The 65,936-nt window shown below is 34.7% G+C and overlaps 3 protein-coding genes and 2 non-coding genes across 7 annotated transcripts; 3 read left to right on the top strand and 2 right to left on the bottom strand.

The window, feature by feature from the left end:
• Positions 1-8,025: 8,025 nt before the first annotated feature.
• Positions 8,026-11,613, top strand: LOC114419117 (uncharacterized protein At5g01610-like). Its single transcript, XM_028384719.1, has 3 exons — positions 8,026-8,196; positions 10,144-10,198; positions 10,946-11,613. The coding sequence occupies exons 1-3, from the start codon at positions 8,110-8,112 to the stop codon at positions 11,314-11,316; spliced, it is 513 nt and encodes a 170-aa protein (XP_028240520.1). The 5' UTR covers positions 8,026-8,109; the 3' UTR covers positions 11,317-11,613.
• Positions 11,614-11,931: 318 nt separating this feature from the next.
• TRNAG-GCC lies at positions 11,932-12,002 on the bottom strand. Its single transcript has one exon. It is a non-coding gene; the product is annotated as a tRNA-Gly (tRNA).
• A 3,052-nt stretch (positions 12,003-15,054) lies between these two features.
• LOC114419115 (transcriptional repressor ILP1-like) lies at positions 15,055-21,678 on the top strand. 3 transcript variants are annotated; one of them, XM_028384717.1, is made up of 6 exons: positions 15,055-16,330; positions 17,604-17,771; positions 18,808-19,475; positions 19,798-20,086; positions 20,240-20,540; positions 20,922-21,078. In XM_028384717.1, exons 1-6 carry the CDS (start codon positions 15,239-15,241, stop codon positions 20,942-20,944), a joined length of 2,541 nt encoding a protein of 846 aa, XP_028240518.1. In that variant the 5' UTR covers positions 15,055-15,238; the 3' UTR covers positions 20,945-21,078. The 3 variants fall into 3 exon arrangements, with proteins under 3 accessions (XP_028240518.1, XP_028240519.1, XP_028240517.1); XM_028384718.1 differs by having other exon boundaries at positions 20,240-20,529; positions 20,935-21,076; XM_028384716.1 differs by having other exon boundaries at positions 15,056-16,330; positions 20,240-20,529; positions 20,922-21,678.
• A 2,104-nt stretch (positions 21,679-23,782) lies between these two features.
• On the bottom strand, positions 23,783-23,853 carry TRNAG-GCC. The gene has a single exon. It is a non-coding gene; the product is annotated as a tRNA-Gly (tRNA).
• Positions 23,854-26,742: 2,889 nt separating this feature from the next.
• LOC114419114 (ferritin, chloroplastic-like) lies at positions 26,743-29,686 on the top strand. Its single transcript, XM_028384715.1, has 8 exons — positions 26,743-27,155; positions 27,988-28,071; positions 28,161-28,221; positions 28,316-28,403; positions 28,545-28,606; positions 28,742-28,807; positions 29,220-29,283; positions 29,427-29,686. Exons 1-8 carry the CDS (start codon positions 26,863-26,865, stop codon positions 29,459-29,461), a joined length of 753 nt encoding a protein of 250 aa, XP_028240516.1. The 5' UTR covers positions 26,743-26,862; the 3' UTR covers positions 29,462-29,686.
• The last annotated feature ends 36,250 nt before the right edge of the window (positions 29,687-65,936 follow it).

Below are 65,936 nucleotides of genomic sequence, written 5' to 3'. Positions count from 1 at the left end.
ACTGGCCATTCCCAAGATTTGGTCTTGCCCACCATCTGTTCCTGAATACATTTCTTCACAGCTTAGAAAGTGCAGTATTATGAATTATAAAGGGTTGGTGTCCGAACTGCTATTTGCGAAATATATAAGGCAGAATTCAAGAGCTTTACAAACCATGAGAATCCACTTTGTATCAATCTGTGATCCCTAGGACAAGCTTGAAATGCTACAAAAATCGGTTAAGTGCCCAAAGAGCTCTGCAACATGAAAACTTTTATTTAAATGATAACTGATAGGCTTGTAGATAGGGGCAAATTATTCCTGGATAATTACATTTCTATTGGCTTCTACATATAATGCAACTCATGGTTTTGGAGCACTGTTATGAACTTATGATATACTATATCAGTCACTAAATCTGATTTTGTTTTCTCATTTTTGTGTTTGTATGCGTAAATATAGGTTAACTCATTTATTGTCTATTTTGCTATTTATCACCTTCTTCTTGTATTTGACCTGATTGTTCTTGACTCGAGTAGATAGCACTTGATTTAGAGCTAATAACTTTGAGTATAATTCAGCATGTTCGCAATGTATCATTAAATTAAGCTCTAAATTGTGGAGCTCACAACCATTGAAGCTGGTAGAAACCGCTTAGACTAGGTTATTTTCTTCTAGCTCCTCAAACCCTTTCTACTCCTCCACTTCCATTGAAATTCAGTTAGGTGCGACTTGCAAGCATGCATGTTTTACACAAAAGGTTATGCATTTGCTTTGAACTTAGTGTTTGACTTGGAACTTAGCAAAGTGCCCATTCAAGTTTTTAAAAGATTTAAGGGAAGATAAACTGATAAAGCAGACTAAGAACTCTATGACCAATCTTGTTTTTAGTTCCTCGGTAGTTTCCGCTGCACATTATTTCAACTTTACAGTGGCACAAGAAAATTACACTATGGTTTTTATGTCCTTCTCGTGTAAAAAGATGTTTTTTTTCTTTGGGCAGGGGAAATGGAGAATGGATAATGACTTTTTTAGGTTTGAGATTTATTTTTTGTCCAAGTGTTAGTCATGTTATACTATATCACGATTAAGCAATTACAATTAGTTACTAGAAGTTATTTGAATAGTTAGTTGATTATGGCAGTTAGTTGGTTGTTAGAAGTTATTTGAGTAGTTAGTTAATTATGACAGTTAGTTAGTTATTAAAAGTTATTTGAGTAAGTTAGTTGGTTACTAAAGTTAATTATTTTTCTCTTTGTATAGATAAACCAACTTTGTAATATTTTGATGAATAAATCCTAAAATTGTTTTTCATCTATCTTTCATTTCTTTCATTTTTGATATGGTATCAGAAGTTTTTGCTTCCGTGCCTCTTGCTTCCTATTGAAGCTGTTTTTTTTTTTTTTTTCTCTCATGACCATGGCTGCCATTGATGATTCTAACCCCTTCATTCTTCATTCTTCCGACAATCCTGGCATTGCCTTAGTTTCTCATCCTCTTACCGGTGACAACTACAATTCTTGGAAGAAAGCAATGCGCATGGCTCTTCATGGGAAGAACAAATATGGGTTTGTTGATCGTTCAATTTCTGAACCTACTTTGGGTCACTCAACTCATGCTTTGTGGCATCGCAACGATAGTATCGTTTCTTCCTGGTTCCTTAATTCTTTATCCAAAGAAATGCAAGTAAGTATCTTACATTGTTCTTCTTCCAAAGCAATCTGGAATGATCTTCAAGAATGTTTCGAGCAACAAAATGGTCTTTTAATTTTTCAACTTAAGCATGAATTGATCACTCTGCAACAAGGTTCCATGTATGTTTCCTCTTTCTACTCCAAACTTCATTCTCTATGGGAGTCATTATCAGAATTGAAGCCCTCATATAGTTGCACCTATGGAGGAATTAAACCTTGGTGCGATTTTGAACAAATGGAGAATGCTATGCAGTTCTTGATGGGGCTGAATGAATCATTCTCTAATATCAGAGGTCAAATTTTATCCATGGACCCCTTTCCCTCAGTAACTATGGTTTTTGCCTTAGTTGTTCAAGAAGAAAAGTAAAAGGAAGTTGGTGCTTCCACCTCTGCTAGTGAAGTTTTTCATGCTTTTTCCTTGAAGACTTCTTCTGCTGCACGCAATCATCCTGACAATCGCTTCAAAGGATCTTCCAAGAATCGCCCCTTGTGTGCTCATTGTGGTATGCTGGGTCATACTCAGGATCGTTGCTTCAAGTTGCATGATTATCCTCCAAATTATAAAAGGACTGGTTTTTCCTCAGAAGCAAAGAAACATTCTTCTTCTTCTAAACCACCACACAAGGTTGCTCAACAAGTATCTATTGATATGTCTCCCTCACAACCTGCCTCTGGTGACTCGGGTTCCCAGTTTCAGCTTACTGTCCAGCAATATAGCCTCTGGTGACTCGGGTTCCCAGTTTCAGCTACCAATGTTGTCATCCTTCAAGGTGTTTCTTCTGCCAGTGGTATGATCCTTTCTACATCCACTTCTAATTTTCTTCATGATTGCTGACTTTTAGATTCTGGTGCCAGCATTCATATTTCTTGTTCCCTTCATCATTTTCGATCTTACCAACTTGTTTCTGATAAAACTGTCACCTTGTCTAACAATGATGTTATACCTATCCTTGCCATTGGTTCGGTTTGCTTAACCAATACCTTAATCTTGCATAATGTTGCCTACATTCCTAAATTCAAATTCAATTTAATTTTCGTTAGTGCTCTTCTAACCAATCCTAATTTGTCCATTTCTTTTTCTCAAAATGAATTTGATATTCAGGAGAAGCAAGCTTGCAAGAGGATTGGTAGAGGGGATCTCATCCAAGGCTTTTATGTCTTAGACCTCAGGGACACTCTTGATTGTAAATTTACTTTTTTTGTTATCAATTCACATACAACTTCCATTCCTTGTAAAAATGCTCATATTTGGCATTCTAGATTTGGTCATATCTCAGACAAAGTTTTCAAACATTTGAATAATAAAATTGGTCTACACCTTTCTCCCAATTTCTCTTCTTCTAATTGTTTTGTTTGCCCTCTTGCTAAATTTAGAAGATTATATTTTCCTAACTCTAACCATTTATTAGAATTATCATTTGACTTAATTCGCTGTGATATATAGGGTCCCTATGCTCACCCTACCTATGAGGGAAAGAGATTTTTCCTTACATTGGTTGATGACTACTCAAGATTCACTTGACTATTTCTGCTTAAGCACAAATCTGAAGCTTTAATCTATGTGCAACAATTTTTCACCATGGTTCAGACTCAGTTTGGTGTATCTATCAAATGCCTTCGGTCTGATAATGCTAAGGAACTTGCCCTCACTCAGTTTTTGGCTTTCATGGGCATTCTTCATCAATTTTCCTATGTTGAAAGGCCAGAACAAAATTCAGTAGTGGAAAGGAAGCATCAACATCTGCTCAATGTAGCACGAGCTTTTTTTTTCAGTCTAAAGTTCCTATCTCATTCTGGGGTGATTGTGTTACCACTGCAACTTTTCTCATCAACAGAACCCCTTCACCATTACTGCAACACTGCTCACCCTACAATATTTTGTTCAAAAAGGAACCTGACTATCATGCCTTAAGAAGTTTTGGTTGTTTAGCATTTGCTTCCACTCTTCCGTCATCAAGGAACAAGTTTTCTCCTCGAGCAGTGCCTGCAAAATTTGTTGGCTATCCCCAAGGTTATAAAGGATACAAATTGTATAGCCTAGACACTAAGAAATTTTTTGTGTCCAGAGATGTTGTCTTTCATGAATCCATTTTTCCTTTTCAAACCATTTCACAACCTCAAGTTATTCTTGATCCTTTACTTGATCTGGTTATCCTCATTTCTATCACTAATACCTTACCTAACCCTGACCAGAGTAGTAGCCAATCACCACAGCCAACTAATAGCTTTAACCATGATTCACCCTCAATCCTTGGCTTAGATCATCCTCACACTTTGCCCTCTATCACCTTAAGAAGGAGTACACACCACTCTAAGCATCCCTTATACTTGTATAATTATGTAATATCACAATCTCAGGTTGCATATCCCATCCAGCGTCATTGTTCCTTGTTGCCTCTTAGCCCCCCTTATAGAGCTTTCATTAATCCCATCTCAGCTGTCTATGAACCTCAGTTCTATCATCAAGTTGTTCCTTATCCTAAATGGCGTCGAGCAATGCATGAGGAAATCCAAGCTCTTGAAGCAAATTCCACTTGGACACTTGTTCCATTACCACCTGATAAACACTGTATAGGATGTCGATGGGTGTATAAAGTTAAATACAAAATGTATAACTCTATAGATAGATACAAAGCTCGATTGGTTGCTAAAGGTTATACTCAACAAGCTGGGATCAATTTCTCTGATACATTCTCTCCAGTAGCCAAACTTATCACTGTGAGAGTTTTGTTTTGTGTTGCTGCTGCTAGAAACTGGTGCCTCTTCCAATTGGATGTTAACAATGCTTTTTTGAATGGAGATTTGTTTACAGAAGTTTATATGGAACTTCCCAAGGGATACAAGTCAGCCAATCCTTCATTTGTATGCAAATTGAACAAATCATTATATGGCCTAAAACAAGCCTCTAGACAATGGTTCTGTAAGTTCTCCACTACTCTTCTTAGTCATGGATTCCATCAATCCAAGCATGATTACTCCCTTTTCAGCATTGGCTCAGAAAATTCCTTAGTCATTTTACTAGTATATGTAGATGACATCATCCTGTCAGGACCCAATCTTGCCTCTGTACAAGCTGTTCATACCAAATTACAGTCTTTGTTTCAATTGAAGATCCTTGGCCCTTTGAAATATTTTCTTGGCTTAGAAATAGCCAAATCTAGCAAAGGTATCTCACTATCCCAGCGAAAGTATGCTCTATCTCTTTTAGAAGATACGAGTTTCTTGGCCTACAAACCTTCCAATATACCAATGGATCCCGATCTGAAACTCAATCTTCATGATGGAGACTTACTCCTTGATCCATCAATGTACAAAAGATTAATTGGTAGATTTCTTTATTTGACCATCTCACGACCTGATATCACCTTTGTTGTGAATCGATTAAGTCAGTATATGAAAGTACCTAGAGTTCCTCACTTACATGTTGTTCATCATCTTCTGCAGTATATCAAATCTGCTCTTGGACAAGGTTTGTTTTTCCCTGCTTAGAACTCTCTTAACCTCACTGCCTTTGCTAATGCTAATTGGGTCAGTTGTGTTGATACCAAAAGATCCACTTCTGGCTTTTGTGTCTTTTTGGGAAACAACCTTCTTTCTTGGCGTTCTAAGAAACAACCCACTGTTTCAAAATCATACACTGAAGTTGAATATTATGCCTTGTCTTCTGTTACTAGTGAAATTGTTTGGTTAAACAAGTTACTTCTTCACTTTGAAGTTGATGTGCCCTCTGTGATGCTATTTTGTGATAATAAATCTGCTATAAGTCTTGCTTCAAAACCTGCTCATCATGAACGATCCAAGCACATTGACATTGATCATCATTTCATCCGAGAATATGTCCAGTCCAAAGTAGTCAAGCTTGTCCACGTCAAGAGCCAACACTAAGTTGTCGATGTTTTTACAAAAGCACTTCTAGGCCCAATTTTTGGTAAATTCATTGCCAAGTTGGATGGTAAGAATGTTAAGAATGGTAAGAATGTCCCTTCTTATTTGATTAATTGCCCCGTTTGATGCTCATAGTGCTTAGTTGACAGAGATAATCCTTTATTTGCCTGTATGTTTGATGAAATGCAACTTCGGGGAATGCGTGAACCCCCTAAGCCTGGCAGATTCTCATTCCTATAACTGGTCTTAAAATGTGATTCTTATCTTGCTAGAGGTTAGAGCATCTCTTTTATGTTTTCCTCAAAATATGTTCTTAGTCAAAGGATATTTCGATTTGGCAAGATGCACTAAGATAACAATTGGATGTGTTAATATTGAATAGCACTTTTATTCTCTGAAATACTAGGCTAGTTATTATCTATACACTGTGGCAATTTGTATTGGTAGAAAGATTTTGTTGGGGATAACTATTTTTATAACTGTAGAATCTAATGACAGGCATGCTAAATCACTGTTTTTCAATTCCTTAAAAATCAGTTCCAACTCCAAAGTCCAAACATCACTCACTTCCACTGGATGGATGCCAACAATCTTCATCATCCTGCTTGCTCATCGGAATTCGCATTGCTGCATTTTTCTTGGATCATGCTCTGCTCAGTTCCATTTGATTTTATTGATTTCTTGTTGTTGTTGTTTACAATTTGTGGTTCCATTCCACTTTACAGCAAAACAATGCAAGAAGAATATTGGTTGTTCTGGGAAGAAATATATAAGTTTTTCTTTCTAGAGTTGTTGAGGTCCACTCAAGACTCACTGCTGCTGCAAAAATTAAACTTCATTTATGAATGTCATTAACTCATTATTCATATCTCATAATATATATTATAAAAAATTAAACAAGAAATCAAATCAAATATATTATAACATTTAAACTCAAATCCACACAATAATATTTGTTAACATTTAACAACTACAAATAAAAACTAGAGAAATATAATTGATATAGCTATTGATCATTACCATATTAAAGGGGTCATACCACATTTTGATTCAATTCTGGTTGGTTACTCAGTGGACTAGTAATCCGGCAGCATGGCTTTTAGTGATTTTAAGGCTAATTTGTGAACTGATCGATAACCTTCAAGGGAGGTCTTTTAGAATTCTGGTTTTGAGTTACTGATACCTATGCTTCCTGGTGGAACACTGCAGATGTTAAGGGATGTAAATGATTGAGCAAGTGGAGGTGATGTTGGAGCTTCGCTGCGGGGTTCAAATTATGCAGATTATTATGAAGGTGGGGTGGTTGTAACTTATAAGTGTGTACATAGGTGAACGAAAAAGGGGTGATGTTGTTTTGGAAAGGTCATAGTGTAACTGTTAGGAAGATGTGACATTTATACGTATAGCTTGCACATCCCTATACGTTATTTATATTACTATAGTTATAGAAAAAATAAATAATAATCCTCATTTATATATATAATTTTCATTTAATTTATTTTCTCAAATTTGTAGTAATGGAAAAATAAAAACTAAGAAAATAAAATATACTACTAGGGATTAACAATTATAAATGTAATCATCCAAATGAATAATTATAAATGAGTAAATGAGTAGTGTTATATATATCTAATTTTACTTGGGCTTGAAAACATTTGAACGTTCAAATTCTCGATTGCATCAATATATATAACAATTTTTATGTTTTTAATTTTTTTTACACATTATATTACTTATTTTATTATATATTTATATATTCTTCTCTATCCTTAAGTATAATAAAATTTTATTTAATGATTAAATTGATAAATATTTAATATTTTGTACACAATAACATACACTAAGATTCAAACTTAGGATTTTATACAAGTTGACTAATTCCCATCACTACAACGATTAAAATGAGTGAATATTTAATATTTTAGGAATTATTTATATATATATTTTTTAAATTTAATGAATATCTAGGAAGGAGGGTGATACTTCATGAATTAAATTAATGATTTATTTGTAAATCCCCCCACACCCATATATATATATATATATATATATATATATATATATATATATATATATATATATATATATCATTTAATATTTGTAAACATCTAAATCTATCATTTTTTTCTGAGAACTTCACTCTCCTAATATGTATTTGATTTATCCTTTTATGATTTTAAATTTAAATATTAATCGAAAGGTTTAACAAACAATAATTTAATATTATAAACTATATACTTTAAAAATATTTATCTATTATAAATTTTATTTTGTACGATGCCAGACTAAAATGTTAATCCTAGAGAAAAAAAAGTAAACTAGATGTATTATTTAGCACTTAAATAAAATCTTAAAATAGAAAAAAATCCACGCGGCAAAGAAATTGAAAAAGCAATCTATCTATCTATTTTTGGTACACAGAAAAATAGTTTATTTAATAAAATGAAATAGCAAAGTTAAAAGCAGCCTGAAGTTTGGTCAGCTTTCACACTTCTCAGAATTTATGTTGTGAAGTTTGTTTATTCTGAGAAGGAAGAGAGAATAGAACGCCATGGATGAGATATTGAACAAGGTGGGGTCTTACTGGTTCTCCAAGAAGGCCAGCAAGGAATTTAACTCTGTCGGCGATGATATCAACGTAAACAACACAATCCTTAACACCCTTTTTTTATCTATTTCTTTTTTTTTTGGTCGATTCATTTTTATTTTTATTTTACTTTTATTTGGTAAAGTTCCCTTTTTTTTTTTTGTCTTTTCCGTTTTGCTTTTTCATACGAGTGACTGAATTTTATAGTTCCTGGCTTCCTGCTGTCATGTTTGTCCCTGTTGAAAAAAAATATCTATGGAACTAAGTTCTTGCTTAACCATGGAGTCGTGGTTTTGGTTGAGGGTTAGGGTTGAAATTGAAACGTGATTGTTTATTATTCATGTGAATGAACACACACGAACATGCCCTTTTGGGATTCTATGAAAAGGGAAATTTTTTAATGGTTATTTTCTATTTTTAGGTTTTTTTAGGGAGGAGTGTGAAAAACAATATATGAAGTTAATTTTATGTGTGCTAAAGAAAGTTTGGGTCTGGAATGGGAGGTGGAAGGTGTACTAGAAGGTAAAAGCATGGTGCATGAAGTGGATTTGAGGTTTTGGTTTATATATGAGTAGAGAGGTGCACCCCTTTGGAATTAAACTGGTCACCTTCATCAATCTTGGTGTGAGTTCTGATAAACATATGTAAAAGTCTTAGGTGCTACCTCATTATTGTGATTATAATTCTCTTCTTTTACTCACCCACAATGAATTTACTTGTTTGTGTTGTTTTGGCTCATTTCCTCTTCTTGGTTACTTGGACTAGGACTAGGAGTTCTTTATTGAATAAAAACAGGGGTATTTGATAGTTAATGTTTGTTTTTCAAATTCTCCTATTTTTTATATGTGGATATCTTCAACGTAAATCATGGGGAAGGTGGCAATGTTTGAATATGGTATTTTTCCTTGCTGTGTGCGGATTAACCAATCTGTTACCATTGGGATAAGAGTAGCAAATTAGCCATATTTGCTTTGGTTTTGAAGCAGAAACACTGCGTTGGAATCGCAAAGAAACACTGACTAAACGTGTTAAGAAATGTTCTGTATGTGATAAAACATTTTGCTTCTGTTGTAAGATATCAGAGTTTTAAATTGTAGATACTTAATACTAAAATACTATGATTGTTGTACCACATCACTGGCTCAGATTTTGCACTGATAACATTTTTAATGCATTATTTATTGTTTTGCTGAATAGAAAGTAGGCTATAAGTCAAAGTTTAAAGGTGAGCGAGACATTGGCATTGGGCCAAGGATTAGAGGTCAATCTCAGCATTGGAAGATTAATCAGATTATTCTTTTATTGTGTGGGGGACATGAGAGTAAATAAGAATTGGGCAATGTCAGGAAATATTTTTTAAGGAGGAACAGGTTGTATGAATGCCTACTTGCCTGGTAACTTAGTATGGAAATTTTAAGTTGGGAATGAACAGAGGAATAGAGAAGCTTTGTAACTTGTGTGTATAAGTTGATACCTTATTGTGTGAGATTATGATTCTGGAGTCATTTTGAGAAATTTTTAATATATATCAGTGATTCAGATCAGAGATTCACCAGCCTATAACGATGCTGTAAATTTTGATTAATCGAGTTAGAAGTAGTGTAAGTGTCACAGTAAGCCCTAATGAGTAATAGTATGTGATTATCACAATGCATAAAAAGTTAGTTTTGGTGCTGACATGTGTTTGTGTTTCTTTACTGGAAATTAGCTTTTCACTTAATATAAGCAAAATATGTTGGCTTGTTATTGACTTTATGATTTTAGTTCTCTAATTCTTCCTGCTTTAGGTATTAATATTATAGTACATAGAAGATTTCTTTGATATGGATATATAAGGGAAGATGCAATGCTCATGATTGATTTATGTCCTTGCTGATGATAGAAATGAGAAATCATTTGTGCGTCTTGGGCTGCAATGTTTCCGATAGATTACAACAAATGTTGAGAAGACATTTCATTACATATGTTTATATTAACACCTTTTCCATTGTTGATTAGTCACTGTCAACCAGTATTGAAGGGGGAACCAAATGGTTGGTCAACAAGTTAAAAGGTTTGTATCTATATTTCTTTGTTGCTCAAACATTCGTACGAATATAGGCTGTGAAATTTGTGCTTTAGTGAGATTTTTTTAAATTTAAACCCATAATCCCTAATAAATGAATGTACAGAAATTTCAAAATCCTTTCTTGGATTATAGCCAAGGCTGTTAATACACATTTCAACCATTCTTATCTGTAATTAATTTTCATTTGACCAGAATATAAGGGGATTCTTCATGATGAGTGGATTGGACAGACATTAGGAAATTTAGTATTTTGAAATATGAATCACTTTCAAGTTTCAACTGTTTATATATATGTTGAGGGGGCAGGCAGGGATGAGTTATGGTGGTAGTCTAGTTTAAATAGGGACATATATACTTGCACTGTTTTTCCGGAAACTGCTTTTGCTGAAGAACAATTAGATACACTGAGAAGGAGGGACTTTAAAACATTCTGAACTGAAATTAAAGTAACAAACATGCAATGTAAGGTATACATCATTGTATGACCAACTAATCTTGTACAATAAATCTTTTGAATGTTGATATTTGATCATTCATTTGGTAGTGCATATTGAGGAAGTAGGATATTTATATTTGATCTTTAGTATATAAAAATTACATATTGAATTTATTAGCACCCCACTTGTATGAATCTCCAAATCCTGCCGAGTCCTTTAAAACATGATTTATCCATTCTTCTCCACCCATTGCTTTCTCCACTTATTGTCATCTCACACTAAAATTGCTTCACAGGAAAGATGCAAAAGGCATTAACAGAGTTGCTAAAGGAGTATGATCTACCCATAGGAATCTTTCCTCGCGATGCGACAAACTACGAATTTAACGAAGAGACAGGAAAGCTTGTTGTTTACATTCCTCAAGTGTGTGAGGTTGGCTACAGGGATTCGTCAGTTCTGCGTTTCTCCACCAGCGTGAGTGGCTATTTGGAGAAAGGGAAGCTAGCAGAAATAGAAGGAATCAAGACCAAAGTGCTGATATGGGTAAAAGTGACTGCCATTTCATCCGAGGGACCAAAGCTCCATTTCACGGCCGGCATGAAGAAAACAAGGAAAAGGGAAGCATATGAGGTTACTAGAGATGGTGTAACGGTAGATAAGTTCTAATATATTAACAAGGAGCTCCTTTTGTTAAGTAGTTTTACAATTTAGTAAAATAAATTGTCCCTTCTTGTGGACCATTTTATTCTATTAGATTTGAATGTAGTGAAACCTGAGACTTGGTGGAACTCCTCCTGAGTCCTTGTTGATGATGTAGTTTCAGTTTTTTTCTGCTTGGGTTTATTAAGTTCTATTCCTAATGTCACATGGCTTGTATTAAATACTGAAACTTATGGGCAAGTGATATTGTCATAGTATTATTTTAGCTCATTAATTGACTCTAGGATATTGATTCCTCCCCTATTATTAGAGGCTGCCATTAATTGTGTAGCGAATGGTTACAATGCCAATGGCACAATTGAAACATAGACACTGTCGGTGTGACATTAACATCATACTATTATACGGAATAAATGGTCGCCTTTAGGAATTGTCAAAGTTTGTGTCTTAAATTTTAAGTTAATGCTTTTCTTTTTAATTACATTTACAATTAATATTACAGCAATTGTATTTGTAGAAGTTTGATGCGAAATGTCTTCGTCAACGATTCAGCATGTGGGTTTTTATGATTTTTCTAAGAATTTTTATACTGCAAACATTGAAAGAAAAAAAAAAAGATAATGCACCAGCCGGGAATCGAACCCGGGTCTGTACCGTGGCAGGGTACTATTCTACCACTAGACCACTGGTGCTTGTTGGTTTAAATTCGACAAACGTAAATAATTATTGAAAAAGAATATTATATTCGTTGATACTTGGGGGATTTTCCTAGTTAAACCTTAAATAAACCATTCTGTTTTTTTATTTTTTTTTTATTTTGCAAAACAGGATAAATAAATAAACCATTCCTGGATATGCAAACAAAAGAAGAATGATATAGTTAACTAGTTAGTACTGTTTCTAGAAATTTTGAAATTTTATATGTGAATTTTATTCTAAAATATTCCAACAACTTTATAAGGGGAAATAAACACCTTTTTTGCCCTCTGGGGAAAGAGAGTCTCATTAAAATCTCCAATTATGAGCCATGGACTAGTAATGGTTGCTGTGATGTTGCAAAGCTATTGCCAAAAAGATAAACGAGATGTTGGAGAAGAATTAGCATAGACCATTGTACAGGTCTATTTTTTCACTCCCAATGTAATCATAAAGGTAATAAAATAGTGATTGGTATACAAAATCAATATTCCAAGATTGCTACCATTCTAAAAGGTGCTTGTTTTTTTCAAATTTGACATAGTTTCCATTATGAAGAGAAAGGATGATATTTCCTAATCATATCTCACACGTGTCTCTCAGCATTGTTGTTACTTGATACTCTACGAGACCATTGTGATATCGCAGAGCTCTTTTTCATCGGGATGGTATATAAGGAATTAGAGTGTGGTCATATCCACTGCCAAAGCCTCAAGGCAGAAGCTACAATTCAGCATAGACTTCAATCATAGTTTCATGTTCTTGCATTGAATTAGTTTTTCTATTATCTAGGGGGTTAGGCTCATCGTAACCACAAGTTGCACATATAATGTGAAGCCCTCCATATGCCATTTTTACTAATGCTGGTTAACCAGACCTTTCCAACCACTGCTTTTGTTAGGTTCATCTCCAAACAAATACGAGCAAACTTTTTTTTTTTTTAACTAATAAAGTATTCTTATCAATCTTGATAGGTTAACCTACTATTGGGACCATGACCAGAAGAAAACTTTCATCATAATACACCAAGTTATGGCCATCAAATTGAATCCAAATTGCGTTTTATCCACCTTTCATTCTCTAATATGTAATTTGCAGATAGTGATTAAATATCATTTAGGGGCCTTTAGAGGTTACCTTATCCTTGTCCTTTAGCAAGTCAAATTTAACTATGTAGAAATCATAATCAACATTTAATATCAAACCCTCATTCAAGAGCCACAACTTTTTGAGTTTTTCCTTCATAACATTGTATCTAGTTTGATCACAAGAGCATCCTTTTATAGGCTACGCAAATCCTGAAACACCTTATCATTAAAGGTATACCTTGCAAAGCAAGGAATTTCAATCTTTATACTCTATTTTGACTAGCTTTTGTGATATTAGATCAATTTTGCTCCCTCGCAAGTAGGGTTTGTTGGTTTCCTAACACCTTATCACGAAACGAATCATGAGAACTCATAATTTTGTTGCTCTAATGTTTAATGACTAGGTGACAACAATAATGATCATGTTTTTGTTACAGTCGTAGAGAATACAATACCTTCCATAACATCTCTTTATCATCCCCAATTAGCAACATTGCTTCAGTACAATTTGAACCACTTGAGGATTTATTGTATGCACAATTCCTAAAACATGTTAAATTGTTGAATAACATATAATATGCTCTCATATAGTGTTATTTTGATCTTAATAATAATATGTTTTAAAATTTATGTATTTTATACATCATCATACTTTAATGGTTATTCGACAACTTATGTATTTGTTCGTGAAAAAATAAGAGAAGTTTCTTTATGGTGATAAATTATTATCAATTTATAGTTTGATCATGACATGGTTCTGTCGCAAAAAAAAATAAAATTCTACTATCGATTTAGTTTAATGATACGAGATGTATTATTTTGCAATAGAGTAATCGGTCGCTAATAATGTCCCTAAATTTTTGAATTGAGTTAATTATATAGACCTCATCCCCCCCTCCCCCCTTTCAGGTTTACACCTATTTCATCCAATATTCTTCCTTTTTCAACATTACTTTCGCCCCCCTCCTACCAACAATGTTATTTTTTTTGTTTAATTATCATTTTTTATTACAAAAAAACATGTTAAAGTTACCTTCTTGCCCTTTTCCTAATTCCGACAAGTTGCACCACCATAACCCTATTCTCCTGACCTTCTTCTTCTACACTTCTTAACTCTTACACACTCTTCTCTAGGATGTATTTTCCTGACCTTCCTTCCATGGCAACAACAACCACTGGGACGCTTAGTCCTGCTAATGTTGACAAGCTCTCCAACCTCAAATATGTCATTGTTTCCTTGAGCCAAATCCGAACCTCACTTTTTTTAATCCTCCTTTTTTAGCATTCTTGTAATATTGAATCTGAACCTCACTTTTTTTAATCCCTTTGTTTTCTGTTGAAGATTTTCCCTTTTTCCTATTCAGTGTGAGAATGAAAGATAGAGACGTGAATTTCAAATATGAAAGGGATTTTTCCTCCACCGTCGACATAGACAACAATGAGGACAGTGGTTGCTTGGACGATTAGTCCCCCACCACCAAGGATGCCTTTAATGCAGTCATCCGAATCAAATCAAATTGAAAAAAGAACTACTAAGATTTTGTCCCATCCAGAATAGATCCACCAAGGTATACAATATGGATTAATCATATTGTGTTAGTTATATATATATTTTTATATATGTATATTTTATTATTTTTTATCTTTAAAATATATATTAAATCAATCAATTCAAGAAATGATATATTTGTTCCACCATTGATTTACCAATTCTCTGTCTCAAGTCTCAACCGGTTTGTTCTCTAAAAAAACTAAAATAATCGGAAAATAGTTTGTCTATTCATTTTTTTACTAGAGGTTAGTGAAAAGAAAAATTTTCTTTTTTCTATTCAATTTTAGAATTTTTTTTTTGTAAAATATTTAAAATTATATATATAAGAAATTATATTATATTATATTCCAATGAGTACAGTCTAGAACGTCTCAAAAGGAAAATAAAAATAACAATTAATCCAACCATCTTTTCTAAAAACTAAAACGACCCAACCTGATGAAATAGGAGAATTTTTGGACCGAACCGAATCGGGATCACGTGCAGAATCAAACACCGAACTTTTTACAGTTACACTCCGCCCCTCTCTTCTCCGCACAACTACTATTCACTTCAACCGTTACCTCCGGTGAACCGTCGCTCTCCACCCGCCATGTCCGCCGCCAAATCACGCAACTTCCGCCGCCGTGGTGGCGACACCGAAGCCAACGAAGACGACGGCGACACCTCCACCACATTCCGTTCCAAGCCCCCTTCCTCCGCCAAGCCGAAGAAGCCCCAAGCCCCCAAGCTTCTCAGCTTCGCCGACGACGAAGAGATCTCAAACCCGCGCCCACGCTCCTCCGCAAAACCCCAACGTCCCTCGAAGCCCTCTTCCTCTCACAAAATCACTACTCTCAAAGACCGAATCGCGCATTCCTCTTCGGTCTCTTCCAACGTCCAACCCCAAGCCGGAACCTACACCAAAGAAGCCCTCCGCGAGCTCCAGAAGAACACCCGAACCTTGGTCAGCAGCAGCACCACCACCACCACTTCCTCCTCTCGTTCCGAACCTGTCATTGTTCTGAAGGGCCTCGTCAAGCCCGTGGTTTCGGAGCCCCAGGGTCGGGATTCCGACTCCGAAGGGGAACACAAAGAAGTTGAAGGAAAATTGAGTAGTTTAGGCATTCAGAACGGGAAGGACTCGTTTTTCCCCGATGAAGAAACCATCAAGGCTATTCGGGCGAAGCGGGAGCGCCTCCGGAAGGCGCGCCCCGCCGCGCCGGATTACATCTCGTTGGACGGTGGCAGCAATCATGGCGCTGCCGAGGGGTTGAGTGACGAGGAGCCGGAGTTTCGGGGCCGGATTGCGATGTTCGAGGAGAAGGGGGAAGGTGGTGGGAAGAAGGGGGTTTTTGAGGAGGTGGAGGAGAGGTTGAGGGATGAGGAGGAGAATGATGATGATTATGAGGAGGAGAAGATGTGGGAAGAGGAGCAGTTTAGGAAAGGATTGGGGAAGAGAATGGACGAAGGAGCTGCTAGGGTAGATGTTCCTGTTGTGCAAGGTGCGCAACAGAACAAGTTTGTTGTTTCCTCTGCAGCAGCTGTGTATGGTGGTGTTCCAAGCGCAGATGCACGGGTGCCATCGGTGAGCCCCAGCATTGGAGGAGCAACCGAATCGATGCCAGCTTTGGATGTCGTGCCTATGTCGCAGCAAGCCGAGAGAGCGAGAAAAGCTTTGGTGGAGAATGTGAGGAGACTTAAGGTATGAACTATGTCTATTGTGTCATAAAATTGCCTGTATGTCATGCTTAGTTGTTACTTGTCAAATTTGTGATCTTTCTTATAGTTAGGCCCTAAGTCCAAATTCTAAGATGGTAGCAGCAGAACCTATCCTAAATTTGTTATTGGGCCACTTGTATTTGTTTATGCTTTAGATGTGTATTCCTAGGCATGAGGGGGTGGTGTCATTGGCCAATGTCCACGTTTCAGATGTTCCAATTCTAGGCTGAGGGTGTGTCTTGTGATCCCAAATCGACTAGAGATATGAGTCACATAAATAATGTAGTCCTTATAAAGCTTTAGACAGTCCTTACCTTATAAGCCGGTTAAGTGTATCAGATGATGTTTACACTGTTATTGATTAAATTAAAATAAAATATAGCCATTAAGTGTATCAGATGTGTAACTTTGGAGTTTATAAATTGAATTTATTCTTTTCTGTGATATTTGCACCATCAAGGCATGTGTGTTCAGTTTTGTTGTTAGAACTTAGAAGTCATTATAATGTAGTCCAATGGAGATCAGAATTAGCCAAGTTGAGGGACTCATGGCAATTGATCAGATGAATTCTGTTAATTACATTCAAAAGAAGAATTTGGGCAAATATTCAACTTCATTGGAATACTGATGTAAATTGTATTAATTGACGCATGAACATTGTATGGACTATAGTATCTACATTTTAAACATTTATGTTTACAGCTCGAAAATTTTACTCTATAGACTATTTGGACTTTGAATGAGTTCTCACTCCTATGATCTCGTGTGTTTGTTTTGATACTTGATAAGAATATGTACAAGTAAGTTTTGACCCCACATTAGGAGATTTTGGTTTATCAAATCACCAATAGGCTGCAAGCAGAACTGAGCGCATGGGAGATGGACTCAGCCAACAAGTAGATAGGCTTCAGTATAGGCACTTTTCTTCATGATTCTTTTGTAGATATGCGTATGGGAAACTCATTTATTTCTTTCATAATATAGTTTCCCTTGGTTTAATATGCATGAAGGACAGTGTATCCAATTAGTATTTTGTTTATATTCAAGTTTTTAAATTGTTAAAAAACCAACAAAACATTTTAATCTTTGAAACCAGTTTTCATTTGATAAATGTCTAGAATGATACCAGTATGGGTGTCGCAGTTGCCTTGAATATTGCTCTGGTATGAAATGTATACCAATTTATCTCTTTTTGGATTGATATGTTTTCTTAATTTCTCATTGTTCTTTATTTTTTATATTTTTTTTCATGACAGGAATCTCATGAAAGAACTATGTCATCATTGAGTAAAACTGATGAAAATTTGTCTGCCTCCCTTTTGAAAATTACTGCACTTGAAAACTCTTTAGTGGTAGCTGATGAGAAGTACAGGTTTATGCAAAAGCTCCGAAATTATGTCTCAAATATGTGTGACTTTTTACAGGTAATTGTATTTCTTGTATTCTCCTGTCTTCCTAGTTCCTTATCCTTTCATAATTAAATATGAAGTAATATTTATTTATGTCCCCCCCCCCCCCCGCGTCATATCACTAGTTTTGCTTCTCTTTCTTCTTTTGTACATCTTTCTGTGTTTACTAATGTGATAATGAGGTGCCAATACTGATTTATGGTGGTGGTAATGTTTTATGGACATATGCTACCTATAAAGTTTTATGGTGTATTTGGCTAGTTTGAAGAAATTTTCTTTATTCCTTTGAAGTTTGATCTGTTGTGGGATAGAATTGGTCCTCTCTTTGGTGCATAGTTCATAGCTGCTTTAAGGGAGTCTACCTAATATATATGCAGGAGACAAGAGAGCTTTTAATGCAACAATGAGCTTATTTTTCTTTCTTTTGTTTGAGGAGGATATCTTAATATATCCTTGTCTTTGTATGTACTACTTTCTTCTCTCTGATAAATTAAGTACTTAAAGAAAAATTATATAAAGATAGTGTGAGTCAGACATCTATGAAATTAAGACAATAACCACAAACATCAAAGAATCAAATAAGTTTAAGCCTCTAAGACTTAAAGCAACTAAATGTCCAACTCAAAATAAAAGAATTTTCTTAATAGTTTTTAGCATGGGATTTCGATTAGATTAAATGAGGAAGGATGTGAAATCAAGAGTGATTTTCGCTCATGTACAGAATAGTGGCTGAGATTGCTGCAATTTCATGCAAAAGTGGCCATAATTTGTGCTGCTACAACCGCGACACAAAACTGCTCCACAGCAGGAGGCCACAGTGCAATTAAAACTATAGTGGCACTATCATTTGGGTTGACTACTATGCTATAAACCACTTGAAAAACATGACAGTACTTCTAATAATGTTGAAGTGTTGAAGAATATGTATTTTCTTTTTGCTGGATATTTAAAAGTTGATACTTAATTATTTGCTTATCATTTGTGAAGGCTTTTGTGCATGGTATTATTTTTTGAGGCTGTAACTAAAGTTATCCTATGACTTATACTTCAGCATAAAGCTTTTTACATCGAGGAACTTGAAGAGCAGATGAAGAAACTTCATGAAGACCGTGCATCAGCCATTTTTGAAAGAAGAACCACTAACAATGATGATGAAATGATCGAGGTGGAAGCAGCTGTAAAAGCTGTAATGTCAGTTTTAAACAAGAAAGGTAACAATATGGAGGCTGCCAAATCTGCTGCTCAGGAAGCATTTGCTGCTGTAAGAAAACAAAAAGATCTGCCAGTGAAGTTAGATGAATTTGGTAGAGATTTAAATCTTGAGAAACGAATGCAAATGAAAGTTAGGGCTGAGGCTCATCAATGCAAGAGGTCACAAGCATTTAATTCTAATAAGCTGGCATCCATGGAATTGGATGATCCTAAAATAGAGGGTGAATCAAGCACTGATGAGAGTGATAGTGAGAGCCAAGCATATCAGTCACAGCGTGATTTGGTACTGCAGGCTGCTGATGGGATCTTCAGTGATGCTTCTGAGGAATATGGTCAATTATCCTTTGTCAAAAGAAGAATGGAAGAATGGAAAAGAGAGTATTCATCAAGCTATAAAGATGCTTATATGTCATTGAGCCTTCCACTGGTTTTCTCTCCGTATGTAAGATTAGAACTTCTGAGGTGGGACCCACTTCACAAGGGTCTAGATTTTCAAGAGATGAAATGGTATTGAATTATTCCCCTCTGTGTGTGTTACTATTGTTTCTTGAAACTTTTCAGATGTATTATTGGGGGTTGCAGACTCGCGGCCTTGTTTTTATTACAGTAACTGTAATCAGTTATTAGTAACTTCCTAACTAACCTAACCAACCTGAGTAACTAACTAACTCTATCATAAGTCACTGTGAGACTGCTGTTGAACAACTGCAGCTCCTTTAACACTCCAATACTCCCTATCTTGATTAGTATAGATGCATATTATGTGAGTATCTCTTTCCTTTCATCAATTTATAATATGTATTGTTTTTCTTTCTCTCTTTATATTCAGGTATAAATTATTGTTCACTTATGGTTTACCTGAAGATGGAAAAGATTTTGTTCATGATGATGGAGATGCAGACCTTGAACTTGTCCCGAACTTGGTGGAAAAGGTTGCACTTCCTATTCTGCACTATGAAATTTCCCATTGCTGGGACATGCTTAGTCAACAGGAAACAGTGAATGCTATTGCTGCTACAAAATTGATTGTGCAACATGTGTCTCATGAAAGTGAAGCTCTTGCTGATCTGCTAGTTTCCATTCGAACACGATTGGCTGATGCTGTTGCTAACCTTACAGTATGCTTCAAAAATTGACATTTACATTTACTTGTTAGAAGTGCATTTTCATTGATCTGCATGGTGATTCTTTTACTATATTCAGATTGTATTATAGGTACTTAGAATTATTAAGCATTTGTAGATAAATTTCTCATCCTGTTTACTTTGTAGGTCCCAACATGGAGCCCGCCAGTAGTAGCTGCTGTTGCAGATGCTGCACGAGTTGCAGCATATCGGTTTGGTGTGTCTGTTCGGTTGTTGAGAAACATTTGCTCATGGAAGGATGTATTTTCAATGCCAGTGTTAGAGAACCTTGCTCTAGATGAGCTTTTGTTCGGAAAAGTTCTACCTCACTTAAGAATCATATCAGAAAATGTTCAAGATGCGATAACGAGAACAGAACGAATTATTGCTTCCCTGTCTGGGGTCTGGGCTGGCCCAAGTGTCATAGCAGATAGGAAGTATGTTGATGGTACTTTGTTAAGTTGTTGTGACATTGGTGATTACATTTGTTTGTTTGTTTTTTTTTTTTTTATAACTGAAGACATTTTGCTCATTCTTTAGACTCATTTGAATCACATTACTGTCAGTTTTCATACTATCTCTAGAGGGAAATTGGGTATTATACAGGCAATTGGGGTACTGATTAAGTGTGTACCTACAGTGGGGCTAATGGGATTGGTGGGAATTTGAGTAGAGGATGTTGGTTTAAGATGTGGTAACCATAATTAAGTTGCTTCTTAGTGGTTATGAAGTCATTTTATTATATGTACAATGAGAGCATTACCTTTATTGTTTCATTATAATTTTTGGTCAGCAGTCTAATACTTTTCCTGTCTTTCTCACATCTTAGACGCAAATTGCAGCCTCTGCTGACTTATGTGCTGTCACTTGGAAGGATTCTGGAGAGAAGAAATGCACCAGAGAGTGACACAAGTCATCTAGCTCGTCGATTAAAGAAAATTCTTGTTGACCTCAATGAATATGATCATGCTAGGACCATGGCTAGAACCTTCCATCTCAAGGAGGCATTGTGAGCTCACTGGGAAGTGGGAATTCATGTTTCATTATACTTATTCTCTTGGTTTGTCGTTGAATCTGGGCCTAAGGTTGCCCCTTCTCGCGTGCAATTTTTTGTAAATGAACACAAACTATTCATGTGATTAATTATGAGGCTTGAAGTTGAAACATAGTTGTTGGTTATTCATGTGAATGAAGTAGGCATGCCCTTTTGGGATCCTATGAAAAGGGGAAATTTAAAATGATGATTTTTTTTTTTATAGTTTGTTTTTAGGGAGGAGTGTTAAATATGGTTTAGGAAGTTCATTTATGTGTGATAAAATATTTTTAGGTTGGGTTTGGGGGGTGGAATGTGTACTTGAAGGTGAAGGTATGGTGCATTAAGTGAATTTGAGGTTTATATATATATATGAAAAGAGAGGTGCACCCCTTTGGAATCAAGCTGTGTCACCTCCATCAATTATGAGTTTTGATAACAATGTAGAAGTCTTAGGTGATACCTCGTTAGTCGATACTGTGATTACAATTTCTTATTTTACACCCACAATGAATTTACTCGTAGGTGTTGGTTCATTTCCTGTTTTTGGTTACTTGGAGTTCTTTCTTGAATAAAATTAGAGGTATTTGATAGTTAATATTGAGCTTGTTTTTTAAATTCTCTTTTTTTATATATATATGTGGGATATCTTCAACATAAATCTTGGGGAAGGTGACTATGTTCAAAACTTCAAAAATGATATTCTTCCCTGCTGATTATTCTATCTATTAGACCATTACCATTGGGATATGACATGATTATAGCAAATAAGCCGTATTTGCTTTGGTTTTGAAGCAGAAACACTACATTGGAACTGCACAGAAACTGGCCATAAATGTATAATATTATATGTGATAAAACATTTTGCTTCGGTTGTGAGATATCAGACTTTTAAATTTAGATACTTAATGCTAAAATACTATGGGTGTTGTATCACATGACCAGCTCTGAGATTTTTCTTTGATAACAAATTTTTAATGCATTATTTATGATTTTGGTTGTTGACAGAAAGTTGGCTATAAGCCAAAGTATATAGGTGTGAGTGAGACATTGGCATTGACCCCAGGATTAGAGGTCAATTCTCAGCATTGGAAGATTAATGAGATGATTCTTTTATTGTGTGGGCCGTGGGGGACATGAGATTAAATAAGAATTGGGCAATGTGAGTAAATATTTTTAAGGAAGAACATGTAGAGAATGAATCTAGTAAGGAAATTTAGGTTGTGAATGAACAGAAGAATAGGAAAGCTTTGTAACTTATGTGTATATGTAGATACCATATTGTGAGAGATTATGTTTCTAGAATCGTGAGAGACGCACCACCTTATGAAAATGCTGTTAATTTTGATTAACTAAATTAGAACTTGAGTGTCACAGTAAGCCATAATGATTTAATAGTATGAAATTATCTCAATGAATACTTAAAGTTAGATTTGGTGCTGATATGTGTTCATTTTTCTTTACTGGAAACACAGTAAGCCATAATGATTTAATAGTATGAAATTATCTCAATGAATACTTAAAGTTAGATTTGGGGCTGATATGTGTTCATTTTTCTTTACTGGAAATTTTGAGCTTCACGAATATGGGCAAAATGTGTTGGCTTGTTAATGACTTAATGATTTTTTATAATTCTTCCTGCATTTGGCATAGAGATTAGAAGATTTCTTTGATATGAATATCAGGAAGATGCAATGCTCAAGACTTATTTATGCTCCTGCGGATGAAAGAAATCATTTGCACATGTTGGGGCTGTAATGTTTCCAATTGATTATACAACAAATGTTGAAGAGAACATTTCACTGCTTATGCTTTATCTTAAGACCTTTTGATTAATCACCATGAACCAGTGTTGAAGGTGGAACCAAATGGTTGGTTAACAAATTAAAAGGTTTGTATCTACTATCTATAACATTTCAATGTCTTGCTCAAACATTTGTACAAATATGGTGGTAGTCTAGTGTAAACAGGGACATATATACTTGCACTGCTTTTCTAGAAACTACTTTTGCAGAAGAACAATTAGATACACTGAGAATGACTTCAAAACATTCTGAACTGGAATTTATGTAAAAAAAAAAAAAAAAAACATGCATTGTAAGATATGCATCCTCATGTATGACCAAGTCATCTTGTACAAAAATCTTTTGGACTTTATATTTGATCTTTAGTACATACGAATTACATATTGATTTTATTAGCATCCCACTCTTATGAATCTTGAAAACCTGCTAAGTCCCTTCAAAGATGATTTATACATTCTTCTCCACCCATTCCTTTCTCCAGTTATTGACATCTTACATATCAAATCAAAATAAGCTACCCCTCAATCACTCCTTCATACAAGGAATGAAGACCAACGTACTGATATGGGTAAAAGTGACTGCGGTTTCATCTGAAGGATCAAAGCTCCATTGCGTAGCTGGGATGAAGAAAACAAGGAAAAGGGAAGCATACGACGTTTCTATAGATGGTATAAACGTGGATATATTCTAATGTTAACATCCTTTTGTTAAATAGAAAAATAAATCTGTTCTAGTTGGGTTATTTTATTCTATTAGATATGAATGTAGTGAACTTGGTATTTGGTGGAACTCCTGGGTCCTTGTTGGTGATGTAGTTTAAGTATACGAAATACTGAAAAAAAGAAAAGAAAATGCACCAGCCGGGAATCGAACCCGGGTCTGTACCGTGGCAGGGTACTATTCTACCACTAGACCACTGGTGCTTCTTTTGATAAAGTTAGCTAATAATATTTATTAATTTTAAAATAAGCTATGGAACTGATAAGATACATGATCAGAAAAAGTACTCGAAGAAAAATATAAGTGAGCCCAAAACCTGACGTTTGTATGAGAGGAGGGTTTGCTTCTGTAATATTTGAATGTTAAAATCATGAACATCACTAATTAGATTCATGATCATTATAAGATCAATATGTATAATTTTGATTATTTTTAACTAAATATAACAATTATGTATTTTAAAATAATTTGATTTCCATACATTAAAATATCAATAATAATAATGGGTGAATTTTTATGGGTTATTATGTGAAATATTTACAAGCTTTCTGATGATCCATCACCATTGGAAAAATTTAATTGATCAGCTATAGTATGATATTTTCTCAACTACATTTTTTAATTCATAATATTAAAACTCAAGACCGTATTTATTTCTGGAAATTAAACCTAAATCCACTCAAATTAACAACTTATTAATAATATATTATTATCATATATATATATATATATATATATATATATATATATATATATATTACTAATTACCAAATATATTCATTTACTACAACATTAAATAATCATGTTTGTAGATATTTGGATGAAAAAATCAAGTATGATGATGATCTTAAGTAAATTAAATCATGCACTCTAAATTTTATCCCATTTGTTATTTTATTTTATTGTTGCTTGTAATACAATAGATATCAACTCTATTTTTGGCTATTCCTATTTTTCATGGTATCATGTTAATTTATTAGTAATATACAAATTCACATTATATTTGTGTCTTCATTTTACTATTTTATTCTCATTAAACATATATGTCTTTAAATAATGTTTAATTCATAAGTTGTTGGTAAATAAAAGCGTACAAACCAAATTAACATGAGTAACTTACTAGTTAAAACAGTAAACAATATGGTGTCGATATGGTGTTCATTTAGAACCAAATTGATTCTGGTTAAAAAGAATTAGAATTCTGTTTTTAAAGATTTTAATAATTATTATTTTTAATGTTAGGCAAAATTACATTTTTGATCCCCCACTTTTGTTCTAATTTCACATTTGATCTCCCTATAATTTAATTCATAAATTTTATCCCCCTGGTTTTTAAATCCTGCAAAATTAGTCTCAAACACGTTGACCGTTATAACAATGACGTTGACTGCACTTGACATGCGCCTCTCTCTCATGTGCCTTGCACGTGTGTTTGAATAAATACACAAGCCAAATTGCCATTGTCTAAAAGCTCGGTTGCGTGGATTCATGGAGCCTTGTGGGAAAAAAAATTGCTGCTAACAAATAATTTTAAGAGAACGATAACTAATTTAATTCAGCCAGACTAATTCTAAAATTATTTACAAGTCAATTCAATCAATTTAAAAATTAACATGGCAGCTACAAATTGGGAATGAATCACCAAGCCAAATACAAAAAATCTCTAAGCAAACATTGTTCTTCAAAATGAAACAACAACATACCCTTGTTCCCAACCTCCGTTGCAGACTTAGGCTTCGTCGTCAATGTCCTCAACACCATGCACTTGTAGACTGGTGACACTGCTAATGTTGAGGTGCATCTTTGTGATGGCGTTGCAGGGGAACCACTGCATGTGACAGTCCTTAAGCACGGTGAGATTTGGGTGGTGAGGTGGTGAAATCTGGCGGCATGGACGGTGTAAAGGCGGTGAAGGATGGTGGCCGTGGAAGGGGTGTGGCAGTGGGGGTGGTGGTGAAGGATGGTGGCCGTGGAAGGGGTGTGGCTGTGGAAGGGATCTGGAATTTGATTTTGAGGTGCGTGTCAAATTCGATGACGACAAAGCCGATGGCGGTGGGGAGGCCGAGGGGGCCGGAGAGGGAGAGGGTGGTGCTGGGGGAGAGAAAGAAGGCTAGGCCGTCGCCGGAGGAGGTGGGGTTGAGGTTGTTGATGGAGAAGGAGGCGTGGAAGATGGAAGATTGGTGGGAGAAAAGAGAGAGGCGCGTGTAAGTTCCAGAAGAGTGACAGTCAACATCACTGTTTTAACGGGCAACGCGTCCCAGACCAATTGTGCAGAATTTTAAAAATAAGGATTAAATTTATGAATTAAATTATAGAGGGGATCAAACGTGAAATTGAAGTAAAAGTGAGAGACTAAAAATGTAATTTTCCCTTAACGTTATAATTAAGATTTTTGTCTTTTTTGTGTAACTCCCGCTATATCTTTACTAACTTTAATATTTTGGACTAATTATAGGATTATTTTTAATCATAATTATAGGACTAATTCTTGATCCAGAAATTAATCACAATTAAAACCTCAAGCTTATCCTCAAAGATATATTTTATAAGAATTAAATTCAATTTCTCTCATTCTTGTTTTATGATAAATTTATGTATTTTTATTTTAAAATTAGAATTTTAAAAACATATCCTTTTCAGATTGAAGAATGAAATTCAACTAACCTGCACGAAGAATAAATGATTCTCATTTACAATAAATTAAAGGTATACTTTTTTTAACAATAATACATCTTTTAAGTTCATATTTCTTATAATTAGAATCAAAATAATAACTCTTTTTTTTTTTTTAATGAGAGAGTATGTTATAAACACAGACATCCAATAACATAACAGAGCAGCACTTTAAAGTGGAAGACACTTGTCCCTAATTTTCCGAAAGATGCCATGATTCTTACGTGGAAAGAATATTTCCTTTATGTGTTCGTTCACACCCTCACATTGGACACAGCACGAGGTCGCCACACGCCTCTTTCGTCCCCCAATACTAGCCGTCCATCTGTTATCAATCCAACGGTTCAAAAATTCAGATCTCACACTCAAAATTCCCAAAACACCCCTCTCCCCTCCTACATATATCCTCTTTGTCCCACGCAAGCTTCATCCACATCCTCCACAACACAACTCCACTCTTAGCTGCCATTGGTTTTTCTTCTTCCATTTCTCTTCCTTTCTAAGCTTTTTTCGATTACCCATTTGGAGATTCTGTCCTAATGGCTCTTGCTCCTTCCAAAGTTTCCTCCTTTTCCGGGTTTTCTCCCAAACCCAGTGTTGGGGATGCTCTGAAAAACCCAACTTGCTCTGTTTCTCTGAGCTTTGCGAATGTGAAACTTGGAAGCAGAAACCTTAGGGTTTGTGCCTCAACTGTGCCTCTCTCAGGGGTGATATTCGAACCCTTCGAGGAGGTTAAGAAGGGTGAACTTGCTGTTCCAACGGCTCCCCAAGTCTCGCTGGCTCGTCAGAACTACGCTGATGAGTGTGAATCTGCCATTAACGAGCAGATAAAGTGAGCATTTCTATGTTCCCCATCTAGTTTTTTTTTTTTTTTGTTTTTTTGTTAAATTAGTTTCTTTTGTTGTTTAATATAAGCAGATCAGGCATTTTTTCAGCTTTTCTAAAGTGTGGATTTTTACTTTGTTGAGTGAAAAAGTACTTTTACTTGTACTTTATTTAAAAATATATCATGTTATGAGTACATATAGCATAAATCATTGATGTTTCAAAAAGATTAGCCATTTAACTACTTTTTGGATTTTGTTCTTTTATTTTGAGTTTTGATATATGAATAGAGTAAATAATCTCCTTTTTTTTTTCGATTTTGTTCCCTTATTGCGAGTACAGATAAAGTAAGTAACTTGATGAAAAAAAGGGATAAGTAAATTGATCTAAAGTTGGTTTTATTCTCTATATTTTAAAGACGGTGTTATGGTCCTTGGATTTCTTGAAAATGTGGTGGATTTTAAGTCAAAATGGAGTAGTCTGGACGAAATCCACCACATTTTTAGAACCAATTTTTATTAAATTTTCAGGGACTTCAAAATATATTTTACTCTTGGAAAGAAATTACTATTGATATTTGAAGACATTCGTAATTTGTGTGTAAATGTATTATTATTATTATTTGACAATTGATTTTCTAGTCAATTTCTGGAACTAGTTAGTTTCAGTGAGTTGTTATAGAGGAGAGCTAGATCCTTATTTCCCTCCCTATTAATATTAATATAGCACTACGATCTACAATTATTACTTTACAAAGAAAGTAAATTTATACTTTTTTTTGCATGCATCTAATAATGGTCCTCTGCTAAGAGCTTTACCTCTTATATTGTGTGTCACAGTGTGGAATACAATGCTTCCTATGCGTACCACTCCTTGTTTGCGTACTTTGACAGGGACAACGTGGCTCTCAAGGGATTTGCCAAGTAACCAACACAAAACCCCTTTCCTCTAAATGTTTATTCTGTATCTCAAATGGGTTTTCAATTTCATGCGCTGTTATTGTTGAAAACAGGTTCTTCAAGGAATCTAGTGAGGAAGAAAGAGAGCACGCTGAAAAGCTCATGAAATATCAGGTTAAATTAACTCTGTAGTTAACTGTTTACTTCTCTAAAGTTCTTTTACAGTGACAGTGTCATTTACATATATGTTTCTTGTTAAATTGTTTAGAATACTCGCGGTGGAAGGGTTGTTCTTCACGCCATCAAGAATGTCCCCTCAGAATTTGAGCATGTGGAAAAGGGGGATGCATTGTATGGTGAGACTGCTGATTTCATTATTGTCTCAACTCTCAACCATATCTGTTTTTCAATGCCTTTGTCTTTTTTCTATTATAGAATGACTCTTATATTTGTTCAAATCAATATATATGCTGACTTTCCTCTATTGCTCTGTTCAGCAATGGAATTAGCTTTGTCTTTGGAGAAATTAGTGAATGAGAAACTTCTGAATGTGCACAGTGTAATGGCTCTTTACTTTTCTGCTTTTGGTTACGATTATTTTTGTTTATCTCATAATTTTTTATTTCCTGAGGAACTCACAATTTTTTTATCTTTAGTAGTTAAGGCTAATTAGTTGATGATTTGTGGCTAATAGGTGGCAGATCGCAACAATGACCCTCAATTGGCAGACTTCATTGAAAGCGAGTTTTTGTCTGAACAGGTTAAACTCATCTAAACCGTAGAATGGTTGCAAATTCATAGAAACTTCTGGAATTTATAAAATTTAAATTAAGGAAAGGAAAGAAATTGAGACAGTATGAAAAATAAGAGGAACTGTATGTATGCATAGGTTTCCCAAATTTTTGACCTTTTTTTTTAAACTTTTCTCAAAAAACAATTCAGGAGTGTAAATTGTGGCTTTTGTTAAAAGGTAACTTTCAATTTGACCATACTATTGTGTTGAATGTTATCCTGAAAAGAAAGAGAAAGACAGCTAACACAAGCTTAGAAAAAATGAAAAGCATTACATGTGCATCTATGCAGTGAACATTGAACTTGAATTTGCAATTTGACTCTGTATCTTTGCTTACATTACCAATGTTTGTTACAACATGTCACTTTCTTTTGTGCAGGTTGAATCAATTAAGAAAATTTCAGAGTATGTGGCTCAGTTGAGAAGGGTTGGAAAGGGTCACGGTATGTATATAACTACCATCATTTCTCATACTGGTCCACTAATGAAATTGATGTTTTATGGCTTAGACGCACCTTTCCATTAGTAGTACCTTTACTCCTAATACCATTGGCTTCTAATGAAATTGATGTTTTATGGCTTGCAGGTGTTTGGCACTTTGATCAAAGACTTCTTGATTAGGAAGATGCTGCTTAATCTTGAATTACCTTGTTAGTAGTCTTCGTTTACCTTTGGTCTTTTCTGAAGTTCTGGGTTGTTTTCTATTTTAAAATAGTATTTAAATGTTTTTCCTATGTACTGGGATTTAGGAACTCGGAGTAATGTAATTGCTAGTAGCACATGTAAAAGGCTGCAAGCCTATTATGCAATAACATTTGATATATGCTTTTCAACGATCTCTCTCCAGTAAAAAGTGTCACTGGTTACTTAGCCTTTTATGGGTGGAATTCTGATAATTTGAAAATTTCCACAGTACTGCATAATACCCGAGAGAGAAAAATGTACCAAAAAAGTTAAATTGAAAGCTACATCGCCCCAAAGTACCAAAAGCATAACCCTTACTGATACCTATCGTACTGAATTATTTAAAAGAGGTTGTTATGGTTTAAAATGAACATACATTTGTATCAGCTTACCAAAAGAAATGACACACAAGTGGAAATTGCCAATTTGGATATTGGTAATGATAAGAGCTGCATTAACCACAACTATATTAGCTTGATATAATGTCGCTTGCATTCCCAATTAGAATGCTTAGTTTGTAGTTTATGCGTCTTTTGTAGGAAATTTACTTTTTTTGAAGGAGATGGATGATGGTAATGCTTTTGGCTGTATTTGGTTTCTGTTCAGCTGTATTGAATGTACAGTCTTGTTTGGTAACTTGTCTTGCTAAATTTAACCGTGATGTTTGGTTTCCTCCTCTTCAGTAAATTTCACACACTTGAGTTATACTTCAGACTATGTTTTAAACGAAAACAACATTAGGTTTGTTTTTAAAACTTAAGTTTGCAAAATAAAGTTCATTTGAACTTGTATGCTAGAAAACAAAATCTAGACCCAGACCCAAAATATAGACTAAACTCAGCAGATACTGGCTTCTACAAGAGATTCAAATATAGACTTTGATCATTCACTTTGACTTCCTTTGGTAATGATGTGATGGAAGGTATAGAGGCTGAAGAAATGGAACTGACATGAGGAAAATTTTGATTTCCCTTCTCTTATACACCCACCTATCATACTTAAAACATGTGAACTCATCCCACCAAGAGAAACTGACCACTCAAAAAACAGTTCATGTTGGCCTGAAACAGACCACCCAATATGAAGACCTATTGATCCTTTTCTTGTGGCAGCAAGCATATTGAGGTGAGGAAGATTCAATCATTTTCCACATGACTTGGATATCTGCATATTCCCCACAAGACTCCATGTCCTTATAAAGACTAAGAAGTCCATTTCTGTGGCCTGTGTATTCAACACCATAAATAAACAAATTAGCAAACACAAAGCAGATACAAGTAAGTTCACTTCTTGTGATCCAGAATCATTGATGAATGATGGAATATTGAAATCTCAATCTCAATCTCAAAGTAGTCTTACCTTCAGATTTGAACCTGAAGTTTGAAGTCACTTTACGAAGGATGCTCTTAATTGGGTAGATAGACAGCCTCTTGATGTACCTCCAACCCTCCCAGTTCCCCATTTTCTGGAGGAGATAGATAGCTCTCTCTTCCTGGCACCCTCCATTTTATATGTGAACTATGCTCTTCAAAATATAATGCAATGATTTCTTGCAAAACAACAAGATGAATCCTGCCACACAAGAAAGCAACAAAATAGAAGACAAGGCCTTTTGTGTAGTTCTTGATTTTTCTATTTTGCATAAAATATTCAATAAATTTGCTCGAGTATCCTATCCAAACTAATACTACTAGTACTGTGCTGCTATTCAAAAGTAAAAAAACTTTACTAGTAACACATTCTTTTACATACTTATTTGAATAACTTCTTTATTATTAAATGAAATTTATAAGAAATTACAAATTTTTATAGATTCTACTAGTATTTCTTATTTAGAGTCTCATTACTAATTTTATAGTTTTTAATAAATTTTAATTAATAATAAAAAATATATTAAGAAGCTTGTTGCTAACACTGTTAATGGTAATTCTGAAATTTATCAGAAAAACACGTTATTGTAAATTAATATATATTGGCTGTGGAAAATGAGAAATACTCCAAGATCATACCCACCATTCGGTAGTAATTGGATTTTTTTGAGTTTGTGACACATAATGTATGGCAACAGTGTATAAACAATGAGTTGGAGGAAATTCATTTGGATTTTGCTTTCCCTACTTATTCATCTCACTAAATATTCTGAATCTAATTTGGAGCAAAGTGGTGCGTTGTGGGCCCTTTCTGGAGCGGTTGGTTGGTTTATCCTCAATGACTTTGTGTTTGTATTTGCACTTTCTCTGAAGTCTTTATGTATCAAAATAAAAGATTTACTATGCATTGGAAGAGACTTAACATCCAAAGTGCTTGAATTGGCACAATTTAGTAGGGCCATAAAAGTGATTAATGCTTGAAGGAGCATTCGGATTCTGTTTCAATCGCTTTCTATGCTATAACATATTGTTTAATTTTGGTGAGTGAAGTTTAAAAGTTAGACCGTGGCATGTTCAGGAACTATTTTTTTTTTTGTGATGCTTACCAACCGCTTGTTATGACATCTCACCAATATATATGCTTTGAAATTGATTTTATCCCTCTTGTTGTCTTAGTGTGTGTGTTTTATTTGGGGGAGAGGTGTAGATGGGAATATTTTCGTGCATATTCTTGGTGGTTTAGATAACTTTCACTAATTTAAATTTTGGATTGAGAAAAAAGAAGTTCAAACGACAGAAATCGAATAGAGAGAAAACAATGAGAAAGTGAGGCTCTCTTAACACAAAAGTTAACAAATAAAAATGTCTCTTAATATAAAATGTATTATTAAGGATACTTATGAAATAAAAGGTATAGGCCATTGTTCAAAACCAATTAATTGAAACTATTTTTGTAATTTTTTTTTCTCTATTTAGGTGCATATTCTTGGTGTTTTAGATAACTTTCAGTAATTTTCTGTTTAGATTGAGAAAAAAATAAAAGGAAAGAAATTGGTAAAGAGAAAATGATAAGAAAGTAAGGTTCTCTCGACACAAAACTAACGAATAAAATGTTGTGGAAAATTTTGTATTTGGTGAAGAAAATATACGCAGAGGAAATTTCTGTAGATTATAAAATATGCAAGAAAAAACTATCAATAAATAGAAACACATACCTAATAAAATTATTAATCCTAAATTCTAATCAATATCTCTAAACCACAAGACCAACAAATTATAAAAATAAAAACAACATTTAAAATTAATTAAAGTCACTTAAATTAAAATTAAAATTATTAAAATCTAAAATCCCTTAAATCATTTAATTATTAAAATTACTTAAATTAAATTAAATCAATTAACGTCACTTAAATTATTTAATTATTAAATTTACTTAAATTAAATTAATTATTAAAATTATTTAATTATAATTTTAATTATTAAATACAAAATGAAGGAGACAACATTAAAGTGATGTCATATGTTCTAATAAGCCACCTAAAGGAATGATATAAGATGATGTCACCACTACAAGACAAAAGACAAATTGGCGATTACATAAAATATGATGACATCAATTATTTTTCAAATCACCTGAAGGAGTGATATGAAACATGTTAACGTCACACACTAAATGATAAAAAACGAATTTAATGATGTCACTCTGCCTGACACCATCCAATTTTTATGTGACAAAAATCACCCATGATAGATAAATAATTTCAAAACCCATCCATATCATTAATATGTTTTCCAAAAAACACCCAAAATGTTCAAAACCCCCATTTTTTGCATAGTAGTACTGAATTCCACAAAACAAAGATTATAAGAAAATTACATGTTATACTTGCTTGACCACCACAAAATCAACTAAACTTCCACCTTAGGGATCTATACCTTTTCTCTCCCGGATGTTCATAACAAAATAAAGCTGAGGGAAAATCCAACAAAGCAAATCCTCCATGTGTTTGCAATACCACAACCTCCATCTCTTGCAGAAAATAAAGGGAAGAATGACTAATCCTAAGTCAAAAATGAATCCCAATTCACCACTTAAAACATTCCAATAAATTGAACTTTTTGTTTTATAGGTTGAAGATGGTGGTGTTGGTGATCCTTTTACCCCACCATCAGTACAACTTTTGGTTAGTGGAGGTCCAAACAACCCTTCATTCCTTTTAAAGGAATCTTCCTCAAAAGACTGAATCTGAGTATCTCTTGGAATTTTTCCCACCAAATGATTATACGAGAGATTCAAAACTGAGAGAAAGGAGAAAGTTGCAATCCCTGTGGGAATCCCTCCACTCAAAATGTTTTTTGGCAAGTATAAGGACTCAATTTGTGTCAAGTTCCCTAGAGATGATGGGATGTAGCTTGAAAATGCATTATGTGGCAAGTTAAGAACTATCAATGCCCTTAAACTCATAAGCTCTTCTGGCAGTGAACCTTCAAAATGTTTTGATGAGAAATCCAAGGAAGTGAAAACATTAGGAATTTTGACCAACTTCATTTGTAAGCCTTTGTTGACAACAATAACTGAATCCAAGAAGGCTCATCTTCATTGCAATTGGTATGAATTGACACAATAAGAGTACAAGTTTTCAACGGTTCTATAAGATAAGGAGACTATCGGTTTGTTTGATATCAAAACAAGATTTTTGTCCTTTTTCACCACCATATCCTTGTAATGCAAAGAATGATGCAAGTCATAGACATGCAAAAATAATTTGCCAGACTTCTCTTTATCTTCAGCTTCATCATCCATCATTGTTGTCTAACTTTGAAAGAGTGTTCCTGGTAGTGTACCAGTGAAATTATTGGAGGCTAAGTCAACAATCTGAAGCATCTCCCAATTACCAATGCGATGTTCACATCCAATGTAACCATGGAATTTGTTTGACCTTAAAATCATCACTCAAAAAATGGAAATATTCCTTAAGAAGCATGGAAATCTATCACTCAATAGATTATTTCCCAGGTTTAGAAGTTCAAGGTTATGACAATTGACCAAAGATTTTGGAATGGTACCCTTCGAAGAGATTTCCATGGAGATTAAATAATCTTAGGTGACATGAACTAGAAACTGTATAAGAAAATGAATCTGTTAGCTTGTTTCCAACTAGATCCAATACTCTTAGAGTATTGCTCCTTGAGGTCAAACACTCAGGAATGGAGCCATTGAAGCTATTATGGGAAAGATCAAGCATTCTAAGAGTAGAACAATTACAAAAGGATTCGGGGTTTTTCCACGAAAGCTTTTGTTTGAGAGGGACAAGACATATGTGAAGTGAAGGTATTCTTTAATGTCAGGTAGGATAATGCTAAATCTATTACTTGAGAAGTCCAGATTGATAGTGTTATGAACATGGATGGAGGTAGAATTGCAGAACAGGAAGCATGGTAAGAACTTAAGATAGAAAAGGGAAATTTCTTATATTATTTTCTCCCATTTCTATTAATACATCTCAGATATTTATAGCTATTAGTGCTTGCTAACAGACAAAGGCTAGTAACAAAATCACCTATGCACTAATGGAGCACTATAATAGAATTGCCAAAACACAAAGCACTACTAATAGAATTATTCACTACTGATTATAGCATAGTAGGGCACTATGAAATAGTAGAATTGGTGCCCAAACTCCCTTAAACATAACCTTTCAAATGCAAAGGTGTTTTAATCCTCTTTTTGGGCTTGTCCTTTAGGTCTTGCTGCCTATCATTCCCTGGGGCATAAAAAATCACCTTGTCCTCAAGGTGATAAAGATTCTTCAAAATTACCTAGTCTTTCCACGTAGTGTCATCAAGAGCTAGACCAGACCATTGAACAAACACCTTTAGATGAGGTTCAGGGTTGGAATTATCCTAGCGAGTACTAATTATGGTTAAAGGAGCAATGAAAGGATGATTGTCCACATCTGAAGCTGGAAGACTGATGGGCTGAGGAGCATCTGGTGAGGATGAATGAAAAGGTTTCAGAAGGGAGCAATAGAATACTAGGTGAATTTGTGAGTTATCTGACAACAACAATTTATAAGCAACTTTACTAATTTGTTCAAATACTTGAAAAGGACCATAGTAACGTTTAGCAAGCTTCAAATAAGGGATACCTATTGCTGAGGATGGCCAATAAGGACATAGTTTCACCATAATGATATCCTCGACGGTGTAATGAACCTTCTAGCGAGTGAGATCAGTAAAATATTTCATTCGTTCTTGTGATTTGAGAAGCTTCCTGTGCAACCTTTCAAATTCCTTGTCCCTGTTTGTCAACAAAGTGTTGGTGACATCCAAGTTTAAAGTTTTTACTATTTAATGAGGAACAACTGGTGGTTTCCTTCCAAAAGTGACTTCGAATGGTGAAACACCCATACTCGCGTTCTTGGAAGTGTTGTAAGACCACTCTATCCATGATAACAACTTACCCCAGGTTGATGGTTTAGAATGCACAAAGGACCATAAGTATTGCTCTATAATGCGGTTCAATACCTCTATTTAACCGTCAGATTGAGGATGATAGGCCAAGTTCATGTGCAACTTTATGCCAGATAATTTGAACAACTCTTGCCAAAATTTTCTAAGGAACAGAGGATCTTTATTCGATACCAGACTTCTGGGCATGCCATGGTGTTTTGCAACAATGTGCATAAATAAAATGGCGACAGTATATGTTGTATAATGAGAAGGTAACATCCCCAAGTGAATACCTTTGGAAATTTATCCACCATGACCAAAATTGCAGTGTTGCCTTTATAAGAAGGGAGTCTCACAATAAAGTCTAAGGACAAATCTTCCCACGATCTAGCCGAAATTAGAAAAGGTTCTAGAAGTTTGGCAGGTTCATACTTAGTGTGTTGGCAATCACAACAATGAGTTACAAATTGGTGAACACCCTTTCTAATGGTCTGCCAAGTGAAGCTCTCCTGTAACCTAGCTAATGTCTTAGTGATGCCCATGTGGCCCCCTGTAGGAGATGAATGAAATTCCTGTAATAGCAAAGGAATAAATTTCAGATCACTAGGTAACCATATACGACCCTTCTACAATATCAAGTCCTCTGAAAGGGTATGGTCCAGATAAGCCGCGATAATATCCCTTAATTCCTTTTGCAGAGAGATAAACTCTAGGTGTTTGGATATTTCACGCTTAATGTCCTACAAAAATGTGAATTGAGGCATTGACAATAATAACTATCCCCGACGAAAACTCAGGAATCCGCAATAGCGTGTCTGCCACCACAATGGTTCTGCTGGACCTGTATTGAATGGTGAAATCGTAACCCATTAAGTGAAGTAAATATTTTTGTTGTTCTGGGGTTGGCATGAACTGGGCCATGAGTTCCTTAAGGCTCCCATGGTCCATCAGAATGACAAAGGAATGACCTAGTAAGTACTACCTCCACTTCTTGATTGCGATGATAATGGCATATAATTCTTGAACATATGTAGAGGCATGTAAAAGTTTTATGCATAATGGCTTATTGAAGAATGCAATAGGGTGGTCGTCCTGTGACAAAATGGCACCCATTCCTTTTCCTAAGGCACCAGTCTCGACCATGAAGGGTGATGAGAAATCTGATAGGAGCAAAACTGGCAATGTGTTTACTGCCACCTTCAATTGTTGAAAAGCAAATTGGGCCTCCTTTGACCACTCAAGGTGCTCCTTTGTCAAAAGGTGGGTGAAGGGTGCTGCCATAGCATCCTGTTGTAAATTAGTATGTCGTGGAATGTTTGTGCCAAGTGATGCAAATGTTCACCAAAAAACTTGTTGTAAATTAGTATGTCGTGGAAGAAGACAATGATGAACTTTTGTAGGTACGTTTTGAAGGTGCCATTCATAGTGGCTTGATGCAGAATTCGTAATGTCTGTGATGAGCTCGGAAGGCCATTTTGTTCACATTCTCTTCTCACATGAGGATCTGGTAGTATCCCTATAGGAGGTCGAGTTTAGAATACTAGCAGGCGCTCCCTAATTCTTCCAAAAATTCATCCATCGTCGGGATCGAAAAACAATCTTTAATGGTGATGGTGCTCAAGGCTCTGTAATCCACACAGAAATGCCACAATCCATCTCGCTTCTTCACCAACAAGACAGATGATGAAAATGGATTGGTGTTGGGCCTAATGATTTCATTTCTCAACATCATATCCACCTGCCATTCAATTTCTTGCTTTTGAAAATAGGGATAGCGGTAGGGATGCACATTCACAGGCGCGGAGTTCATAAGAAGCTTGATAGTATGATTGGTGGGTTGTGGTGGCTGTAAGCAAGTGGGCTACTGGAAGAGGCTGTCAAACTTTTGAATAAGCAAGGTGACTTTAGGGTGAGTCACTAATGGAGTTTGGTCTGAAGGGAGCTCTGTGACTCGAATATGGAAGAAAGTGCTTGTGCTATCTGTCTTGACCATTCGTTGAAGCAGATTAGTGTTGACAGAGTCGAGGTCCCTGTCATGGGTGCCCTGTAGTTGAATAACCCTGCTTTCGTGAAAAACCGCATTGTTAAGTCACTATAGTTCATAAGAATAAGACCAAGTGACTTCAACCATTGAATGCCTAAAATGAGGTCTTCTCCCCTCAGAGGCAGGATGTGAAAACCAATGGTGAAGACATGTCCATGGACATGGATGGAGACATTGCCGCAAAAGTGAAGACAATCGAGCTCATTGCCGTTACCCACCATGAATCGTAATGAATAAGTGGGCTGGGTACGCAGGCCCAATGCTTCAAACAAACGTTCCTGAGTGAAATTGTGGGTGCTACCCCCATCAATTAATATCAACACCTTTTGATTAGTGATGCGGCCCACTAACCATAAGGTGTCAGGAGCAACATGGCCCAAAATCACGTGAAAGCTGATTTGGGCTTGAGATGGGTCATCTGATTCGGGTTCAAGGTTATGGTCCTCTGATGGTGCATAATCCCCTGGTGGTGGCTCGTCCTCGTCCGAGATTAAGAGGAAGAACTTGGAAGAGCAACAATGGCCTCTACTAAAGGGCTTATCTCAATTGAAGCAGACCCCCTTTTCACGTTGCATTGCCAATTCCTCCAGCAAAAAGCGTTTATAAGGAATGGTCGATTTAGGTGGTGTTGGCAGTAAGGGTGGTGGTGGCAACAAGGACGAAGATAAGGCTTGGCAAGGTAGTCGAGGAGCGAACGAGCCTTGGGAAGAGGTGTGACCGCAAAAAAACCAACACAAATCAAGGAGTTTTTCCTCTTGAAGGCTCGCTAATGCTGTCGCGTGAAGCAACTTGAGAGGTTGTAGAGCTTGGATCTCACGAAGAATGTCCGGCGACAAGCCTGAGATGAAGCAACTAAGTAGAAAGGGAGGAGGGAGACCAATGATTCGGTTGGCCAAAGCTTCAAACTCCGTGAGATAGTCAATGACGGTACCTCTGTGAGTGATCGTGAACAAGGGCCTAGTGGGATCATCATAATGAGAAGAATCAAATTGAGGTTTCAGTGCATTTAAGAAGTCGGACCAGGACGCGATTTGTCCATTGCAAGACATCCACTGAAACCAAGCAAGTGCTGGACCATCCATGTAAAATGAGAGAATCGTCAAACGTTCACTATCAGTGGTCACATGGTAATTGAAGAACTGGGTGATCTTGAAGATCCACCCTAGTGGGTCTGAGCCATCAAATTGAGGCACTTTGAGCTTCATACGATACGGGGCTGATGATGGGGGCGAGAAAGTGGGGTTGGCCGACGAGGAAGAAGGTGAGGGTTGGTTGGTTTCGAGGAAGGACATTTTTTGTGTGAGGTCGTTGAGCTTAGTGGACATGGTGGTTTGGTTGACCGTAAGGTTTAGTTGCGAGGAGGTGAGTTTTGCGATGGCATCTTCGAGACGATCTAAGGTGGATTTAAAACGTGTGGAATCTGCTATGGGTATGCAATGAAAGCACCAATGTTATGAACATGGATAGAGGTAGAATTGTAGAACATGAAGTAGGGTAAGAACTTAAGATAGAAAAGGGAAATTGCTTATATTATTTTCTACCCTTTCTGTTAATACATCTTAGATATTTATAGCTATTAGTGCTTGCTAACAGATAAAAGCCAATAACAGAATCACCTATGCACTAATAGAGCACTATAACATAATTGCCAAAACACAAAGCACTAGTAACAGAATTATTCACTACTGATTATAGCATAGTGGGGCACTATGATATAACATAATTGGTGCCCAAACTCCCTTAAACATAATCTTTCAAATGCTGAGGTGTTTTAATCCTCCTTTTGGGCCTATCCTTTGGGTCTTATTGCCTATCAGATAACAATTTTTGTGAAAAGAGGAATAGACCCAGTTGGTTGGAGTGAAGGTCAACCACAAAATATTAGAACTAATATTTTGCAACGTTCCTTCCAAGACTCACAGAAAATTGTTGGAAAGATTCAAGTAAACCATATCATGAAATCTCCAAATCCAATTGGGTATCATTCCTTGAATTTGATTGTTGGACAAGTCTAGAGAAACTAGTTGGGATTGATTTTACAAGAAAGATGGAAATTTCCTTAAGTTGCAGTCAGCCAAAAGCAGATTTGTCATGTTAGGAAATGCTGAAAGGCCATGATCTCCACTAGAAGTGATATCAACTGTCAAGTTGTTGTGAGAAAGGCCTAATGTCTGTAGATACTGCATTCTGTGAAACATATCTAGCCATATAGTGCCATTGAATTGATTTGGAGAGAGAAGGAGGTAACCAAGATTTTTTAGATGGAGAAATGACTTTGGAATAGGCCCTTGCAATTTGTCGTTGCTCAAATCAACAGACTGTAAATTGGAGAAAGACACTTTTGGGAATTCATCCAACACACCATCAAATCCATTATGAGAAAGAATAAGCTCTTGTAGTGATGGAAGTGTGAATAGGGTTGAGGGAAATTTTCCACTAAAGGAGTTATCGCCGAAATTGATGCTAATGAGGTTTAAAAGCTTCTCCCATTGAGTGGATGTGATTGGTCCTGTGAGAGCATTTTGGAAAAGGGATAGATACTTGAGATTATTGGACATATTGAGAGATGGTAGAGGGCCAGAGAAGTTATTGAATGACAAGTCCATGTGAAAAAGTTGGGAGAGTTTTGACAATGAAACTGGGAGTGTTCCATTAAATTGACAGCCATATAAATCTACTATAGCCAAGTGCTTCAAATCGGAAATAGTACTTGGTAACTGTCCGGAGATATTTGTATTGCTAAGACTCAAGGTTTGAAGATATCCTTCTTGTGTGAAGTTTGGCAAGGAACCATGAGGATCCTGATTATATGACACATCAAGGATCTTTAGCTTTTGCATTTGGAAGATACCCTTAGGAAAAACATCAGTTAATGCACAATTGCTGAGCTGCAGGGTGGTCAAATTTGAGAGATTTGCCAAGGATTCTAGTATTGGACTTGACATATTCAAATCCAATTGAATCACTGAGAGACTAGCTTAGATAGTGAAGAATCAATTGTTCCTGAGAGGTTACAGGATGACTCGCTCAAAATTTGAAGCTTTTGCATTGAAGATAATGCATGAGACCACTCCTTTCCAGTGGCAGATGCCATTACACCATCCAGATAGAGTTCTGTGATTTCTGTGAGGTTCTGCATAAGCATTCCTATGTTTGGCTTCTCAAGTTTTAGACTATGCAGTAAATTAAATGAAGTAGATAAGTCAAGAGTAGCCTGCTTTGTTAGAAGAGCAATCTCAATTGGAATTTGCCCCTCAAAGCCAGCATTTGACAGATTCAAGTACCTCAAATTTTTCAGCAAGCCAAACTTGAAGGAATCACAGAACCAAAGTCATTGTGAGCCAAATTCAATTCCTACAGATATCGCAGATGGAAGGTCAGACTAGAATTGTCTAGCCCCTCAGTAATGAATTCTTCGCTTAAATCAAGACCAATCACACGCCCCAGCTCACTGCATGTTACTCCATTCCACTGACAGCAATCACCACTTTGGTTCCAATGGACCAGTTTTTCAGATTTGACAGGGTTGAATACAAGGTTGTGCTTCATATTGAGCAACAAATATTGCTCATGTATGAGGCAGTGGCTTGTTGCTACGTACATAGTTTATGAAGCATAAGGGTATAAAGAAAGGAAATAATAGGATAAGATATAATATCAATGGTAATAACTGTTGGTGGCTAAGAGTGACGGGTTAATTAATGTGGGTAGAGTGGTTTAGCACTTTAGCTTGATTTGAACACATCATACTCCTCTTTATTTATAGTGTGTATCGGGTAATATACTACTATTTTTAATTGAATGAAAGTAATTTTAATTGTTATTTTTTAAAGCGTTTTTAGGAATCTGTTGAGAGTACTTTTTTTTTTATAAAAAATATTAACCTCTTACCTTTTTCGATTTATTATTTTAAATATTTTTAGTTTTAAATTGAATTTATTATTACTTTTTAAAATTATCAATAATTAAAAATAACATTATATCATAATATAAATTATTTATCATAAATCTCAAATATAATTTACATTACAAAAATATTTATAAAAAAATAGATGACGTAACATATAAACAAATTTTACAATGTGATTTAATGATAAACTATCATATATTATAAATTTATTAATTTTTATAATAATTATATCAAAATTCATATCAAAGATAATTTTTTGATTATTTTACAGTATAAAATTATCTTAAACTATAAGCATGATTATTAATGATATATAATTTATATATTTATAAATTTTAATTATATAAAATAAACATCCATAGTGTTGAAAATTCTACTTCTAAGACGTTAGTTTCTTCTGCACTTCGTCAAATATTTCCAAATTGTGTAGGCCACCAAAAGAATGTCACTCACGTTTACTTTACTGAGTAAACTCCTTGATAATGAATATTAGATTGTGTTAATAATACGTCTATCTACGTAAACATCGAATCTACTAACTATCCACCATAATTAGATTTAGTTGATTATATAATTAAGAGACAAAAGCATTATACTCAATGCAGTAACATGAGCAGATTAAAGATTTACTTGGAGACAGCCACCGAACCTCCATATTAATCCAACTACCCAAGCATACTAGTTAGAGCTAGTATAGCACACACGTAATGTACGGTAAATTAGATTAAACATGTATATAATTATGTTGTTAGATCCCTTGATAATTAACCGTGTTCTTGTATTTCAATTCGATAATTTTACTAAATATTTCTAATTCAATAAACAAGCTTTTAATTCTTTCAAACAAAAAAAACAACAACTAGGAACCAATTTTTAATACGAAACATTCACGCAAAGAAAAGAAAAACAAACATGAAATAGCATGCATGCAGTTCTCTTTTGGTTTAAATTATGTTTTTAATGAAACAAAAAATGTAATACTTTTAAATTTCATGTTTTACCTCATTTTATTTTCAAATAATATATATAAGTTTAATTTATATGCGCACACTATAAAACTAAAATATTTAAAGTTTTAAATTGTGAATCCATAACAAATTATAATAAATATAACGTTTAAGTTTTAAGATTTTTTTTAAAATGTAGAATAGAAGATAACACGGGAAGTTTTTACAGCACTCATACACTTTTTCTTAATCAATTGAGTTAGATTTTTTTAGTCATTTAAGTTTTAAGATGATTTTTTTTTATAAAAGTTAATCAACTTAACAATTTTCTTTGTGTTGAGTCTCTAATTTTTTTTTAAAATTTTTTTATCCTTAGATAAATTAATAAATTTTGTTTTCAGACTTTCTAATAAATCTTATTCATTTTGTATTAGGTCCTTTAAAAAATATTTAATAAGGACTAATATCAAATTATATACCTATTATAGAAACAAAAAATAAAAAATAAATATATTAAAAGGATTAAAATAAAATAATAAAAACCAAAAATAAAATTTGTTTTATTAGAAACTCAATAAAAAAATATAAAAAATTCAAAAAAAAATTATTTACTAGCTAACATATATTTAAGCCATTTTTTTAAAATAACTGTGAAAACTTTTCACACTTAGTACATGGATTTCTCTCTATATGTATATAATACAAATCTCATATTTTACCTTTCATCCTGTTGTGACTCTCTCTCTCTCTCTCGCCTCCGACAGTGCACATTTCCGCTTTCCCTCTCTCTGCCTCTTTCTCTTCCCTCTACCTCTTCCCCTTCCTTGCCTCCGCTTTCCCTCACTCTGCCTCTTTCTCTTCCTTCTCTCTGCCTCTTTCTCTTCCCTGTCTTTGCCAAGAGTCACGGCATCTTAGGAAAATCTTCCTTTAAGCTCGGTCGCATGGCCAAGCCTAGGGTTCTCGCTCTCTCTAGTTTCCTAACTCTTCCTAAATATCTCTCTTTCATTCACCATTCAACTATTATTACCTATACTCGCCGCTATTTCGATTTTAAGAATCGCCAACTCCGTCGTCTCCGACAAGATCATGTTGTTCGGCGTCAGAGTCGTGGTAGACTCCATGAGGAAGAGTGAGTATGAACAACCTCTCGCAGTACAAGCTCCTTCGCGACGCCGTTGGAAACGCCTCCGCCAACGACGCAGCTCCGATCGACTCCGGCAAGAACCGTGGCTGCAAGCGAGGTTCGACCAACGCCTTCTATGATTCTCTCTCTGCCACGCTTTGTTATTATTTTAAATAAATAATTGTTTTGTTTTTGTTTTTTTACACATAATTGATTGGTCACTCAGCCAACAATTATATTTTTTATTTTTATAATATTTTTGATAAATTATTTAGATGTTTTTTGCTAAGGAATATGAATGTTTATATCCGTAATTAGTGTCGATTTTGATTATTTAGACAGTAGCTATTATTGATGGCGAAATGATCATTTGCGGTAATTTTTTTTCAAATTTATCACTTGGGATAAAATTTAAATTAATAGCCCGAATAAATTTGAAAAAAATTTGCTGGCAAATGGTCGATTGTCCAATTAACAAAGAGAAATAAATTGGTATTAAGTGGGGCCTGCTACGAAATTATAGTACTATTTATACCATCCACTATCAATTCTTCTCGGTTACCTTTTATGTATACAATATTACTAAATTTATTTTATTTGCAAGATGCGATATGAGTTATCATATTCATTGAATCGTTTATGTCATTTGATAGTCCCTTGAAAATGGGCTGTTGTTTCCTCATATTGATTGGAGTCATTATAAACATATAAAAATTAATTTATGAAATTAGATTATCCAAATCAACAATTTTATTGGTCAAATGCAGTTATACAAGGGGAATGAATATATACTTGATTCCTTTTAAAATAATATATATAGTCTTAAAGTAATTTTACGGTGTTGTGAATGTTTTTAATTAAAAAAAACATTATAAAAATTTCTTTATAAAATAATATACCAATGAACTGGTGGCTTTAAGTTGTCAAATTTTTCTACCTTTGTTTTAGCTAGAAACGTTTAAATTGGTGTAAGGCGAAAAAAGAATTCTACGTTTGTTCTTATACTGTCATTGAGGCATTAATTGAGAAATTCATAAAAATATTCTAGTCAGGAGCTCATTTGGAACTCTAATTAGTAAACAGCCATATTGCAGTTACTCAATTAGTAGTTAAAAATATTTAATGTAAATTTATTTTTTTACTAATCGTTGGATCAAGTGGTCTCAAAATAATTAAGAAGGGGTTGAATTAATTATTCCTAAACCTTTAGAACAAGGAGTAGAAGAGAATCTTAACCAAAAATAAAAGCAGAAATTAAAATGCACAGCGAAAAGTAAAAGAGTAGGGAAGAAGGAGACAAACACAAAGAGTTTTTATACTGGTTCGGCAACAACCCGTGTCTACATCCAGTCCCCAAACGACCTGCGGTCCTTGAGATTTCTTTCAATCTTGTAAAAATCCTTTTACAAGCAAAGATTCACAAGGGATGTATACTCTCTTGTTCTCTTTGAACCTAGTGGATGTACCCTCCACTATAACTGATCCACAAGAGATGTACCCTCTCTTGTTCTCAATCAACAACCTAAGTAGATGTACCCTCTACTTGTACCACAAAGGATGTATCCTCAAATGTGTTAAGACAAATATCTCAGGCTGTTAAACCTTTGAAACTTTGTGAATGGGGATACAAAAGAATTCTCAAGCGGTTAGTCCTTTGTTCTTTTGGAAAAGGGAGAAGAGAGACACAAAAAGAATTCATGCGGTTAGTCCTTGACGAATTCTTTTTGGCAAAGGGAGAAGAGATGAAATGAATGAATAGCACAAATTTTCAAGGTTTAGAAAAACTAGAAAACTATGGAAAGCTTTTGGCACAAAGAAGAAGAAGAAGTTCAAAGAGATTCAAAGCTTGTAAAGGATTGTAATAGACTCATTTGATTGTTAGAAAAGATTTATTAAAAATGCAAAACAAAGTCTTGCTTTTATAGACTCTTCATGTCTGGTCAAGAGAACCATTTAGAAGAGTTATGACTTTTAAAAAAATTTAAAACCAATTTGAAAAAGTCAAAAACCATTTGAAGAGTTACATCTTTTGATTTATTCAGAAACAATCACTGGTAATCGATTACCAAATCAGTGTAATCGATTACACAAAGCTTTTATGTGAAAGGATGTGACTCTTCACATTTGAATTTGAATTTCAACGTTCAAAGGCACTGGTAATCGATTACCAAAACATTGTAATCGATTACAGCTTTTTGAAATTAATTGGAACGTTGTAAATTCATTTGAAAACTTTTTCAAATCCATTTTGCTACTGGTAATAGATTACAATAATCTGGTAATCGATTACCAGAGAGTAAAAACTCATTGGTAAACATGTTTTGAGAAAAATCCATGTGCTACTCAGTTTTTGAAAAAACCTTTTCATACTTATCTTGATTAAGTCTTCTCTTGATTCTTGAATCTTGAGTCTTGAATCTTGATCTTGATTCTTGGAAGCTTGTTCCTTGAATCTTGATTTTTGATTCTTGAAATCAACTTTCCTCTTTAATCTTGAAGTGTTCTGGATTCTATCTTGAACATCTTGAACTCATTATTTGATTGACCTTTGAGCTTTTTGTCATCACCTTTGTCATCATCTTTGTTATCATCAAAACATCTTTGAATCAATCTTGATTCATCATGAAACTTTGCTTCTACACTAATTATTTTAATTAAGATACATAAATGTAATAATTATCAAGTTGTATATTTTTTTTTAATATAGTGTATATTAAAAATATTATATTATTATAATAACGTATAAATGAAATATTTGCGAGTGAATTGGGCGAAAGAAGATGGTTACCAAAGCAGAGGAGACTCAATTGAGCAGGCTAGAAAGTCAACTATTTTATTCAATTTGACTTTTGACTAATGTTTGTTTCGCTGTGCATAATGGACCTTGTATGAGTAGGTTGTAGCAAATTGTAATGGATACATTACAACAAATTGCAAAATCTTAGCCTCCTTTTGGAGAAACATAGCAGCTGGTATGCAATTCGCTTGCTTATTTGAAGTAGTTGAAAGTTAACCTTATTGGATTATTCCTTGAATCTCGCCTCTTGTCACTTGTGTTGTGGAGATGCTGATGATGCACCTGAGATGGTTGATCACAAATTTCTGCAGGGGATTATAAACTTGCTTGAGTCTTGATGCATTTTGTTTTAGGGTTTCCATAATACTTGTATTTCATTACTTAACTTGTAAGGTTATCATGCACTTTCTTTGGTTGCTTTTTGTTTTCTGGGTAGTGTATTTGTCTTAAGATTAAGCCTTTTTTGGTCCTTTATTCTTTGTTGGTGGTGGATGGGGAAAAAAGGTCTTCTGATCTGATTATGCCATTATTCTTTCACAATGTAGGGTATCATTCATTCATTCTTGTTAAAATTTTGTGGCAAGATGTTTGATCTTATTTGCTTTTGTAATTTGTGAGCCTGGAAAGTAATATGCTGCTGAACTTTTATGTTGTCCATCATGTTCATTATGTTGCCAAAATTACTGAGAGGGAGTTGGACAGGGTAAGTTATTGAAATGCTCAACTTGTCTCAACTTGTTTTTACATTACAATTTAGTGAGCAGCACTTTTAGACAGTTTTTATGCTAAATGTATATAGTATCTGTGTTCAAATTTGATTAATTTTATTCTTTTGTTCTCTCTTCGTATGAACAATTTAGTTTAATAATTACTAGTTAGTTTGTAGAAATGTTTTTTAATGAAATGACCATGCTACCAATTTTTATGTCATAATAATTCTTGCTTCCAAAAAGTAAAAAAATTAAAAATAATTAATAATTCTACATCAGTTCAGGCCACAACCGATGTAGAATGTCTAGCATTCTACATCGGTTATTAGAACGACCGATGTAGAATGATGACTTTCTACATCGGTTTTCAGGACAATCGATGTAGAAATCTGGCATTCTAAGACGGGTTTGGAGACCAACCCGTCTTAAAATGGGCAGATTTCTACATTGGTTGTCCTAATAATCGATGTAGAGTGTTAGAATTCAACATCGGTCGCTCAACCGTCGTTGTGTTTCAACGACACTAGGTTACAATGACGCGTGGTAACAGATGTAGAAAGGCGCCGATAACCGATGTAGAAATCCTATTTTCTAGTAGTGCCACCTAGATGATTTTACCCGTCGACATAATCGACAATTTGCTTCCTTGGTAACAAAAACTTCTGCGTGCTTTTTGCTGAAAGTTCACCATTTCATGTGCTCCTCATTCAGAATAATGCAGCTACGTATATAACAAACTAGGGTGGGTGTTGACGGAATAAAAACTATAGTCATAGAAATTACTATCAAGTGTGTTCGCAAGAATACAAATATTTACGGTTTTATCTTGCTATTTTTTTTCTTCAAAAAAATAAAATAAAGAAATATAGTCAATGTTGGTTGTTGGTTTGATTTTTGCTAGTGAACTAGTAATAAAAAGAACCAATAATTTTTTGTGGACATCGGTTCTTGGTACCTAGAAGTAAGGATTTAGTTAATGCTTTTGAGTCCAAGTGTTTTTCTTGCCTTTTCTTAGGGCGAATATTGAGTGATGGTGCCTATACTAATTTGAATTCTCATGTACATTAACGTTTTTGGAGTGTAAAAGAGGGGGATTTCTAAATAATGATGCATGTTGCAATGCTAGTGTTTCTAAGACTTGCTCCGTTGATTTGGACCATTTTTATTTCTCTCCCATTTTGGCCGTTTGTCGTCCATTCAGTGCTGAATGATTTGCTGACATAATACATATAAGTTCATGATTCTTACTTTTTTAATCTCTATATTTTGAAAGTGATCTTTTTAGTCTTTGTAGTTTATATTTATTCTCTTTTAGTTTCTGTAGTTTTGAAAGTGATCTTTTTAATCCCTATAGGGACTAAAAAGATATGAACTTGAATAATTTAACCTACATATAATATGCGACTAGTTCAATGATATGATGCAAAATGCTAATAATAAGTTTCATGCTAATTAAGATGATTAATTAGGACAATTTTTCTTTACCATTTTGGTCGTCAATCTGTCTCTTTTTCGTGTTTGCTGAGTCGCAAAGTGCATGCATGACGTGAATTGGCCATCTTACACTTCCAAGGTTATTGTATTTATTATTAGCTAGAGATGTCAAAAAGGATTATTTGACTGATTAACCTTTTTAACATGTTCAAATGGTGGGTTGAAAAGTTTAACCCACTAACTCAGTGGATCAGATGATAGGTTAGATTGGATTGACCAATTGAATTTATTTTATTATTTTTTTGAATATATATTAAAGTTCATTAATGTATTTTGGAATAAAGTTGTGTATCATATATATTATGTTACTCCGTGTTTCTCATATAATACACATGTTGGATTTGTCATTAAATGAATTGTTTGTGACCGTTGTAAGATTCCGCTGTGTGTTGATCAAGCTCTATGAATTCAGGTATTTCTTAAAATCTCTTGATAATCTGACATAATGTGTTTTGGTGGTTATTGATATTTTATAAGGATCCCCTAAAATTTCAATAAGTGGTATTTGGCCTTTTATAAGGTTTATTAAAAATTCTAACAAGTGGTATCAGAGCCACCATTACTGTTATTGGGATTTAAAATTGTTTGATATGTATTATATCTGGATTGTTTTAATTGTATGAACCCTAATTTTATTTTGGGGAGAAACTATTTTTGTTTTTTTCAAATGAACAAAAAGCCTCTGCATTTGATTTACGGGTTTGTATACTATTTTTGTTTGTGTCGCGTGTGCTTACATATTATTCTATTTGGGATAAAGGTTCTACATATCCGGCGTTGGTTTTCTTGAACAATATATATTTCGTGAGAAAAAAGTTTTTTTTGTTTTGTTTTATACATATAAGGTTTACGACAACTTTTTACGTCAAATACAAAGCCACAAGGACTTATATTTTTATATAAGGTCATTGCGTGCGATTTGTGAATTTATATGTTTGTCATTATCATGATGTTTTGTAAGTGGCACAATTTCATATATATATATATATATATATATATATATATATATATATATATATATATATATATATATATATATATATATATATATATATATTTGTTTCTTTATATGAATCAATAATAAGACAATGGTCTTTTGTCTTATATGAATAATTTTTTATTTTTTTTGTCAACTATTTTTCCTTCATGAATCGGTGATAGGCTGATAATATATGATATTCTTATGGTTAGTATAAATTTGTGATAGTATCCTGGTATGTTCGTTTTGGATGCGTAATTAGTTTACCATGATGTTGTTTTCAAATATTTACTGTTATTATAATTGGGTGTAAATTTAACCATTACGAATCCTTTCCATTTATTTGCGTGTCCGATAATTTTAATTAAATTGATTGAACCGTTATGCTACCAAAGTAACCTCTATTGTGTAAATTGATTTAATTAAATTGCATGGATGTTAGTATGAAATTATTTATGCGAATGTGCTCGGCCCAAAGGAAGACACAATTTGGCCAAATAATAACATACCTGCGATGATAAATATGACAATTATAAATTTTTTTTTTTCATGTGAATAATAGTCGGTCCAAAGAAAGACTATTATTTGATAGAACTAATTATCAATATTTGATCATTGCGTTGAGAGTACCAATTACGAATTAATTTCTCTGTCCAAAGACTAGAATTAATGTTGTGCTGGGTATCTTTTGATGGATCTGTTATGGAAAATATTTGCATGTCTTGTTATATATATACTTTATATAACTTGCTTGATTATTTGTGAACATGTTATTAGTTTTTGTTCTCTCTTTAGTTAATATTGCCAGTGCTGCAAATGTTACTGCCCAAGTGAATTCTATCCCAATGTTGAATGAGACAAATTTTAAGGTTTGGAAGGAAGTCATAGAAATTGTTCTTGACTGTATGGATTTGGACTTGGCATTGAGGACGGAATGACCCATTTTTACTCTGGAAACCTCTAATGAGGTAAAAATTGAGAAGTGAGATTGGTCTAACCAAATGTGCCTTATGATCATGAAGCACTCTATTCTAGAGGCGTTTTAGGGCTCTATTTCTGAGGATCAAAGTGCAAAGAAATTCCTTGAGAAAATTGAGCAATACTTTGCAAAAAATGAAAAAGCGGAGACGAGTAACCTTTTGGCTAAACTCATCTCCATGAAGTATAAAGACAAAGGGAACATAAGAGAGTACATTATGGAGATGTTCAATCTCGCATCGAGACTCAAGTCACTTAAGTTAGAGCTTGGTGAAGACCTGCTCTTGCACTTGGTTTTGATCTTGCTTCCTGCACACTTTGGGCAATTAAAAGTGAGCTATAACACTCAAAAGGACAAATGGTCCTTCAATGAGCTTATATCTCACTGTGTGCAAGAGGAGGAGAGGCTACAGAGAGATAGGACTGAAAATGCTCACTTAACTTCGACCTCTCAGAATAAGAAAAGGAAGAAGACTAAGGGTGCCACGGAAGGGAATTCTCAACAAAAGATACAAAAGAAGGATGGGGAATTTACCTGTTACTTTTGCAAGAAGTCGGAACACATGAAGAAAGAGTGTCCCAAGTATGTCGCATGACGTGTGAAGAAAGGTAAATTTCTTACTCTAGTTTGTTCTGAAGTTAATTTGGCTTTTGTACCTAAAGATAATTGGTGGGTAGATTCTGATGCTACTACTCACATAAGAATGACTATGCAGGGTTGCCTGTGGAGCCGACGACCAAGTGATGATGAAATGTTCATCTTTGTGGGTGATGGCAAGAAGGTTGCAGTGGAAGCTGTTGGAACTTTTAGATTACAGTTAAAAACTGGATTTTATTTGGATTTATTTGAGACTTTTGTTGTACCGTCTTTTTGACGTAATTTAATTTCTATTTTTAGTTTGGACAAATTTGGATTTTCTTGTTCATTTGGAAATAATAAAGTTAGTCTCTATCAAAATTCAAATATGGTTGGTTCTAGTTCTTTAATTCATAATCTTTACATGCTTGATGTTGTTAGTTCCTATAATGAAATACTACAAACAAGTTCACGTGGTACAAAATGAAAATTGAATGAGAATTCAACCACCTTATGGCATAAGCGTTTAGGCCATATCTCTAAACAGAGAATTCAGAGACTTGTGTTGGATGAAATTCTTGACCCTTTGGATTTATCGGACTTTGAGGTCTGTGTTGAATGCATAAAGGGAAAACGAACAAACATAAGAAAATTAGGTGCCGAAAGAGCTAAAGACGTCTTACAACTAGTGCATATAGACATTTGTGGTCCTTTTCCTACAACTTCTTGGAATGGACAACAATATTTCATTACGTTCATAGATGATTACTCTAGATACGGTTACCTATATTTGATACATGAGAAGTCCCAATCCCTAGAGATTTTTAAGACTTTCAAGGCTGAGGTTAAACTTCAACTTGGAAAGAAAATTAAGGTTGTCAAATCTGACCGTGGTGGTGAGTACTATGGCAGATATGATGGATCAGGAGAACAACGTCCAGGTCCTTTTGCACTTTTCCTCAAAGAGTGTAGAATTGTTCCGCAATACACTTTGCCGAGAAAACCTGTTGGATCAAGTGGCCTCGGAATAATTAAGAAGGGGGGGTTGAATTAATTATTGATGAACTTTTACTAATTAAAAATCTATCCTTCTTAATGTTACTAAATTCAATTAGGCTTTTACTATAATGTTAAGAAAGTAAAGAACAAAATTAGAAACTTAACCAAAATTAAAAGCGATAATTAAAGTGCACAACGAAAATTAAAGAGTGTAGGGAAGAAGAAGACAAACACAAGAGTTTTATACTGGTTCGACAAAAACCCGTGCCTACATCCAGTCCCCAAGCGACCTGCGGTCCTTGAGATTTCTTTTCAACCTTGTAAAATCCTTTACAAGCAAAGATTCATAAGGGATGTACCCTCCCTTGTTCTCTTTGAACAACCAAGTGGATGTACCCTCCACTTGAACTGATCCACAAGAGATGTACCCTCTCTTGTTCTCAGTCACAACAACCCAAATAGATGTACCCTCTACTTGTACCACAAAGGATGTACCCTCTAATGTGTTAAGACAAAGTTCTCAAGCGGTTAGTCCTTTGAAACTTTGTGAAGGAGAAACAAAAGATATCTTAGACGGTTAGTCGTTTGAAATCTTTTGTTTAAGGGAAAGAGAAGAATCAAAAGAATTCTCAGACTGTGTCGTTTTGAATTCTTTGAAAAGGGAGAAGGGAGACACAAAAGAATTCAGACGGTTAGTCCTTTGTTCTTTTGGAAAAGGGAGAAGAGAGACACAAAAAGAATTCAGGCGGTTAGTCCTTGGCGAATTCTTTTTGGCAAAGGAAGAAGAGAATGAAAAGATATAGCACACTTTTGTTTTCTGTGAAAAAACAAGGTTTGGAAACCAGAAAACTTTAGAAAGCTTTTGGCAAAGGAAGTAGAAGAAAAATATCAAAAGGTTATAAAAAAATTGTGTATAAAGGTTGTCAAAGTTAAAAACCTTGTTAAAATGCAAATCAAGGTCTTACTTTTATAGACTCTTCATGTCTGGTCAAGAAAACCATTGGAAGAGTTATAACCTTTAGAAAAACCTGAAAACCATTGGAAGAGTTACATCTTTTGATTTTTATTCAAAATTTGTCACTGGTAATCGATTACCAAAACTATGTAATCGATTACACAAAGCATTTTATGAAAGGATGTGACTCTTCACAATTGATTTTGAATTTCAACGTTCAGATACACTGGTAATCGATTACCAAAATATTGTAATTGATTACACCATTTAAAAAACAATTAGAACGTTGCAAATTCAGTTAAAAGCTTTTGAAATCAAACTTTGCCATTGGTAATCGATTACAGGAAACTGGTAATCGATTATCAGAGAGTAAAAACTCTGGTAACTTAGAAAATTTTGAGAAAAATCCTTTTGAAAAACAAAATTGTGCTATCTTTGTTTTTTGAAAAATATTTTCAATACTTCCCTTGTGAAGTCTTCTTGATTTCTTTTCTTGAATCTTGAATTCATCTTCTCTTGAATCTTGAAATCAAACTTCTCTTGATTCTTGAATCTTGTTCTTGAAATCATTCTCTTGGGCTTTTTTTGTCATCATCTTTGTTATCATCAAAACTACTTGAATCAATCTTGATTCATCATCATGAAGCTTGCTTCTACAAAACCTAGCATGAATGGTGTAGCAGAACAAAGAAACCGGACTCTTAAGGATATGGTGAGAAGTATGATTAGTCATTCTTCTTTGCCAAAGCCACTTTGGGGAGAAACCTTAAAGACCGTAGTTTACATCCTTAATAGGGTGTCATGTAAAGCAATTAACAAAACCCCTTATGAACTTTGGACTGGTAAAAGGCCAAGCATTAAACATTTGCACATTTGGAGTTGCCTGGCTGAGGCACGACCTTATAGGCCACATGAAAGAAAGCTAGACTCAAGAAAAATTAGTTGTTATTTTGTTGGCTATGCTGAACGCTCTCAGGGCTATAAATTTTACAATCCCACCTTAAGATCCTTTCCGAGACGGGAAATGCGAGATTTCTTGAGGAAGAGTAGTTTGGGAAGGAAGAGAACATAAGTTCTTGTACAAAGTTGGTATTTCGTACGTGTCCAGCGTTGGTATTTTGTACGTGTCCAGCGTTGGTATTTTGTTTTATACATATAAGAACATAAGGAATGTTGTCTTTGAGGAAGAACTTGTTATTTACAGTGATCAAGTCCTCATACCTATTACTATTCAAGACACAACTCTAGTAATAGAAGACAATGTTCAAACTATTGACATTGTTCCAAAACAGGACAACAATGAGGTTCTCCCTCAAATACCTTTAGAGCAACCTCAACAACCTTAAGAAGTGTCATTAAGGAGATCCATTAGAGAGAGGAGAAGTGCAATCTCAAATGATTATATTATATTTCTCCAAGAACATGAGGATGTCGTTGGTTTAACAGAGGATGATCCAATCAACTTCTGTCAAGCTATGTGCAGTTCTAACTCTAAAAAATGGATTAACGCCATAGAGGATGAGATGAAGTCTATGAAAAATAATGAAGTTTGGGATCTAGTTGAATTTCTTGAAGGTGTGAAACCTATTTGTTGTAAATGGATATTTAATACTAAGAAGGATTCAAAGGGTAATATCAAGAGATATAAGGCCCGTCTAGTGGCTAAAGGCTTTACTCAGAAGGAAGGCATTGACTATAAAGAAACCTTTTCTCCAGTATATTCAAAGGATTGTTTTAGAACTATAATGGTACTGGTAGCTCATTTTGACTAAATTAGAGCTACATCAGATGGATGTCAAGACTGCGTTCCTAAAGGGTGACATTGAAGAAACGATTTATATGGTGCAACTAAAAAACTTTGTGTTAGGTGACTCAAAGTCCATGGTATGCAAACTAAAGAAATCCATATATGGTCTCAAACAAGCTTCCCGTCAATGGTATTACAAGTTCCATCAAGTTATTACCTCATATGGTTTCAAGGCAAATGCAGTTGATGATTCTGTATATCATAAGTTCAGTGGGAGTAAATACATATTCTTGGTATTATATGTCAATGATATACTTCTTGCTAGCAGAGATATAGGATTCTCACAGGAGACCAAGAGATTTCTAACGAAAAATTTCAAAATGAAAGATCTTGGGGAAGCTTCTTTTGTGTTAGGTATTAAGATACTACGAGATCGCTTTCAAGGTATCCTAAGGTTATCACAAGAGAGCTATATCGATAAAGTACTTGATAGATTTGACATGAAAGGTAGTAAACCAAGAGATACCCCAATAGCTAAAGGAGACAAATTCAGTCTCAAACAATGCCCCAATAATGACCTTGAAAGAACTGAGATGTAGAAGATTCCCTATGTGTCAGTAGTAGGAAGTCTGATGTATGCTCAAGTTTGTACTCGTCCTGACATAGCATTTGTCGTAGGAGTTCTGGGCAGATACTTGAGTAATCTTGGATTGCAGCATTGGAAGGCAGTGAAACGTGTAATGCGTTACTTGAAGAGAACAAAAGGCTGCATGCTCACTTATCAGAAGTCTGACAATTTGGAGATCATCGGGTACTCAGACTCTGATTTTGTTGGATGTCAAGACAGCAAACGCTCCATTTCTGGATACATATATATGTTGGTTGGAGGAGATATCTCTTGGAAGTATGCTAAACAGACTCTTGTAGCTTTTTCAACCATGGATGCGAAGTTCATTGCTTGTTTTGAGGCATCTAATCACAGGATATGGTTGCGAAACTTTGTCACTAGTTTGCATGTGGTCAATAGCATTGAAAGACCATTGAAAATATTTTGTGACAATAACTCTACAGTTCTTTACTCCAACAACAATAGGAGTACAACCAAGTCAAAATTCATTGACATCAAGTTTCTGGTTGTGAAGGAACATAATAGGCAGATTTCCATAGAATATATAGGAACTAATTCCATGCTAACTGACCCACTTACTAAAATTTTGGTACCTAGAGTTTTTTCATGAGCACACTGCTCATATGAGTGTAGTTCCTAATAGTACCTTAGTTTAGTGGGAGTACCATTTATGTTTTATATCTTATGTTTTCCAGATATTTGTATTGTTTGAATTTTCTGCAGAAATAAAGTTGATGTTTATCATTCTATTTTGAGCTTGATTTGTGTGCAATATTTGTAATGCACTTTGGATTGATCTCAATAAAGAATAAAGTTTGGACTAGTTGGAAATATGCATGATTAAGATCACATTGTATGTAATTTCCATGCCGATTATCCATATTTGATCTATGTCATCAAGTATGAGTAACAGTGGTGATCATTGTGGCTTAGTCACACTGAGTTGTGATGAAAACTACAGTGGTTTGCTGTTGCTATATGAGATGGACCAGATTGTATAAAAGGAGTCTAAGAGTAAATAACATACGGTTGCGCGCCTAAAAAATTTTGTGATATAAATGTCTAAGGTTAATATGAAGTCCAAGTGGGAGATGGTTAGGAATTTTATAATTCCTAATTAATTAATATGAGATACATATTATATTATAACATTTACATCAGTTATTTACATTTAGATGGGTTCAATATAAAGTGATCTAATTCAATGAGCTCATTAGACTGCCAACAAAAAATTGATATGGGCTTAATGAGTGGAAACCAGTTTGACCCATTAGGGGATAATGAGAATCCTAATAGGTTAAAACCTAAGACATGGTTATGGTCCCCAAGACACCAAATCAAGAAATAGTTTCTCCTCTCCCCACCTGAAGAGCCCATAAGGAAGAAGGTGATTTGGTTGAAGAATGTCATTAAACCAATTGTTTGTGACCGCTGTAAGATTCTGCTGCATGTTGATCAAGCTCTATGGATCCAGGTATTCCTTAGAACCTGTTGATAATATGACGTAATGTGTTTTGGTGGTTATTGGTATTTTACAAGGATCCCCTAAAATTCCAACAAATGGTATTTGGCATTTTATAAGGTTTATTAAAAATTCCAACAACACAACTTAATAACTTAGTTGAAAAATATACTCATTAATTTTTAGTTTAAAAACTAATACTCCCCCATGATTAATAACTTAGTTGAAAAATATACTCATTAATTTTTAGTTTAAAAACTAATACTCCCCCATGATTTGATGCTACTCGATTTTAGATAGAGTCATATTCAAATGGCATCATGGATTATGTGTTTCATAAATTTGATCACTTAGCCTAATATCCATTTTGAAATAAATATTTTTAAATTAAAATTATATCATTTTTTTATCAAATTTAGAAAATTTTGAAATCATCTAATAATTTTTGTTAATTATAATTAGCTGTGGTTTTTCATTTTTAATAAAAACAGGTAAATATCCATAATAAGGTTTCATTATAAAAGCTCACTTATTCATTCGTCATCCTTCCTTTTGGGCTTGAATATCATTGACTAGTTTGAGTTTCATTTATTAGTATGGGTCGAAATTAATTGGCCAACCTAGAATAGACTAAAGTTAAACGTTTTCATTAGGTGCAAGCTCAAGTCCTTTTGTAAGAAATTACACAATATGTCTCAAAGTTCAACAAAAGTTTTCATAAATGTATTTATTGCTCATCCATCAACAAAGTCTTTATAAGTCATATGAACCTAACTAATCCTGATCATCTGGATCAATTTGTTGGTCTTTTACATTATATTTTATCACTCTACAACTCTATTGAGAATTATGAACCGAGGGAGTGTGACAGGCTGAGACCTGAGAGAAAATACTAATTTTACAAGCTTGCAGATTTGAAGTTCAAACAGGACAATTCTTCGGGATCTACGACCTATCTGTTTTAAGGGATGCAAATTATTTAGTGTAGACGAAAATAGTATCTTGGTGTTTGGTGCAATAGGTTTATAAAAGAAATAATATCGAATTAGTGGTTCTCATTTTTTTCTCCCGTTAAACATTTACCTTTTTATCCAATTTTTGTCTTTTTTGTTTGATGGCATCCAAGTGACTTTATATTAAAGGTATAATAATTTTTTTAATTATAATATTATATTTACTTTATTTCTCAATTATTTCTCTTAAAACAAATAACTCAATATTTAATTTTATTTCTACTTTATTTCACCTTTTATAAATTGTATCTTATCTATTTTCATGTTCTCTATATCTCTTTTCTCTACCAAACACATTCGAGAAACATGTCTTCAACAAGTATAATAGCAACGTACTTTTTTTTCCGGTGTAAATAACACCAGTGTACAAATATCACATACTCTGATTGTTTTCACTTACCATTAACACTATTTAGACCTTTTTCTAACCTTGCATTAGAAGTACAGTCCATATATATATATATATCGTGCTGTCCTTTTTTTTTTCTTTAGCAAGTTCATATAACTTTTCTTAAACTCAACACTTACATGAAAAACCATGACAAATTATAAAGCAAGTTGTAGCTATGTTTTGCACTAAGTACACCACCATTGCTTAAACTCCTTATTTTTTTGCACAAACTACAGCAGAAATATAAGAAGAAAACACAAAAACCCAAATGGGAAAGAAAAGTACAAAATTTGTTTTCTTTACCAGCATCAGATCAGCTACACTATCCACCTCAGAGCTCTGTATCTTTGCCCTCTATGCTGTTCATAAACAAAACCAAACTGAGGAACAAGCATGTAAAGCAAGTCATCAACATGCTGCCAATAGAAAAGTCCCCACCTCTTCAAAAACATAAGGGGAAGGATAAAGATTCCAAAACCAAAAATGAATCCCAACTCCACACTTTGGAAATTCCAGTCAATTGATCCATGCATTTCATATAGTGGTGTTGGAAGGGATTATCTCACACTATCATTGGTGCAATCTTTTATTGGTGACCCACATAATCCTTCATTGCCTTCAAAGTTAAATCAAATGTTTGCATTTGAGCACCCGTTGGGATTTCCCCCCACAAATGATTAAATGCCAGATTCAAGTATGCTAGAAAATTTAAACTTGCGAGTTAAAGAGGGATTTCTCCGCTCAAATTGTTATTCAACAAGTCCAAAGATTCTAGATAAATTAAATTTCCAATTGATGAGGGGATATGACTTGAGAAAGCATTATGTGATAAGTTAAGAGCATTCAGTGCTCTCAAACTCACAACTTCTTGAGATTTTGGACCTTCAAAATGGTAGGAGGAGAGATCCATTGAAGTGATAGTGGGAATTTTGATGAAATTCATTTGCAAAGCTTTGTTCACAACTGTAACAGAATCCAAGTAGCGACCACCAAATTCGTTATTAGTGATATAATAAGCAAACATGTGATCAGCCACTGAATAAGGTTCAGTTGCTAACAATTTGTACAATTTCGTTACAAGAAACTTGTTGATTACTGAGAGCAAATTATTGTAACGCATATTCTCAAGATTATCAAACATGTCAAACAATAAAGTACCGTACTTCTCATGATTTTCAGCCTCTCTACCAATCATTTTTGTCCAGCTTTTAAAAAATGGTCCAGGTAGAATACCAATGAAATTATTGTAGTCTAGATCGACAATATGTAGCATCTCCCAACTGCTAGTGTTATGAGGACATGCAATGGGACCATTGAGTTTGTTTGACCTCAAAATCAGCACATGCAATGGAAATGTTTGACCTCAAAATCTATCACTAAACTGATTGTTTCCAAGATATAAGACTTGTTGACTAGAGAGTTTGGGATAATACCACTCAAGAGATTTCCATTGAGATTAAGGAACCTTGAATTGCATGAACTTGAAGTGGTATCCGAAAGATAACCCTTGAGTTTGTTTCCAGTAAGATTTAGTACTCTTAGGGTACTATTCCTTTCCATCAAACACACAGGAATGAAGTCATTGAAGCTATTATAGGAAAGATCGAGTAACCAGAGATAAGAGAAATTACAAAAGGCTTCATGGATTTTCCCTTGAAAGGTGTTATTTGAAAGGGGGGGGGGGGAATATACAAAAGGGATATACTTATCCATGCCAAGTGGGGCAGTGCTGAATCTATTGCTTGAGTAGTCCAAATGGACAACATATTTTGTGAAAGTGGGAACTAATCCAGTAAGTTGATTGGAATGAAGGATGTATATTGGAATTCAGATCATCAAAGGGTCTTTCCATATTTGTGAGAAAATTGTTGGAAAGATTTAGATAAACCAGAGAGTCAAATCTCCAGATCCAGTTAGGTATTTTTCCTTCAATCTGGTTGTTGGCTAGGTCTAAAGCATATACTTAGGGTTGACTTCTCAAGAACCCTGGAAATTCTTTCAATGTGCAAGAAGCCAACAATATATATTCAATGTTGTGAAAGGATGACAAGTCATGATCGTTGTCAAGAGTTACATCAACTGATAACTTGTTGTGTGAAAGACCTAATGTATGCAAATTGTGTAGTCTCTGAACCATATCAAGTTGTATGGCGCCATTCAATTCATTATCAGAAAGTTGTAGGAAATGAAGTCCTCTAATATGAAAGATAGATATAGGAATAGGGACTTGCAATTTGTTGCTGCTTAAATCAATCAACAGTAATTTTGAGGAATAAACATTTGGGAATTCATCTAATAGACCATCAAATCCATTATGAGAAAGTTGATGTGATCCTTACTAGGAACAGATCGCTTGATACAGGTCACAGAGTTTGGAGGACGCCACTTCCAGTGAAGAAAGATAAGTCAGGGTAGACGCCACAAGGATTACCTTAATAAGTCTAAGATTGGTTCAACAAGGAACCCAGAGAGAAGCTCTCAAATTTTTAATCAAATGCCGAATGTCCCTCTATTGAAAATGAAATCCATACATATAGAGTAGTATCTGAACGAAAAGATAGAAATAGACATGAGTCTTCAAAATAGTTTGGGCCAAAATTACAACGAGAAAAATTATAAATAAAAAAAGAACATATTTGGCATGGGCCTTCAAATTAGTCTGGGCCTTCAGCAACAATTAATAGTGTTGGTAGTGCCTCTGCCTCTAGGCCTTCATCCTTTTTCACTTGGGCATTGTTAAGTGTGCCTGCTACCATTTGTTGGAGGGTATCCACTGACTGTTTGATCCTACTCCTGGTCATAGATCCTTGTATTTGGGCAATTTTTTGGATTCTCATCATTCCTTCCTTCTTGGAAAGCAATTGCCCTCAAATGTTTAGAATCATCACCTGCAACAAATGGAGTCAAGTCAACAACATTAAATGAAGAACTTACTCCATACTTATTGATAATTACTAAATAAATGTGCTTTTGATAATGAAAAATAAAGTGAAATTGTCTTTAAAAATAATTATTTAGCAGTTATTTGTGCTTAATTGTTAGGAATTGATGCTTTTCCAAATTATGGCTTGCAGATATAAAAATTGGAGGCATTAAAAGCAAAAAGCTACAGAAATTACGAAGAAAAGTTGAGGATTTAGCATCAGGTCCAACCCAAGGCGCGCTCAGTGCGCTGCCCACGCTAAGCGCGCAAGCAAGCACTTGCGCTAAGCGTACAACACGCGCTAAGGGCGAAAACATGCTCCTGTGCTGAGCGAGCATAGTGCGCTAAGCACGAATATGAAATCCCAAATCCACTTCAGCAACTATAAAAAGAAAGTCAAGTTAAGGAGAAAGGACACACCGAGTCTTAGAGCACTCTCATACCTACCTAAAGCCTGAGAACTCTCCCCTAGGGAATTTTCTTCTCTTTCTCATCATTTTTTAAATTTATTCCCTTTTTCCATTCCTTCTCCTCCACCAATTCTTATACCCCCATTTCAGTGTAAGGTCCTCAATGGCCATGAGAGGCTAAACCCCTAGTTAGGGCCTAGCAGGCCTAAAAAGCCAAAGAGATGTTTATCAATGCAACAACTTTTTTCTATCCTATTGTCTTTTTCTATTTCTATTTCATGCATTATTCATCTTTATATTATGTTAGGGGTTAGACGCTTGACAGATGGTAACTCTTAATAAAAATATAAAGAAAATATGCATGTATCAGTTTTAGGGGTTAGGCGCTCGACAAAGGATAACTTCTAATAGAACAAAAAGAAAAGATATCATAATGAAATTATTGCTAGACATAAGATGATAACATTATGCCCATGCATTAAAGCACACATCTAGAATCAAAACTTCATGCATTTTATCTATTGAATCTTTACAAAGGAATTTGGGAGATAGGTAAGTAAAATAGGCTTGCCATCATGAGACATCAGGGGCAAGTAATCAAATAGATGTGGGTAGGATAAATTCACCTAATTGATAAAGAAAAATCCAAAAATCATACATCCTAGGCAAACAAGGCATGCTAGGTTCTAACATTCTCATTCTATTGAATTATTTAATTAGTTATTTTGCTTTCTATTATTTTCTCTACCATTAGCTGTTACCATTTTTTTACTTATTTTACACCACTCTTTACTTCTTTCCTTACAAATTGAAAATTATACAATACAAGTACAAAACAAAATTCATGTGGAATTCGACACTCATTCTTCTGAGTTTTACTACTTGGACATTTGGTGCACTTACCAAACTGTTAACACTTACCAAGAATATTGATCTTTTAAGCATTGTCATTGATCCTTTCTAGTACTTGGAGAGGTCCATCTCCTCTAGGTTGAAGTTTGGACTTCCTTTTTTTAGAGTCTCTCTTTCCTCATATGTACCCAAACTCAATCACCTGGTTCAAGTACCACTTCCTTCCTGTTCTTATTGGCTTGCTTGGCATAGTTTTCATTCTTCTATGTAATTTGTGCCTTCACTTGGTCATGCAATCTTTTCACATACTCAACTTTAGCCTATCCATCCTTATGCTGAGTCTCTTGGGGATTGCTTTTGTAAGTTGGCCTGTTAGGCAATGAAGCTCCTGAAAGGAGGTCAATTTGATGTTCTATGCCTCTTGAAGGTGGCAGTCCATGAGGAATTTCCTTGGGAAAGACATATTTAAATTCCTGCAATAAGGGTTAAACACTAGGAGAAACAGAAATAGTTAACTCATTAGAATTATTAGTAGAAATTTTACTGTCTCATGTGTATCACTCTTTCTCTCAGGTGAATAACTATTCTTTTTCCTATTCCTCTTTGGTACCTCACTCTTTTCTTTCTGTTGTTCTTTGTTTTCTCTCATTATGATTTGGTCATCACACACTTCTCTAGGGGATAGAGGTTTAAGAATAATCTTCCGGTCATGGTGCTGGAAAGAAATCTTGTTGGTGAAGCCATCATGCACGACTTTGGTGTCATACTGCCATGGTCTTCCCAAAAATATATGAGTCGCCTCCATTGGAACCACATCACACAAAACCATATCATTGTATTTTCCAATGGTGAGACACACCTCAACCTGTTGAGTCACCTTTACCTCTTCATCTTCACTAAGCCATTGAAGTCTGTATGGCCTAGGATGGGGCTGAGTATCCAAATTCAGTTTGGACACTAACCTGGAACTTGCAACATTGGTACAACTTCCTCCATCAATAATTAAAGAGAAAATCTTACCATTAATTGTGCACTTGGTGTGGAAAATATTTTCTATTTGGGTGTCGTTCAGTGGCTGCATCTAACTTCCCGAAAGCCTTCTCACCATTAGCATATCACCATGCGTAGCTTCCTCCTCAAGCTCTTTTTCCATGTCTTCTTCTTCACTGATTTTAGATTGACTGGTGATTTCTCCATCTGCCTTCATGATCATGGTCCTCCTGGTTGGACACTCAGAAGCAATATGTCCTCTACCTAAGCATTTGAAGTATTTTATGTTTCTGAACTAGTGTTGGATGATAAGGCAGAATTATGCTTGGTTTCAGCACTGGACACTGCTGCCTTTCCATGTGGATTGGACGAGTTGCCTCCCTCCTTCTTGGATCTGTTGGTCCAGTTCCAATTGAAATTGTTGGATGAGTTCCTTTTCGCTGCAATTTTCCCCTTCAACTGCGGTTCAACCCGGACTGCCTTACACAACAAGTCATCAATTCCACATACTCTTGTAATTCAACAACATCTCTAATGTCAGGATTTAGGCCACTCAGAAAATGAGCCATTGTGTCCTCAGTTTCCTCTTCAATGTTCGCCCTCACTAGTGCCATCTCCATCTCCTTGTAGTACTCTTCCACTGTCAAACTTCCCCGTGATAGCCTCTGGAGTTTCTGTCGCATGGTTCTGCTGTAGCTAGTTGGGACATACCTCTTTCGCATAACCTTTTTCATCTCAATCCATGTATCTATCTCTCACCCTTCCTCTCTCATCATCTCTCTTTGATTTTTATTCCACCAAACAATGGGCATAGTCTGAGAATTCAGTTGTTGCTAACTTTACCTTTTGTTCTTCAGTATAATCATTGTAGGAGAATACATGCTCAATCTTCATCTCCCAATCAAGGTTGGCATATAGATCACTCTTGCCCTTAAAAGGGGGTACATTGAGTTTTACTCCCTCAATTATGTTCTGCCTTTCCATTCGGTTCAGTCCGTCATTGACCCTTCTGTTCCCACCATAAGGTCTCCCAGTATTTTGATTCATTTGGTGCTCTAGTCTTTCTATTCATCAATAGAGCTCTTCATTGATACGATTCAGCAAACATTGCATTTGTGTAGTCATCACGTCTGGTAACAATCGTTGACATCCGTCTAGTTGATGATATTCACCACCACCGTCACCAGTTCTTGCCATAATTAAGGAACATAAAATTTTGTAGTAATTTAAACAAAGGTTATAGGACTTCACCACACTCTACTCAAGTGTTTCTCTCTTTGATGATAGTTCACTCATGTTTGATGTTCTCAATATAGGCTTTTGTGTAATGTTTTATTCACTCTTGTCTTTTACCACTCACTCCCTTTTAAGTACCTGGATGAATCAAATTGGATGCACAAAGGTAATAGAACAGGAAAGACAGCTTAATTATGGAATAGTAGATTGGATAACAAACTAACTAACAGATTGGATAACAAACTATCGAATTGAATAACAAACTAACATACTTAATAACAAACTAACAGATTGAATAACAAACTAGGATAACAAACTAACAGATCAAATAAAAAACTTGGATAACATATTTTTTGCCAAAATAAAATGCCTCTATCTACCTCAAATTCGTGTTCAAAGATTCAAACACCCACTTTTTCTTCTTTTTTTTTCAAACTTTTTGCAGCTTTTTTTTTTGCTTTCTTTTTTCAAAATTCGTCTAGGATAATAAATTGTTTTTCACTCAACCAATTCCATTGGTCCAAATTCAATAGGAAATTGAGCAATTCGTTCAATAGTCAAACAAATAAATATGAGAAATTCAATGGCCTACTAAACCCTAAACCCGCAAAATTCTTCCGGTAAGCCAAATTGTCCTCAAACAGAATTTGAAACAGACTTCAAACATAATTTTTGTTTTTTTACAGGGATCTATGATCAGGAGTAGGACCAAACAGTCAGTGGATACCCTCCAACAAATGGTAGCAGACACACTTAATAAGGCCCAAGTGGAGAAGGATGAAGGCCTAGAGGCAGAGGCACTACCAAGACTATTAATTGTTGCTGAAGGTCCAAACTAATTTGAAGGCCCATGTCAAATATATTATTTTCTATTTATAATTTTTCTCATTGTAATTTTGGCCCAAACTGTTTTGAAGGCCCATG

Source organism: Glycine soja, chromosome 7 (genome assembly GCF_004193775.1).
Source record: "Glycine soja cultivar W05 chromosome 7, ASM419377v2, whole genome shotgun sequence".
NCBI lineage: Eukaryota > Viridiplantae > Streptophyta > Magnoliopsida > Fabales > Fabaceae > Glycine > Glycine soja.
The sequence above is the reverse complement of the archived record's forward strand: the minus strand, read 5'-3'. Positions and strand labels throughout refer to the sequence as shown.

What these genes read in the sequence shown, in the direction of transcription:
- LOC114419117 (XM_028384719.1), top strand. Translation starts at nt 8,110, where the DNA reads ATGGATGAGATATTGAACAAGGTGGGGTCTTACTGGTTCTCCAAGAAG. An exon ending in CTGTCGGCGATGATATCAAC is followed by an intron (nt 8,197 to 10,143) that starts GTAAACAACACA and finishes ATTGTTGATTAG; the next exon opens with TCACTGTCAACCAGTATTGA. An exon ending in GTTGGTCAACAAGTTAAAAG is followed by an intron (nt 10,199 to 10,945) that starts GTTTGTATCTAT and finishes ATTGCTTCACAG; the next exon opens with GAAAGATGCAAAAGGCATTA.
- LOC114419115 (XM_028384716.1), top strand. Translation starts at nt 15,239, where the DNA reads ATGTCCGCCGCCAAATCACGCAACTTCCGCCGCCGTGGTGGCGACACC. An exon ending in ATATGTGTGACTTTTTACAG is followed by an intron (nt 17,772 to 18,807) that starts GTAATTGTATTT and finishes CTTATACTTCAG; the next exon opens with CATAAAGCTTTTTACATCGA. An exon ending in GATTTTCAAGAGATGAAATG is followed by an intron (nt 19,476 to 19,797) that starts GTATTGAATTAT and finishes CTTTATATTCAG; the next exon opens with GTATAAATTATTGTTCACTT.
- LOC114419114 (XM_028384715.1), top strand. Translation starts at nt 26,863, where the DNA reads ATGGCTCTTGCTCCTTCCAAAGTTTCCTCCTTTTCCGGGTTTTCTCCC. An exon ending in AACTTCTGAATGTGCACAGT is followed by an intron (nt 28,607 to 28,741) that starts GTAATGGCTCTT and finishes TGTGGCTAATAG; the next exon opens with GTGGCAGATCGCAACAATGA. An exon ending in GCGAGTTTTTGTCTGAACAG is followed by an intron (nt 28,808 to 29,219) that starts GTTAAACTCATC and finishes TCTTTTGTGCAG; the next exon opens with GTTGAATCAATTAAGAAAAT.